Source organism: Pelophylax lessonae (assembly GCF_965119305.1).
Source record: "Pelophylax lessonae genome assembly, chromosome: 3".
Classification (NCBI taxonomy): Eukaryota; Metazoa; Chordata; class Amphibia; order Anura; family Ranidae; genus Pelophylax; species Pelophylax lessonae.
In genome coordinates this window covers 108241298-108313386 of record NC_138770.1, presented here as the reverse complement: position 1 = coordinate 108313386, position 72089 = coordinate 108241298, and positions in this window count along the sequence as shown.

Here is a 72089-nt window from a genome sequence, read left to right as displayed (position 1 = left end):
AGTATGAAGTATGGAATTATGGATTATGGAAGTATGGGAGTATGATAGTATGAAGTGTGGGAGTATGGAGTATGGGAGTATGAAGTATGGGAGTATTAGGTATGGGAATATGGAGTATGGAAGTATGGAGTATGAAGTATGGGAGTATGAAGTGTGGAGTATGAAGTATAGGAGTATGAATTATGGGAGTATGAAGTATGGAAATATGGAGTATGAAGTATGAGAGTATGGGAGTATGGGAGTATGAAGCATGGGAGTATGAAGTATGGGAGTATGAAGTTTGGAGTATGAGAGTATGAAGTATGGGAGTATGAAGTATGGAGTATGGGAGTATGAAGTATGGGAGTATGAGAGTATAGGAGTATGGGAGTATGAAGTATGGGAGTAGGGAGTATGAAGTATGGAGTATGAAGCATGGGATTATGGAGTATGGAGTATGGGAGTATGAAGTATGGGAGTATGGAGTATGGGAGTATAAATGATGAGAGTATGGGGTATAGGAGTATGACGTATGGGAGTATGAAGTATGAGAGTATGGGGATATGAAGTATAGAGTATGGGAGTATGAAGTATGGGAGTATGAAGTATGGAGTATAGAGTATGAAGTATGGAGTATAACCTAATTATTTGAGTCTTTGAGACAACAGCCAGTCGTGGATGAGGGTGGGTTGGGGGAGGTTGGGCTGTCTCCCTCTCACCTGTTCCCCCATCCACCCATTAGCTGCCATGTGCCTCCAGTGTGAGGACACTAAATTAAGAGTATAGGACTGCAGATATAACAGGGTGCCGTGAAGTGGCTCTGCAGCTTTCACATGCGTTTGCAAATGTGTGTCAACTAAACCCCTGTTCTTTGTACCAAGAGACAGGTTTATTTGGTTGGTGACAGACTGGAGGGTGAGTACATCAGACTGGGGGCTGGCTGACTTTCATGCACCTCTTACAATCCTTCAACCTCATTTTGTTTCTTGTTATAGGGATGGAGACGCCGGGCAACACCAGCTTGGGTCTCACTTAAAGTCCCACCTAGTCCAATATGTTTAAGCAACCAGGGATGGAGACGCCTTGCTTACAGCTTGGTGCCTCATATAAAGTCCCACTGTGCGATTTTCGTGCATTTTTGGTGGATGCAGTTTTGATTTGACCTTAGTGTTTTCCGTATACAGGGATGGAGACCAATAGCATGACCTGCTTGTCTCACATAAAGTCCCAAATAGGAAATTAGGGATTTCAAAGGCAGTGTGCTTTACAGGCCATGCCCTATACATAAAATCCCTTCCTATCTATATACTGCATCCACCAAGGGGATGGAGGTGTAATGCTTTTCAGCTGGTCTCTTCCAGTTTGCACCATGGTTATAACATAATTATTTGAGTCTTTGAGACAACAGCCAGTCGTGGATGAGGGTGGGTTGGAGGAGGTTGGGCTGTCTCCCTCTCACCTGTTCCCCCATCCATCCATTAGCGGCCATGTGCCTCCAGTGTGAGGACACTAAATTAAGAGTGTTAGGACTGCAAATTTAACAGGGTGCCATGAAGTGGCTCTGCAGCTTTCACATGCGTTTGCAAATGTGTGTCAACTAAACCCCTGTTCTTTGTACCAAGAGACAGGTTTATTTGGTTGGTGACAGACTGGAGGGTGAGTACATCAGACTGGGGGCTGGCTGACTTTCATGCACCTCTTACAAACCTTCAACCTCATTTTGTTTCTTGTTATAGGGATGGGGACGCCGGGCAACACCAGCTTGGGTCTCACTTAATGTCCCACCTAGTCCAATATGTTGAAGTATGGAGTATGGGAGTATGAAGTATGGGAGTATGGAGTATGGAGTATGAAGTATGGGAGTATGGAGTATAGAAGTATGGGAGTATGAAGTATGGGAGTATGGGAGTATGGAGTATGGAGTATGGGAGTATGAGAGTATGAAGTATGGAGTATGGGAGTATGAAGTATGGAGTATGGGAGTACGAAGTATGAAGTATGGAATTATGAAGTATGAGAGTATGGGAGTATGAAGTATGGAAGTATGGAGTATGAAGTATGGAGTATGGGAGTATGAAGTATTGGAGTATGAAGTGTGGATTACGGGAGTATGATGTATGGGAGTATGGAGTATGGAAGTATGATATTATGGGAGTATGGAGTATGGGAGTATAAAGTATGAGAGTATGGAGTATGGGAGTATGATGTATGGGAGTATGAAGTATGAGAGTATGGGAGTATGAAGTATGGGAGTATGGAGAATGACGTATGGGAGTATGAAGTATGAGAGTATGGAGTATGGGAGTATGAAGTATGAAGTATGGGAGTAAGAAGTATGGGAGTATGAAGTATGGAGTATGAAGTATGAGAGTATGGGAGTATGGAGTATGGGAGTATGATGTATGAGAGTATGGAGTATGACGTATGGGAGTATGAAGTATGAGAGTATGGAGTATGGGAGTATGAAGTATGGAGTATGGAGTTTGGGAGTATGAAGTATGGAGTATGGGAGTATGAAGTATGGGAGTATGAAGTATGGAGTATGGGAGTATGAAGTATGGGATTATGGAAGTATGGGAGTATGATAGTATGAAGTATGGGAGTATGGAGTATGGGAGTATGAAGTATGGGAGTATTAGGTATGGGAATATGGAGTATAGGAGTATGAAGTATAGGAGTATGAAGTATAGGAGTATGAATTATGGGAGTATGAAGTATGGAAATATGGAGTATGGGAGTAGGGATTATGGGAGTATGAAGGATGGAGTATGGAGTATGAAGCATGGGAGCATGGAGTATGAAGTATGGAGTATGAAGTTTGGGAGTGTGAAGTATGGGAGTGTGAAGTATGGGAGTGTGAAGTATGGGAGTATGGGAGTATGGAGTATGGGAGTATGGAGTATGGGAGTATGAAGTATGGGAGTATGGAGTATGGAGTATGGAGTATGGGAGTATGAAGTATGGGAGTATGGAGTATGGAGTATGGGAGTATGGAGTATGAAGTATGGGAGTATGGAAGGGTTGTAACACTTGTCAATTTTCCATTGTGTCTGTGGCCTATTGATAGATTTCCCTTCAATTCCGGCCCCAGCGGCATATTAGGAGCACAATCAAGATTTCCCTTCTATTCCTGTTTTAGGAAACAATGGATTTCCAGTCTCTTTATGATCCCTGTGTTAATGGTGACCGGGACAAATAGAGAGGGTTACTCCTCCCAGCGGAAACACAGACAGCAATAAAAACACTAACACAAAACTAAGGTGTAGATCCACCTTAAAATAGTATTCCCTCAAAATGTTTAGCTTAATACATTGAGAATAATAAAATAATAATTTACTTTTTAAAATTCCGACCCCAAAAATTTCAGTTTACAGCTGTCAGTGCTGCTGGCTTTTGCTTTCTCAGTGTTGTTTCCCTGAATGCCTGGCTTTTCATAGGGATGAGTTAACAGTGGATGGTACAGTCTACAGCCAGTCTGTAAGCTTGGAGAAGAGACGAGGGAGAAGAAGGGAGAAATAGGGAGAAGCAGGGGAGTGCCTTGCCATCCTAGGCTATAGGGCTGTGTGTTTCTATTGATACATAGAGAGTAGGGAAACACAACTCTAGTCACTGCTTGCAAGGGTGGCTCCAAAGGATGCCGCAAGAGAAAGAAGCCATCCTGAAACAGGAAACTTGGGCAAATGATCATGCCGCCAGCTAAAAATGGAACATAAGTAAGGGTCAAAAGATAAAGAAGTTCATAGTTTCCAACATTTCAATTTTTTTCCAGGGACACTTTGCAGCACAGCTATCAATTACCTACCACACCCACTTCCCTGAAGCCCCGCCCACTCCACATAATAATTCTCTGCCTACTTATCATCAGATTATAGGGTCTACTCAACAAAGAGTGAATTATAGGAAGTTGAAAAGGGAATTTCAAACTTAATGCCAATGTAGCAGAGTTGGGATAAGACTCCCTTCACACCAGCGCGACTTGCAAGGCGACTTGTCAGCCTGACAAGTCGCGCTCCCTCGCGGTCCATTGACTGCTACAAGACCCGTTCTAATAGGAGCGACACAAGTCGCTCCGACTTAGAAAAAGGGTCCTGTACTACTTCGGGGCGACCTCGGAGCGACTTGCATAGACTTCCATTATGTGAAGTCCATGCAAGTTGCTCTGAAGTCGTGGTGCATGGGAATGCACAAGTCGCCCCCAAAGTAGTACAGAGTCATGCCGCCCCAGTGTGAACCAAGCCTTATTCTCCCATTCAGCTGCACTACTTCTGCCTAAAGTTTAACATTTTCATCACAATTCCCTGCAATTCTAAAGTGTGAAATGTGCTCAGGTGTGACCATAAAAAAATGTAATATGGAAATATAAATAAAGTACAAGGTGTAAATAAGTACTTTATACTATCTGGTATAATTAGGCTTTATCGTACTCTCTTATTTACACCTTGCACTTTATTTATATTCACATATTACATTTTTTGTATGGTCACACCTGAGCACATTTGACACTTTATTCACATGTCATGTTACCAGATATTTTTGTACATAAGATTGTCGCTTTCATCCTACCTACCTTCATTTCTGTGATTGTATCTTCACTCTCCAGGGGTCCTTCTCTGCTCTGCTGTGGCGGCCGAGAACGAGTGCCTTTGATTTAAAAATGGCGCCAGGCGGCCGCATAACGTAACTGGGCATGCGCCCGCCGGTCCAAGCTTGTACAAGCCTTCTTGAGCCCGGCAGGTGTAGGAACGGTGCATGTGCAGTTACAATGTCGGCCTGCAACGATTGTTTTTTACGGGCACTGGCTACCCGTAATGGCATTTACAGGCAGCCAAGACAATGTAAATTACCAGGGACAGCTCCTGATTGCCGGGACTGTCCCGGCAAAAACGGGACAGTTGGCAAGTATGGAAGTTGCATACTCAGTAAGAAATTAAATCAGCTGCTGAAAGTACCTAAAAACTGAGGGTTTAATATCACCTTCAAGTTGAACTAAACCCTCACATTAAAACACACATGCCAGTGTATCCAATAATAGTAATGCTTACCACATGGATATTTTTGCTTGATGTACCCCAGGAACTTTTATTTACCAGTTATTGTTGTGTGCCCCCTCAAAATGTCAGGTCTCAGGTTTGAGCAGTGTATGTATAATCATAGTCACATTCACTGACAGCCTCTAATACCATACACATGCTCACTTTCAGTGGGTGTGCCGATTGTGCCTGGGCACACCCTATTTGGGGCAGCTCCAGAGGGGGTGCTTGGGTTGACCTCCATCTCTGTGACCATTTCTGTCACTGGGTCAGAGAGGACTGCCTTTGACTTTCTTCCCCAGCTGCAGTGTTTCTCTATTCCCCCCACACAGTGTGCTGGGGCTTGCAGCCAATGAGGACTCTCAGCTTTGAAGTATCTCCCCGGGCTGAGGAGGTGGTGGGCGAGTTGGGGGCATAGCCCGAATCTCCCTCCTACACACTCACAGGTGGCTGCTCTGCCTGATCCAGTAGCTGAAACTGGGAAGGAGGCGGCACAGAAATGATGGCAGCCAGGAGTCCTCTACTTACAGCCATGTGGTAAGTGGCTGAAGGGTAGAGGTCAGTGCAGGAGTTTCCGCCATGCTCCTTCTGCGCTTGACCCTTACACTGCACACCAAGGACTGGACAACTGCTCCCAACCCTCCCATTACATATTGCCCACCGACTGTCCTCACCGCACAGTGCCCACCGACTGTCCTCACCGCACACTGCCCACCGACTGTCCCCACTGCACACTGCCCACCGACTGTCCTCACCGCACACTGCCCACCGACTGTCCTCACCACACACTGCCCACCGAGTGTCCTCACCGCACACTGCCCACCGACTGTCCTCACCGCACACTGCCCACCGACTGTCCTCACCACACACTGCCCACCGAGTGTCCTCACCGCACACTGCCCACCGACTGTCCTCACCGCACACTGCCCACCGACTGTCCTCACCACACACTGCCCACCGACTGTCCTCACCGCACACTGCCCACGACTGTCTTTACTGCCCACTGACTGTCCTCACCGAACACTGCCCACTGACTGTCCTCACCGAACACTGCCCACTGACTGTTCTCACCGCACATTGCCCACTGACTGTTCTCACCGCACACTGAACACCGACTGTCCTCCCTGCACACTGCCCAGCGACTGTTCTCATTGCTCACTGCCCACTGACTGTTCTCACCGCACACTTTCCACCGACTGTTCTCACTGCACACTGACCACCGACTGTCCTCACCACACACTGCTCACTGACTGACTGTCCTCACCACACACTGCTCACTGACTGTCCTCACTGCACACTGCTCACTGACTGGCTGTCCTCACTGCACACTGCTCACTGACTGGCTGTCCTCACCGCACACTGCTCACTGACTGTCCTCACCGCACACTGATCACTGACTGTCCTCATTGCACACTGTTCACTGACTGACTTGCCTCACTGCACACTGCTCACTGACTGGCTGTCCTCGCCGCACACTGCTCACCAACTGTCCTCACCACACACTGCTCACTGACTGTCCTCACCACACACTGCTCACTGACTGTCCTCACCACACACTGTTCACTGACTGTCCTAACTGCACACTGCTCACTGACTGTCCGCACTGCACACTGCTCACTGACTGTCCTCACTGCACACTGCTCACTAACTGGCTGTCCTCACCGCAGACTGCTCACCGACTATTCTCACTGCACACTGCTCCCTGATGGGCTGTCCTCACTGCGCACTGCTCACTGACTGGCTGTCCTCACAGCACACTGCTCTCTGACTGTCCTTACCGCACACTGCTCACTGACTGTCCTCACCGCACACTGCTTACTGACTGTCCTCACCGCACACTGCTCACTGACTGTCCTTACCGCACACTGCTCACCGACTGTCCTCACCAAACACTGCTTACTGACTGTTCTAACCGCACACTGCTCACTGACTGTCCTCACTGCAATCTGCTCACTGACTGTCCTCACCGCACACTGCACAATGCTCACTGACTGGCTGTCCTCACCACACACTGCTCACTGACTGGCTGTCCTCACAGCACACAGCTCACTGACTGTCCTTACCACACACTGCTCACTGACTGTCCTCACTGCACACTGCTCACGGACTGTCCTCACCGCATACTGCTCACTGACTGTCCTCACCGCACACTGCTCACTGACTGACTGTCCTCACCACACACTGCTCACTGACTGACTGTCCTTACCACACACTGCTCACTGACTGTCCTCACTGCACACTGCTCACGGACTGTCCTCACCGCATACTGCTCACTGACTGTCCTCACCGCACACTGCTCACTGACTGTCCTCACAGCACACTGCTTACTGACTGACCTCACCGCACACTGCTCAGTGACTGCCCTTACCGCACAGTGCTTACGGACTGTCCTCACCGCACACTGCTCACTGAATGTCCTCACTGCACACTGCACACTGCCCGTCCTCACCACACACTGCTCACTGACTGTCCTCACCACACACTGCTCACTGACTGACTGTCCTCACCACACACTGCTCACTGACTGACTGTCCTCACCACACACTGCTCACTGACTGACTGTCCTCACTGCACACTGCACACTGCCCATCCTCACCACACACTGCTCACTGACTGTCCTCACCACACACTGCTCACTGACTGACTGGCCTCACCACACACTGCTCACTGACTGACTGTCCTCACCACACACTGCTCACTAACTAGCTGTCCTCACTGCACACTGCCCACCGTCTTTCCTCACCGCACACTGCTCACTGACTGGCCGTCCTGACCGCACACTTCTCACCGACTGTCCTCACCGCACACTGCTCACTGGACTATCCTCACTGCTCACTGTACTGCCCTTGCCGCACACTGCTTACCGACTGTCCTCACTGCACACTGCTCACTGGACTGTCCTCACCGCACACTGCTCACCGACTATCTTTACTGCACGCTGCTTACTGACTGACTGTCCTCACCGCACACTGCTCACTAACTGGCTGTCCTCACCGCACACTGTTCACTGACTGGCTGTCCTCACCGCACACTGCTCACCAACTGTCCTCACCGCACACTGCTCACTGATTGTCCTCACTGCACACTGCTCACTGACTGTCCTCACTGCACACTGCTCACTGGACTGTCCTCACTGCACACTGCTCAATGGACTGTCCTCACCGCACACTGCTCATCGACTGTTCTCACTGCACACTGCTTACTGGACTGTCCTCCCCGCACACTGCTCAATGGACTGTCCTCACCGCACACTGCTCAATGGACTGTCCTCACCGCACACTGCTCACCGACTATCCTCACTTCACTATGCTCACTGTACTGCCCTCACCGCACACTGCTCACCAACTGTCCTCACTGCACACTGCTTACTGGACTGTCATCACCACACAGTGCTCACCGACTATCCTCCCAGCACACTGCTCACTGACTATCTTTACTGCACGCTGCTTACTTACTGACTGACTGTCCTCACCGCACACTGTTCACTGACTGGCTGTCCTCACCGCACACTGCTCACCAACTGTCCTCACCGCACACTGCTCACCAACTGTCCTCACCGCACACTGCTCACCAACTGTCCTCACCGCACACTGCTCACTGGACTGTCCTCACCGCACACTGCTCACTGCTCACTGGACTGTCCTCACCGCACACTGCTCACTGAACTGTCCCCACCGCACACTGCTCACTGGACTGTCCCCACTGCACACTGCTCACTGACCCTCACCACACACTGCTCACTGACTTTCCTCACCACACACTGCCCACTGACTGTCTTCACCACACACTGCTCATTGACCCTCACTGCACACTGCTCACCGACTGTCCTCACTGCACACTACTCACCGACTGTCCTCCCCGCACACTGACTGTCCTCACCACACACTGCTCACTGACTGTCCTCACTGCACACTGCTCACCGACTGTCTTCACTGCACACTGCTCACCGACTGTCCTCACCGCACACTGCTCACCGACTGTCCTCACCACACACTGCTCACCGACTGTCCTCACCACACACTGCTCACTGACTTTCCTCACCACACACTGCCCACCGACTGTCTTCACCACACACTGCTCATTGACCCTCACTGCACACTGCTCACCGACTGTCCTCACTGCACACTACTCACCGACTGTCCTCCCCGCACACTGACTGTCCTCACCACACACTGCTCACTGACTGTCCTCACTGCACACTGCTCACCGACTGTCTTCACTGCACACTGCTCACCGACTGTCCTCACCGCAAACTGCTCAACGACTGTCCTCACTGCACACTGCTCACCGACTGTCCTCACCGCAAACTGCTCACTGACTGTCCTCACCACCCACTGCTCACTGACTGTCCTCACCGCACACTGCTCACTGACTATCTTTACCACAAGCTGCTTACTGACTGGCTGTCCTCACCGCAAGCTGCTTACTGACTAAATGTCCTCAGCGCACACTGCTCACTGAATGACTGTCCTCACCGCACACTGCTCACTAACTGGCTGTCCTTACTGCACACTGCTCACTGACTGGCTGTCCTGACCACACACTGCTCACTGACTGACTGTCCTCACCGCACACTGCTCACAGACTGGCTGTACTGACCGCACACTGCTCACTGACTGGCTGTCCTCACTGCACACTGCTCACTGACTGACTGTCCTCACCGCACACTGCTCGCTGACTGGCTGTCCTCACTGCACACTGCTCACTGACAGACTGTCCTCATTGCACACTGCTCACTGACCCTCACCACACACTGCTCACTGACTTTCCTCACCACACACTGCCCACTGACTGTCTTCACCACACACTGCTCATTGACCCTCACTGCACACTGCTCACCGACTGTCCTCACTGCACACTACTCACCGACTGTCCTCCCCGCACACTGACTGTCCTCACCACACACTGCTCACTGACTGTCCTCACTGCACACTGCTCACCGACTGTCTTCACTGCACACTGCTCACCGACTGTCCTCACCGCACACTGCTCACCGACTGTCCTCACCACACACTGCTCACCGACTGTCCTCACCACACACTGCTCACTGACTTTCCTCACCACACACTGCCCACCGACTGTCTTCACCACACACTGCTCATTGACCCTCACTGCACACTGCTCACCGACTGTCCTCACTGCACACTACTCACCGACTGTCCTCCCCGCACACTGACTGTCCTCACCACACACTGCTCACTGACTGTCCTCACTGCACACTGCTCACCGACTGTCCTCACTGCACACTGCTCACCGACTGTCTTCACTGCACACTGCTCACCGACTGTCCTCACCGCAAACTGCTCACCGACTGTCCTCACCACCCACTGCTCACTGACTGTCCTCACCGCACACTGCTCACTGACTATCTTTACCACAAGCTGCTTACTGACTGGCTGTCCTCACCGCAAGCTGCTTACTGACTAAATGTCCTCAGCGCACACTGCTCACTGAATGACTGTCCTCACCGCACACTGCTCACTAACTGGCTGTCCTTACTGCACACTGCTCACTGACTGGCTGTCCTGACCACACACTGCTCACTGACTGACTGTCCTCACCGCACACTGCTCACAGACTGGCTGTACTGACCGCACACTGCTCACTGACTGGCTGTCCTCACTGCACACTGCTCACTGACTGACTGTCCTCACCGCACACTGCTCGCTGACTGGCTGTCCTCACTGCACACTGCTCACTGACTGTCTTCACTGCACACTGCTCACCGACTGTCCTCACCGCACACTGCTCACCGACTGTCCTCACCACACACTGCTCACCGACTGTCCTCACCACACACTGCTCACTGACTTTCCTCACCACACACTGCCCACCGACTGTCTTCACCACACACTGCTCATTGACCCTCACTGCACACTGCTCACCGACTGTCCTCACTGCACACTACTCACCGACTGTCCTCCCCGCACACTGACTGTCCTCACCACACACTGCTCACTGACTGTCCTCACTGCACACTGCTCACCGACTGTCCTCACTGCACACTGCTCACCGACTGTCTTCACTGCACACTGCTCACCGACTGTCCTCACCGCAAACTGCTCACCGACTGTCCTCACCACCCACTGCTCACTGACTGTCCTCACCGCACACTGCTCACTGACTATCTTTACCACAAGCTGCTTACTGACTGGCTGTCCTCACCGCAAGCTGCTTACTGACTAAATGTCCTCAGCGCACACTGCTCACTGAATGACTGTCCTCACCGCACACTGCTCACTAACTGGCTGTCCTTACTGCACACTGCTCACTGACTGGCTGTCCTGACCACACACTGCTCACTGACTGACTGTCCTCACCGCACACTGCTCACAGACTGGCTGTACTGACCACACACTGCTCACTGACTGGCTGTCCTCACTGCACACTGCTCACTGACTGACTGTCCTCACCGCACACTGCTCGCTGACTGGCTGTCCTCACTGCACACTGCTCACTGACTGACTGTCCTCACCGCACACTGCTCACTGACCTACTGTCCTCACTGCATTTTTGATAAGTTATAAAAATGAAAGTGTTTGTTTATATTGATAAGTGTCTTTTTATTAAAACATATTTTTTTTATACATTTTAAAATGTTTGTTTACATAGATTTATGAAAGTGGGTGTGTGTATGTATATTTAGGGTTAAATAGCTTAATTTGTAACCCCTTCAGGGAGTAAAAAGCCTCATCTCTCATGGAGGTTAGCTGTTTACCCCAACTATCTCAATCCATTTTATGTGCACTCCTTTCGCCGGTACTTCTCAGCACCAATCTATTCACCCAATGAAACACATAAGAACAGATTGGTTTAGTTGCAGACTCATTACACAAGACATTTTGAATCATGTCAGACTGTGATAATACGTGTTTTAACACAGCAGTGTGCAATGCACCACATCCACCATCTTGCTCTGGTGGCGCTTAATAAACCTCACACACCCTTGCATTTTCCACAGGTTGTATTAACCCACTATTACCTGCACACTTTAAGTATTAGCAGATTGTATTAGCACCTTCCCATTAAAGGGTGCAGTTCCACCCTGCCCCACCACAGTGATATCGCAGTTGTCCAGGGCAACCTCGGGCTTCAATATATGGAGTTCCCTGTAGATTTGTGGAGACAGCTGTGCTGTCTTACCATCAGTTGCTGTGGGAAATAGCCCATCTTTAACCACAGCTTTTGCTTTGCCAGAACTTTGCCAGAACAAAGATTTTCCCAACAGCAACAAACGTTTCATGACCATTGACATTTACAGAATTTTTAGCTCTTGCAGGTTGTCCTAGCCCACTATCAACATTATAATGGCAGACATAAGATACATCACTATTCCCCTCTTGAGAAGCACACACAGGTACAGGCTTGACTTTAACCCCTGCCTCCCCACTGTACAGGGTACTCCACAGGGAAAAAACTCTCTCAAGAGCACATTCAGTGGCCCCAATAACATCATCATTTTCACTCTCATAACTGGTCCTTCTTGACATGACATTACCCACCGCAGTAGTAGGGGTCACCGTCCTTTTTTGAGTACAACATCTCACGAGCCAGTCCTCTGCTGCACTTTTACTTGTCAACTCCTCCTGGTGGCCATGGGATGTAATTGCAGCAGGCATTTCCAACTGTTTAGCACCCTCCTGCAGACATAACATGAAACTCCTCCTTGTTGCCAGGGGTGACCGCAAATCTGGGCCTGCAGACAAAGACTTTTTCTTAGCAATATTATCTCCAGCCATATTCAATACTACAGGACAAGAAAAAATGCCGTGCCCTTGTTATCCACATTCAAGGCATGGTACTGGGTGATTTTTTTCCAGGTAACTTTCCTCCTGGTAATTTAGCAATCTTTCTTCCATCGCCATGGGAGAGCGCATTCTCCCAACAGAGCTTTGCTGGCTCTCTCTTCAATACACTATATCAGCCCATCCTGAAGCCACTTGTCACCCTTGGCAGGCATGGCACGCAGAAAGCCTGACTGGCCTCTTCTGTGTTGCTACGAGCAACCATTCTCCGCGCTGGCCTCTCTCCTGGCACATATCACAGGCTTCCCTTTCTCTGGACTGGACCCTGTCTCAAGTTTTGATATATTCACATTTTTCACAACAGCTACTGGTTTAACTGCAGCAGCCTTGTCAGGGGCAGCAACACCTCCCTCCCAGGTATGGGCATCCAACAGCTCTCTCCTTGCACTGAGGGTTGGCTTGCTTTCCTCTTTAGCCTGGCAATTTTTGGGGGTTAATTAATTTAGTGTAGAGCCTAGCAGTGGGGTGAGTCCATGCCAGTTGTGCCATTGGCCCACTTTTATTAAAGAAAAAGAAAAACAAGTCCAGTAACAGAACAGTTGCCCACGCAGGGGTTTCAGCTTTCCACAGCAACAACGTAAATGAAAAATACTGAGCCACCTGGTTCTCTTTAGCAGCACTGCTGCTCAGGCTTTATGCTTTGGCCCTCTTGGCCATATAACAGGGTTCCTGTACAAACACTGTACCCCAGTTAGCATTCTTTTCCAGCTTCCTTGCTGCTCAAGCCCATAGGTTCGGGCCCTCTATCTGCTCTGTCAGACTATACCATGCAGACATGCACGCTTCTCCCTTGCACACAAGGACTCCTCGGGAGGGTAGAGCCCATAACCCTGGTCCTGACTCTTGGGCAACTTCATATAACAGCCCATGGTTTTGGAATAACATGCCCTACAAGCTCAAAACAGAATAAATTAAAACTTCAGCCAGAAATATTTGGAAGAATTGATCTGTATTGTATACTTACATCGGTCTATCTTGGTCCAATACACAGTAGGTATGCAAATCTGATACCTGAACGGCTGCTGGGGAAGCTGACAACCACTATTGTAATTGGCCTGACTGGACAAGATGAAAGGGTGAGGCAGTGGCATCACCATGTCCACCTCGTCCAACCAGAGAAGGCCGTATACTTGCATTGAAAAAAACAAAAGCGTCTGTGTATGGCGGCAGTGCCGAGCAAGCGCCCCCTTGTTTGCATAAGGGAAGGCAGTCAGCAAAGGACCCAGAAGATTGTGGCTATCACTAGAATAGCACTAACTACTACAATGATTGTCTCTTTCCCCATAAGCCACTCAGATATGAGATATCCAAGCTGGACCAAAGAAACTATTCAATCTGATGTGAAAGTACAATGTATATGTAAAGCGCTGCGTAAATTGACAGCGCTATATAAGTACTTGAAATAAAATAATAATAAAATAAATAAATACAGATCACTCCTAGAGTTCAACTTTAAAGTTTTTGGCTAGAGTGGGAATTAGTTACCATCTTTGTTAGGTACTTAATAATGTCTGTTACCTCCATTGGGAATATTTTCCCTCACTTTTCATCTCTGTGCCCCCCATACAAGCAATGGGGGGTGTGGGTGTCATTGGGATAGAAAAACACAAACAGCAATGAAAATAGGGTCAGAAGGTCTAATTATTCCTTACTCTACTATAAATATGTTTTCATTTTTAGCTTGTGTCCCCATTTGAGAAGGGAATCTTTCAATAAGAGCACAGACCGCAACAAAAATCTAACAAAGGCTCTAACCCTTCCCTGATCTATCTAAAATAAGATAAAATGTTTGCACTGGAATTTGGCCCTAACTTCACAACATAGACAAGCTTTTATACTGATGTTTAAACCTTTAGGGTCCTTTCACTCAGACAGTCCTATCAGATCTGCCTGTCAGGCAGATCTGAATGGAAGTTTGACGTTAGTCTATGCATAGCTCCCAACTGTCCCTGATTTTGAGGGACTGTCCCTTCTTTCCTCTGAATGTGTCCCTCATTTTGGTCTGATCTATATAGTTGTATATAAAATTCGCCACTTATCAAAAAGTGTTTTACAGTGCTACCTTTCCAAATTCCAAAATCCAATACAAAGGAAAAGGAGTGGTAAAAAAACACTTTTGAGTTTAACCAATAATTTTTTTGTTCAATTCTCTTTTAACAACTTAAGCCCCGGAGGATTTGGCTGCTAAAAGACCAGGCCCTATTTTGCGATTCGGCACTGCGTAACTTTAATGGACAACTGCGCGGTTGTGCAACGCTGTACCCAAATGAAATTCACTTCCTTTTTTTTCCCCACAAACAGAGCTTTCTTTTGGTGGTATTTGGTGGTATTTGATCACCTGTGCAATTTTTACTTTTTGCGCTATAAACACAAAAAGAGAGTCAATTTTGAAAAAATAACAATATTTTTCACATTTTTTATATGAAATTCCCCCCCCCCCCAAAAAAAAATGTAAAAATCAAAATTTTTTAACATTTTAGGCCAATTCGTTTTCTGCTACATATGTTTGGTAAAAAAAATTGCAATAAACGTATTTTGATTGGTTTGCGCAAAAGTTATTGCGTTTACTAACTAAGGGAAAGATTTCTGTAATTTTTATTGTTTTTTTTTTAACGAGTAATGGCGGTGATCTGCGATTTTTTTTGCGGGACTGCGACATTGCAGCGGACAGATCGGACCCTTGACTGACATTTGTGACACTTTTGGGGGTAATCAGTGCTATACATATGCACTGTTACTGTAAAAATGACACTGGCAGGGAAGGGGTTAACTTTATTGGTGATGCAGGGGTTAAGTGTGTCCCTAGGAGGCGTGCTTATAACTGTAAAGGGGTGTGGCTAGTGATGTAACCACAGAGACATACGATCCTACATAGCAGGATTATATGATCTCTGCAGTTAGATCAGGGAGAATGACAGGCGGCTTTGTTTACATTAGCCGCCTGCCTTTCTACCTCTGCACCGGGAGATCGCGAGTGGCGGTCACACACGCGGACATGTCAGGGAACGAGCGGGGGCGGGAGCGCACCTCCGGCGGCACGCGCTCGCCCCCTAGAGGCTCTCAAGCGAGTCACGTAGTACTACGTCACTTTGCCTGTACGGGGCTGACTGCCGCAGTAAATAGTCGGCAAGTGGTTAAGGGGATCATGGCTGGGGGTGTGTCCTATGCCTACATACTTTTGCTAATAGGTCTCAGCAATTTGGGAGGTTTGGTTTATGAGCTGCTGGATATAAAGAGGCACACATGTGAAAAGGTTTCTGCCCTTTTCTGTTTTTACCTAAACATGATGGATCGGAGGTAAAGGGATGTAAACAGATGCACGTTGGTTTACATCCATGTGACCATAAACCTAACATGGGTCTGGGTTAAGGCTAGAAGAAAAAAGGAAAACACTGAAAAAAAGTGACATCCATTCCGGTCTACTCTAATTCAGTGGGGAATGTGTTCATGGATCCCCTGCTGACCTGAATGGACATCTGTCATGTGAAAAGGCCCTTGCTGTATTACATATTGTGTCCCCCCTTATTTATTCCAAGGTATTCTTCCAGTTTCTCTATAAGTGAGTGTAATGGCATCATGGAAACTACAGTGTCACTATGGAGCTAGTGTCCAACTAAGAGAACAGATGATTTCTGGCCAGGTAAAGGTTACTTATATGCTTAGAATGTATTTAGGCTTAAACTGTAAGATCGCAATGTTCTCCTTTATAAGGCCAGCTCTTGGTGACCTGAGAAGGGTCTGTACGAGGCTGGCGACTTGTAACAGCATAGTTCCTCTGGAGTCTGGGGGCTATGAACCAACACTACTATACTGAATCATAACGTGACTCTGGAGATTTCACATAGCTGTGGTTTGTCAGGTGTTCCGTCAGAAGAATGTATGCACAAAACATACGGAACTGAATCTAAAACCGCCGTACCCAAGTGAGCATTTAGCCACTACTTGTCTTTCTAAATGGAGTGAAATCAGCCTGTCTTGTGTTCCAGAAATAGCCCTGGTTAGAACCTTGCCACATGGCACACAGACTCACTAGAATCTCCTCTTTCTTACATATCTCGTAGATCAGGCAAGCTCAGCTCATAGAGCGGATGCTGGGACAGCTTTGCAGGCAAAGGAAATGACATACAATGCTACTTGGAGTGTAAGTTCAGGTTAAATAAAAACTCAGCATGTATCAGTATTTTCCATATTCTCTCCTTCAACACTTTCTAAAACCACTTCATTAAAAGATTGTTTTTTCTTTCTCTTTTTCTATCTAGTTCTCCATGGCTCATACTGCCTCTGGCTTGGTAGAGTGTGTCTCAAGCCAAAACTGAGTTTTTATTTATGTTTGTGTCCTTATTAGGGAAATTACTCTCTTTTATTTGTCTTGCTGACGAGTGATGAGCTATGGTTTATATGGACACATGACCATATTTGGCCAATAATGTCACCAGCATCCCCATCCTTGTAATACACGCAGCCATGGTGCGGTGAGTTTCCTATTGATAGCTGGTTGGGCCAGCAGCCTTCCATCATGTGACAGCTTCCCAGAAGTTTGTCCCAAACCTTAGCTTCATCACTACTGGTGACTCAGATGACCACCCGAACCGTTGCCAATTTGGCCCTTTGTTCTGCAGGAGCTGAATATCATACTGTATATAGAAGCATTTTTCCTACTGCTTTTACTATATGTATAACAGCTTCCCGCTGTCACTGTTTCCTAAAGAACCCACGGGTGCTTGCACCTACCACATCCCTAGGATCCACTGTTGTCACCGGTCATGTCCACCACTTACGTAAAGGTGCAAGGATAGCAGTGACATCAACAACAACTTTGGGGGAGTGAATGAACCATAACACCGGATGGTACAGTGTATCAGGTGGGGTGATGGGAGTCACAGAGATTCCAGTTATATGTCTGCAGTTGTATGTTTGCTTTCAGCTGTTATAATTGAGAGGGTTCTTGTCCCTCTTTGCTGTTTTTGCTAATGGTACTGTCAATAATGCTTTTTCCAGGCTGTGGTTGCGATTGCTTTATTTGCCAATTGATTACACTTTTATTTTGCAAATGGGGCATTTCAATGGGTTTTAATTTACCTTTTTTTGTTGTGGCAGGCACATTTGATTTGAATGCTTGGTATGGATACTTGACCATTCTTTTTTGCTTCGAGTGCCAGGGAGACAGAGATCAGACCAGAGGGCAGACAGTTTGGCTTTTTGTGGAGGGATGTTTGGGTAAGAGGGATAGGAGGTCCCAGCATGTTATAATTTAGGGTCTTTCTGGGGGCTACCAGCCTGGATATACCCCTACATGTTTTCCTCATACATGCAGAAGGTAATGATCTCATCCAGCATGAATCGATCAGGGACATTAAATTAGATTTTTTATGGTTGTGATAATTTTTTTAAGACCATCATCATGACCAGGGCCACTTGGTGGCTGGCTCACTGCTGATATGTACAAGCTCAACAAGAACCAGAATAGTAAATTAGGAAGCAGCAACGTTTTTGTGCAGAACAGTGGTCTGGCGGTGCAACATCTGGAGCTGGAAGAGGAGAAGCAGCAGTACATAAAGGGCCGTACACACTTATCCTCCGATTTTTCTCTGTCTTCTTAGCATTCATTACCGTTTTTAGTTGACAGTGCATAAATGTTCACAAAATTTCTCGTCCGATTTTTCTTTTTTTTTGGCACATTTGTTCCTAGACTTCCGGGTTGTCAGCAACTTCAGATCATGCGCGGTCTTTCGTATCCAATTTTTCATGGATGTACTGCATACACATTAATAGAAAATCAGTCGTCTGGGGATGGACAAAAAAATTTTGGTGTTTGTCCCTCCGTTTTTTTTCGTTGAAAATGTCGGCCTCGGCTGCTGAAAGTTGTGTACACACTAGGCGAAAATCTGACGATTTTACCTCGGATGGGAATTTTCGGCAGATTTTCTACTAGTGTGTACCCCACTTAAGAAGGGATAGAATTCATTAGAATGCCATGAGCACAGATACAGGTATGTGGCTCCTAAAGTGATGCTAAAGGCTTCAATGTGAAAAAACAAACAAATGTGTTATACTCACCTCAAAGACAAGGAAGACTCACTGCTCCAGGTGAATCAAGAAGCCTGATGATGTACAGGTGCACGCCTCGCCTCGCGTCAGCAGACAATCAATATAGATGAATGGCTTCACTCCAGGTATCATCAAAATTCTGGTTTATTAACCGAACATCCCAATGTGGCAAACAACAGGATGTTCGGTTAATAAACCAGAATATTGATCATACATGGAGTGCAGCCATTTCTTCTATATTGATGTTACACTCACCTACTCTGTGCAAGGGTTTTACACAGCGCAGCCCCAATCTCCCTGTTCCTGGGTCCCCCCGCCAGTGATCCTCCCCCCAATCAGGCTGCTTGTTATGGGGGCACTCATGCGGGCTTGCTCCTGAGCCCTGCTTTGTAATAGGGCTTGGCCCTGCCCCTGCTCCCAATGGGCCTTCAACAATTTTAGGACAGTGTTTCTCAACCTTTTTGCCTTGGAGGAACCCTTGGCAAAATATTTGTTATTTTGGGGAACTCCTGAAAAAAATGTTCAGATCCACAGCTTACATAACATTAAATCTGATCAGCGAGCTGCAGATATAATAACAATTAACAAACAAATGTAGGGAAGCTGTTTTTGTACCATTCCTTTTCCCCTTGATCCACGCTAGCACCTTTCTCATCCATCCCAGGTAATATAACATATAAAAGCCTGGGACAGACAAAAGAGGAGGACCTGTGAGGAACAGTTTACAACATGCTGCCCTGGGCACTGTGGTATCCTCTGAGGTGGGGGGGCACCACAAGGAGAATTTGTGTTTAGGGGGGGGGGGGGGTTGTGTTTAGAAGCGGAATTTTGGGGGCAGCAGGGAGTAGGAATTGTTCTAGGATGGTAAATTTGGGAAGGTGTGCTAGTAGTGGTGATATGGGGGGATTTGTGTTGGGAAGGGAGATGAGGGGAGAGGATTTGTGATAGGAGGGGGGATTTGGGGGTTTGTGCTATAAAAGTAATATGGTAGAGGGGAATATTTTATTTTTGGGGGGGGGGGGGAATTGTGCTAGTAGAGATGATTGAGGGGTATTTGTTGGATTTGTGCCAGGATGGGAGTTTGGAGTGGGGGGAGAGGATTAGTGCCTGGAGGAGAAATATGGGGGGTAGAGGATTTGTGCTAGGAGGGAGGAACTTTCTTTTTTGGGGGGGAGGGATTTTTGCTGACACATAATGCTCATACATCTTGGGGGGGGGGCGCAATTTGGCCTGACCTTGTCCCAGCTGTATGCTCCCCCTCTCTGCAGTCTGCCTCACTGCTGCCAAACACTGGATGTCACGGCTTGCCATGTGCTCCCTCTCTCTGCTCAACCCCCAGTCTGTATTGACTGGTGCCTTACACACATAGTGCTCTGACTCTCTGCCCCCCTCTGCACCCCCCCACCACTCTGCATCCCACCGCTACCCCAACCAATCAAGGGATCGCACCTCGTGATCCAGCCATGGGCTTGTGCTCTGTGCTTATGCCTACAGTCTTGCAATCAGCGCTGTCATGGAAAGTAACACCTCCCCCTTTGGCTCTCGCTCTGTGCAGCACTCTCAGCTCCTCCCTCTGAGTTCACAGCAGTCAGAACTACAGAGGAGGCATGTGGTATATGCGTGCTCACAGTACTGATTGTCAGCATGCATGCATTGAAAACACTACTGAAAACTTTAATTTGTGGTATACATCCATCACAATGTTAATTTACAAAAACCCTGGTTGAGAAACACTGCATTAGACCTGTAAGACCAATTATATTGATTATTCTGCATTTATTATGTATAATGTGTTTTTGTAACTATGTTGAATTTATTATTTATAGTGGCTGGTATGGCCATCCAACTCCAAAAGAAAAAGGTCATTGTATGGTGTCAAAATGGTTGTTCAGTAAATTATTAAAGCCTAAGTGTATGCAATTATTTAGTCATGTATGTTCTGTGAAATGCCATGCCCATGTGCTCTTTACCTAAAAGCTAATAATAAATTAATTAAAGTGGCCACCCATTTTTTTTTTATAAATCAGGGAGTTTATAGATCCATTCCGATAATACTCTAAAATGTACATCTAGACTGCAGACACTAATGGAGCAATTGATAGACACAAACGGCGACTGACAGATTGCCTGACAGGTTCCTCATGACACCCATTGTATGAAAAGCCAAGCATAGGCAAACCCTTTCCAAACAGATACTAATTCCGATAACGAACGAGACTTCTCCATGCTAACTAGTTACGTGACCCCTGGCGGCGGCAGTGGCGTAGAGTGGGTTGTCAGCACCCGGGGGAAGGCAAGTAATTTGCGCCCCCTAACCCGCGGGATTTTAGCACCCGAGTCTCTTCCACTACATTAGTTAAAGAAACCCTTACCCCCTAAGCACATGTATTGTTTGTTATGAAAATACTGATGTAATTAAAGTAAAATGCATCTAAATACAAGTTTGAATGACCAGCGTGCCCCCATTCAATGCAGAGTGACCAGCGTGCCCCCTTTCAATGCAGAGAGACCAGCGTGCCCCCTTTCAATGCAGAATGACCAGCGTGCCCCCTTCAATGCAGAGAGACCAGCATGCCCCCTTTCAATGCAGAGAGACCAGCGTGCCCCCTTTCAATGCAGAGAGACCAGCGTGCCCCCTTTCAATGCAGAATGACCAGCGTGCCCCCTTCAATGCAGAGAGACCAGCATGCCCCCTTTCAATGCAGAGAGACCAGCGTGCCCCCTTTCAATGCAGAGAGACCAGCAGCCCCCTTTCAATGCAGAATGACCAGTGTGCCCCCTTGCAATGCAGAATGACCAGCGTGCCCCCCCTTCAATGCAGAGAGACCACCGTGCCCCCTTTCAATGCAGAATGACCAGCGTGCCCCCTTCAATGCAGAGAGACCAGCATGCCCCCTTTCAATGCAGAGAGACCAGCGTGCCCCCTTTCAATGCAGAGAGACCAGCAGCCCCCTTTCAATGCAGAATGACCAGTGTGCCCCCTTGCAATGCAGAATGACCAGCGTGCCCCCCCTTCAATGCAGAGAGACCACCGTGCCCCCTTTCAATGCAGAATGACCAGCATGCCCGCTTTCAATGCAGAGAGACCAGTGTGCCCCCTTTCAATGCAGAGAGACCAGCGTGCCCCCTTTCAATGCAGAATGACCAGCGTGCCCCCTTTCAATGCAGACAGACTTACCTGCAGCGGCGGCTTCTCCTCAGTCCCCCGGCTTCTCCTCAGTCCCCCGGCGTCTCCTCGAGTCCTCCCGCCTCCTCCTCGGCCAATGGCATGCGTTCGCCTTTCGGCCAATCAGGAAGCGGGTCTCGGACCTACTTCCTGATTGGCTAGGAGGAGGATCCGTGTGACAATAGCGAATTTTCATTCGCTATTGTCACACAATGGGTGGGCTCGGGCGCACTGGTCTGCACCCCGGGTCCACCCTTTTTTGAAGCCTGTTAGAGCCTCTGGCTCTAATCAGGTGATTAAAAAAAAAAAACCCACTTTGTGACAGCGCCAGGCTGCTGACTCACTCGCTGCTAAACTGACTGAGCAGTGAGGAGAGGCAGCATAGGCGGGGCTTGGCTTGCAACGCCACCCCACCCCACACCAATGGACAGGTGAGGCAGAGTCCAGCCCCGCCCTGACTTGACCTGACCCGCCATTTTCAGTCATAGGGCGGCCGCGCTGGACATCTCCCAGCCTAAAGATGGAGGCAGCCGCAGACAGTGTGTGAACTGTGTATGTCAGAGTCAGACAGACAGAGTGACACTGTGGATGCGCCCCCCCAGATGTTGCGCCCGGTGCGGCCTGCCCCCCCTGCACCCCCCACGCTACGCCACTGGGCGGCGGAGACCATCGCTGGTCATTTTTCAGCCCTGCTCCGGGCTCAGTCTGTTTGTCGGACTTCTTCGGACGGCACTGTGGAGTTTTGCTAGTCCTTAGATATGCCTGACTCTGGACTGGGCTTGGTGAAGCTCCTTTATATTATTTGATTTTGCCCTGTGCTTTAGTTTAATTTTTTCTCATTGCTCTATAGTGGTGTGTGTGCAGCAGTCGTATGACGTATGTGTGTTTTTATATGACTAGGTAGTCTATTATTGTTGGTAAGGTGGAAGGTTTTTTACTGTTTTTTCAATTAATCACCATTTATTCTTTGATGGTTTAATAAATATTTGGTTTTTATTTAAGAACTGTGCTGGGTTTCTTTTTTGGAAAATTAGCTGCTCTTATTGACCCCGGTTACTGAAATCATTATGGTGCTTTGGGGCAATTTTTCTCGTTTCTATTTTCCATAATTTTTTGTATGCTCATTGTTGCCATATGAGTACCACTCATTTACAAATGGGGTATCCCCATGAGTGAGAGGGTCCTTTTTTCCTCCCATTTTTTTTTTATTGTATTTAGGGGGAAATCCTTTCAGCTTTGAGTGTGCTTTCCATTTTTTGTTGTTTTTGCCCTTCAGGACACCCATTGTGTGAAAAGCCAAGCATAGGCAAACCCTTTCCAAACAGATACTACAAAAAGTGGGTGGGGTATAAATAAATGACGGGTGGGGCTTACTCTATTTGTGGGTGTGGCTTACCAGTCAGCACATGGCTTACTAACTATAGAAATACAGCTTTATAGGAAGGGTTAAAGGCAAGTCACATTAGAAATGATATCATATAATGTGAGCAGATGTTTTATTAGACTACAAAATATAATATGAATGTGGTATTCCTATTGCTCCTTTCCAGTTCCCACACAAGATTTTTCCCTTGTGTCATTTTGTTAAATTTCAGCTCCGATCAATCAGACAAGCTCATTTTTTTTGCTTCCAATGCTGTCAGTATTGTTAATTCTGTTTTATACCCATTTCTAAAACAAACTTCCAAGTAATTTGTGGCTCCATGGCTCCACGCTTCTGCGGTAAATGCAGAGGAGAACATTATAGGCTTTGGCTGCCGGTTGCACTTCTCGCTTAAGAATTTACAGCAAGCAATCAACTTTTTAAGCTTTGCAAATATTTGCAAATGTTGCAAATTTAGAAGTGCTTTTATGAGCAACAGAAGTCTAATATTTGACTATTTTATACATACCTGCCAAAAAGGGCACAGCATCAAATGTTTCTTGTCACTGGCTATGTGCTGAGAATAAGGACAATGGCCTCGTACCCTAGAACCTCAATTTACCATAGTCCACAGCTCTATAAACTGTGAAAGAGGAACAATTAGTAAATGCTAACAGAAAACTATGCTGGTCTTGTTAGAATGGATAATTCAAAAATAATAAGACTGAATTAATTACCTTTCCTGGAGAAAATACTGTATTCCTTTCAATGCTGGCCACACATCTAAAAGGTTTAGGCACATGGCTATGTCATCTATGATGAAGAGGAGAATCTCCTTCAACACAGATCACATGATAGAATTCCTAAACTTTGGGTCATGAGGTTTGGGTCTAGAGAGAAACCAGAAATGCATTGCGGGAGATTTATTAAAACCGATGCATACAGAACCTGGTGCAGTTAGGCATAGTAACCAATCACCTTCTACGTTTTGTTGTCAAAGGGATTGTAAAGGCAGAAGTTTTTGTTTTTTTATCTTAATGCATTAAGATAAATAAACCTTCTGTATGCAGCAGCCCCCCTAATAATTACCTAAGCCCTATCTATATCCAGCGATGTTGCAGGAGTGTCTCAGCTGCCCAGGACTTCCCTCCTCATTGGCTAAGAAAGCAACGTGACACGATTGGCTCCCGCTATTGTCAATCAAAGTCAGTCAGCCAGCCAATCAGGAGAGAGAGGGAGAGGGTCCCCGGCCCCATGTCTGAATGGACACAGGGAGCTGTGACTCAGCTCAGGTGCCCCCACAGCAAGCTGCTTGCTGTTGGGGCATGTAACAGGAGGGAGGGGCCAGGAGCACAGAAAGGGACCCAAGAAGAGGAGGAACCAGGCCACTTCTTGCAAAACCAACTGCACAGAGCAAGTAAGTATAACATGTTTAGTACAAAAAAAAAAAAATGAGACTTTACAATCACTACCTCCCACCCGGGCCATAGTACATATACGACCGGGCGGGAGTCTCGTTCTTCTGAATGGACGTTCCGGAACGTCCTTCAGAAGGAGAGAGATTGCGCCGCCGATCTCGATGTGCCTGTGTCCCTCGGACACAGAGCAACATCATTCGGCAGGAGGGCCCTGTGATTGGCCCTCTTGATCACATGACGGCTGTGTCCAATCACAGCCGTCATGTAATGTAAATAGAGCCGTTGTAACGGCTTCGATCTCTTCTCCTCCTGACAGATCTTCTGGGAAACTGACAACAGAGCCCCCTGCCTATGTAAACAAAGCAGGCGGCTCTCCTGTCAGACAGGCACAGTTAGATTGTATACATAAAAGAAAAGAAAAGGAGGTGCAAACAACACCTAGTGCATTACCCGTGGTCACTGTTTAAAATGTTTAATAAAATGCCAAATGCATACTCACAGACATGAAGAAATAAAATCGTGTTACAAATTCCCGTCACACATGTGTCACACAAGTGTCACCAATTGCAATTTTACTATCACAAAAAGTCACCAATTTTTTATATATACACAGAGATATATATTGTTCACCTTTTACTAGGTTGTTATTAGAAATGGTTCACAATATGGTATTATAGATGATTTTAAGGTCCACCTTTTATCTATTTATTTTTTTATTGGTAAATAAGGTTTACCTTTATATATGGATAAAATTGATTGGTGTAGACAATATATATAATACCCTCAGCACACCATGAACACCACCACTGATCACCAGCGCCCATTTTTTCACTAATTTAACACATGTACTGGAACATGTCCTTGAAGATAAGACAGCTAACGCGTTTCGGGAGTCAAGCTCCCTTCCTCAGAGCTGGTCATAACAGTAGCAGATCAGAATATATATAGTAGCTTCATATTCCTCCACCATATGTGGCACTGATAGGCGGCACTGATGGGCATGGATAGGCGGCAATGATAGGCGGCACTGATTGGCACGGATAGGCAGCACTGATGGGCATTGATGAGCACTGATAGGTGGCACTGATGGGGACTTATAGGCGGCACTGATGGGCACTGATAGGCTGCACTGATGGGCACTGGTGGGCGGCACTGATAGATGGCAATGATGGGCAGCACTGATGAGGAGGGTACTAATAAGCTCCCTGAGCACTGATTGGCATCCCTGGTGGCATTGGTGGGCATCCCTGGTGGCCATGGGTGGGCAATCCCTGGTGGCTCTAGTGGCATCCCTCAATGCTCTGATTACCAGCACAGACCCCCCCGTCAGGAGAGCTGCCGATTGGCTCTCCTCTACTCATGCCTGTCAGGCGTGAACTGAGGAAAGCTAATCAACGGCACTTCCTATTTACTATGTGATTGGATACAGCTGGTCACATGGTAAAGAGCCTACGTCATAGGGTGTGCCACCGTCATGCGGTGTGCCAGAGTGACACACCTTGCACCACCGATTGCCGCTTTGCACGCCCCCCAGGGGTGCGCAGAGCGGTCTACCCTGCTGGATGTCATATGACACCCAGTCAGGATAGAGCAACCACTTTGCGGCCGTCATTTTGCTATATGACGGATGGGAAGTGGTTAAGGGGATAAAACCTTCTGGAGCTGGAGTGGTTAAATCCTTAGAGACCTTTAGAGAGGATCTTTTCAAATAAATGCTGGGATTGTGCCTAATACTGAGAAATGAGTGTTATTGAAAGCTTGCACGACAAAGTACTGTATATATAATTAGCTAATTAAAGGTATTATAAATCTGCCTTTTTCAACCAGGGTGTCCATGCACCCTGGGGTGCCTTCAGATTTCTTCAGGGGTGCCTTAGCAAAATGTCTACAAATTGCCCAAAAATTGTATACAAGCCAGCTGGTGGATCAAGCCTTCCTTTTAGTTACACAAAGCCACATGTTTTCACCATGCATCATTACAACCTTCTAGCTGCCGGCATCCTAAAAACCAATGACATCACTGGGTGATTAGGAGAACATCAGGCACATTCGCAGCATCCTTTTTGCCCCTCCCCATCACCACTGGGGTTACATTAGCGGAGTAAGGGAGATAAACTGAGGGAAAAGAGAAACACAGGAATACTAGTCAGTACCAGTGTACAACAGTGTAATTGCTTTGGAAGAATAAATCACCTCTATCTTTGGCTGTTCTACATAAGTTATTTGTTTCGTTTTTTTTATATTTTATAATGGGATACTTCGAGAGAGCCTGCATCATTTTAAAGGGCTCCTTGACTGAAAAAAAGGTTGGGAAACACTGTTATAAACAGAGAATTATTGAACTGGTAATGAAAAACAAAGAATGCTCAGTTCAGGACCTCGGACAGCAAATCATGGCTTTCTCATCTCAGTAATGACTTGGCCAAATGTAAAAACATCCCACCATGATACAATTATGGATAAAAAAAAAAAACGAATACAACACATATTAAAAACAAAACTTTTCATATGGCTGATACTACGGAGGCAGTCACTTTACTCTGGATGCTTAACATTTTATTTTTTATTTTTAAGTAATCTTTATTTTCAAAAGCAATTTTCAAACAGAAATTAAAAGAAAACCCGTATAAAGCGACTGTCACAGTGCACATAAACATGAATGTTACAGCAAATAACAAAAGAATTGAGCCAAACAATATGCAGCATGAATCAAAATGCTAGCCTGCTCTTAAGAATATGCATGGAAGTCATAATATCCAGTATTATAACACTTAACACATAACAGCAACAAGCTACCTGGGTTTGCACTTAGAGTTTTAGAGCAGTCGTTTAAAATTTGTTTTAATAACCGTTTTTATTCATAACCTAAAATGTGTGCCTCTGGGCAAGGTTTTCAGTGGTGTATTTTTAGTGAGCACATACTCCAAGTTATTTTTGCAATGTTTACTTTTTTTTACAGCTTTCTCCTTTTTACAAGCTTGCTCTTCTATATTTGTGTTATCATATTAAATATAGAAATTTGTAGCTCATCCAATAGTAGAAGCTTCATATTTGAAGTTTTTTGAGCTTCTAACTCCTAACTGACTTACCTTCATAACAGTTAAAGTACAAACCCAATTCCAAAAAAGTTGGGACACTGTACAAATTGTGAATAAAAACAGAATGCAATGATGTGGAAGTTTTAAATTTCAATATTTTATTCAGAATACAACATAGATGACATTTCAATTGTTTAATTGAGAAAATGTATCATTTTAAGGGCAAAATAAGTTGATTTTAAATTTCATGACATCAACACATCTCAAAAAAGTTGGGACAAGGCCATGTTTACCACTGTGTGGCCTCCCCTCTTCTTTTTATAACTGTCTGCAAACGTCTGGGGACTGAGGAGACAAGTTGCTGAAGTTTAGGAATAGGAATGTTGTCCCATTCTTGTCTAATACAGGCTTCTAGTTGCTCAACTGTCTTAGGTCTTCTTTGTCGCATCTTCCTCTTTATGATGCACCAAATATTTTCTATGGGTGAAAGATCTGGACTGCAGGCTGGCCATTTCAGTACCTGGATCCTTCCTCTACGCAGCCATGGTGTTGTAATTGATGCAGTATGTGGTCTGGCATTGTCATGTTGGAAAATGCAAGGTCTTCCCTGAAAGAGACGACGTCTGGGTGGGAGCATATGTTGTTCTAAAACTTGGATATACCTTTCAGCTTCGATTGAGCCTTTCCAGATGTGTAAGCTGTCCATGCCACACGCACTCATGCAACCCCATACCATCAGAGATGCAGGCACCTGAACTGAGCGCTGATAAAAACTTGGGTTGTCCTTGTCCTCTTTAGTCCGGATGACATGGCGTCTTAGTTTTCCAAAAAGAACATAACATTTTGATTCATCTCACCACAGAACAGTTTTCCACCTTGCCACAGTCCATTTTAAATGAGCCTTGGCCCAGAAAAAACACCTGCGCTTCTGGATCATGTTTAGATATGGCTTCTTTTTTGGCCTATAGCGTTTTAGCCGGCAACGGCGAATGGCACGGTGGATTGTGTTCACCGACAATGTTTTCTAGAAGTATTCCTGAGCCCATGTTGTGATTTACATTACAGTATCATTCTTGTATGTGATGCAGTGCCGTCTCAGAGCCGAAGATCACGGGCATCCAGTATGGTTTTCCGGCCTTGACCCTTACGCACAGAGATTGTTCCAGATTCTCTGAATCTTTGGATGTAATTATGTACTGTAGATGATGATAACTTCAAACTCTTTGCAATTTTTCTCTGAGAAACCCCTTTCTGATATTGCTCCACTATTTTTCACCATAGCATTGGGTGATCCTCTGCCCATCTTGACTTTGGAGAGACACTGCCACTCTGAGAGGCTCTTTTTATACCCAATAATGTGGCCAATTGATTTAATAAGTTGCAAATTGGTCCTCCAGCTCTTCCATATATTTACATTTAACTTTTACGGCCTCTTATTGCTACCTGTCCCAATTTTTGTGGAATCTGTAGCTCTCATGAAATCCAAAATGTGCCAATATTTGGCATGACATTTCAAAATGTCTCACTTTCAACATTTGATATGTTATCTATATTATATTGTGAATAAAATATAAATTTATGAGATTTGTAAATTAGTCCATTCCTTTTTTTACACACAATTTGTACAGTGTCCCAACTTTTTTGGAATTGGGTTTGTATATGTAAACCCGATCATTGACCTCTTATATAAGATTTAACATGGTAATGTAGGTAAAAATGGAGTTTCAACATTTTTAAATATGATGCTTTAACCTAAAGAATACTTTGTTATCCTGTCTTGAAGGTCTCCCAGTTATGTTCTTATGTTGTATATCTATCCCACAACTTTGTTATAAAGGCTGTAAGTGGCCATTTCAACACACATTATGCTGTCAGGGAATGCCTGAACGATTGATTTAGTCAGCTCAACTGATCAAATCACAGTGCCACTAATACAAGAATAATTTAATAAAAAATTATTTAACCGACCTAATTATTTATTTTGAGTTATTTTGCCAACAGAAATCTTGAAATAACATGACAAGATCGGTGTGAGTATGGACTGCAGATCATCAAAAATAAATTAAAATTTATTTACTCTAAGTACTTAGAAACACCACTAACAGTTTGATTAATTTGTGGACACAAACACTACAATTTGCAATGGATTGATAAAACCTTGGTGCACCTGTTGGATTAAACGAAATGTTTAATTTCCCCAATTGTAGATATCCTAACTTGTTTTTTTTAAATTTAGCAGATAAAAATCCATGTTTGACTAACTTGACCTCTGAAACTGCTAAAGTCGGATTCCCAGATGAAGTCTGTCTAATTTACCAATACGGCCAATTAAAGTGACCAAAATTTTGGGTGTTAGGATATCTGATGGGGTAGCAAATCAACTAGGATAAAATAATTGCTCACAGAAAATCAAAAATCTGTATGAAACTATAATTACCCTTTAAAATGGCTAATTGGCCAGACTCTCCTAAAATTTCTGCCGACTAATGGGTGGAGGTGGTCTTACCCCAAATGGCGTCTAACTAAGCTGGAGCTGTGTGCCCTGATTTTAGTGAGGTGAGTGTTCTGATGAGGCAGTCTGATCTTGATGGTGAATGATGATGTGTGCTCATCAGGTGATGTGACGGTGCAATCCCTTTCTGTCACCGGATTTGCTTTTTTATTGAGTTTTAGACAATACATTTATAAAACTTTTATAAACCTGGCCCAGAAGGTTTAATCTTCTCACTGGTTGGTGGGGCAGTCTAATTATGAACCTTGTGTTTAACTGGCCATCAGATGTTCCCTATCATCAGTAATGTCTATTTAACCAGTTTTGGACCAGCCACTGCCTTTTTACTGCAGCAGGGTGGCACGGACAGGCAAAGCGACGTAGGTGTACGTCGCTCTCCTGAAGGCTGCTAGGGGGCGCGCGCCCCCCCGATCATCAGCAGGGTAGTTAATGCGGGTGTCAGGTGGCTCCGATTGCCGCCTGACACTCCTGATCTCTCCCCGCTGAGAGAGAAGGACGGTCGGCTGTTGTAAACACAGCCGACCGTCCTTCTCCCTGCAATGATCATAGAGCTTATGTGATCCTGCTATATAGGATCACATGTCTCTATGGTCATTTCACAAGTCCAACCCCCATACAGTTAGAATCACTCCTCTAGGGTCACATTTAACCCCTTGATCACCTATACTGTTAACCCCTTCCCTGCCAGTGTCATTATTATAGTAACAGTGCATATTTTTAGCACTGATTACTGTAGTAATGTCATTGGTACCCCCAAAAGTGTCAAAATGTCAGTAAATGGTCCGATCTGTCTGCCACAATGTCGCAGTCCCACAAAAAAATCGCAGATCGCCGCCACTACAAGTAAAAAAAAAAACAATAAAAATGACATAAATCTTTCCCGTAGTTAGTAGACGCAATAACTTTTGTGCAAACCAATCAAAATACTCTTTTTGCGATTTTTTTTTTTTTTTTACTAAAAATATGTAGCAGAAAACAAATTGGCCTAAAATGTTAAAAAATTTTGATTTTTACATTTTTTTTTTTTTGAGAATGTCTTATAGCAGAATGAGAAAAACTGTTTTTTTTTTTTTTTTTTTTTCAAAATTGTCGCTGTTTTTTTGTTTATAGCACAAAAAATAAAAATTACACAGATGATCAATTACCACTAAAAGAAAGCTCTATTTGTGGGAAAAAAAGGACGTAAATTTTGTTTGGGTACAACTTCGCACAACCGCGCAATTTTCTGTTAAAATAACGCAGTGCCGAATCGCAAAAGAGTATGAGAAAGAGTATGGCACAACTGCAAACCTACCAAGACATGGCCGTCCACCAAAACTGACAGGCTGGGCAAGGAGAGTATTATTCAGAGAAGCAGCCAAGAGGCCCGTGGTAACTCTGGAGGAGCTGCAGAGATCCACAGCTCAGGTTGGAAAATCTGTTTACAGGACAACTATTAGTCGAGCACCCCACAAATCTGGCCTTTATGGAAGAGTGGCAAGAATAAAGCCATTGACGAAAGACAGCCATTAGAAGTCCTGTTTGCAGTTTGTGAGAAGCCATGTGGGGAACACAGCAAACATGTGGAAGAAGGTGCTTGGGTCAGATGAGACCAAAATTGAACTTTTTGGCCTAAAAGCCAAACACTATGTGTGGCGGAAAACAAACACTGCACATCACTCTGAACACCCTACTGCCACAAGAAACATGGTGGTGACAGCATCATGTTGTGGGGATACTTTTCTTCAACAAGGACAGGGAAGCTGATCAGAGTTGATGGGAAGATGGATAGAGCCAAATACAGGGCAATCTTAGAAGAAAACCTGTTAGAGTTTCCAAAAGAGTTTAAACTGGGGCGGAGGTTCACCTTTCAGCAGGACAACAACCCTAAACATAAAGCCAGAACTACAAATGGAATGGTTTAGATCAAAGCATATTAATGTATTAGAATGGCCCAGTCAAAGTCCAGACCTAAATCCAATTGAGAATATGTGGCAAGACTTGAAAATTGCTGTTCACAGATGCTCTCCATCCAATCTGACAGAACTTGAGCTCTTTTGCAAAGAAGAATGGGCAAAAATGGTAGAAACATACCCAAAAAGACTTGCAACTTTAATTGCAATGAAAGGTGGTTCTACAAAGTATTGACTCGGGGGGCTGAATACAAATTCACACCACACTTTTCACACATTTATTTGTTTAAAAATATTAAAAAACATTTATCATTTTCCTTACACATCACAATTATGTGCCCCTGTGGGTTGGTCTATCACATAAAATCCCAATAAAATACATTTACGTTTTTGGTTGTAACATGCCAAAATGTGGAAAATTTCAGGAGGTATGAACACTTTTCCAAGATACTGTATATTAAAAGAGTGATGTTTACTTTTTGGACCTTTTTACCCAAAAATAAATGGGTCTCAACAGTGTCAACAGATCCATCTTATCAGATTATGAACTGCAAATCTTCCTAACTGTAGAGCTTGCAATCATATATAAACTCAATAATATTCATGATTTTGACTGTATCCCCATATACCATATTTTGTGATGGTTTTTAATCATTTCATTAGTAAAATGTTTATATATTTTAACTACTTCAGTGCCTTCAAAGTCCTTGCCTGACCTATCCATTTTTTCCTGTTTATTTGGGATGTGGCACCCAATTACCTTTTCCTTTTGATGCTCAAAATACTGCTATCTGACTGTGTAATTTAGCTTCAATATATAAAAAAGTGTCTACATTTTTCAAAGTTAACATTTGTACTACCTTCCTCAATGTTTTGAGTTTTCATATTAACTTTTGGTTAAAGTTCTATAGAAACCTTTCGGCCTTAGGAGCAATAACCAGCTGTGTACGCAAGGTTTGTTTGCTCTGCTAGCTTGTATAATAGAAAGAAAAATAGTTTATATATTTCCCCATAGGATGTTGGCCTGTGTTTGCTAGGTCCAAGGCTTATCAAACAGATATCACTTTAATGGTGATAAAAAGATTTTCTCTCAGGATTCAAGTGTGTGGATAACAGAAACCCCATTGTCCAGAGAATTTGTTCTGTAAGCAAGCTTGTTTGCAGAAAAAATTGATTCAGTTGGGAAAAACAGAATCCTGAGGGCGCTGAGACCTATAAATTACCCTGTATCTTGGGGCTTATTTGGTTTTTAAAACTTCCATGGTTCAAACTAGAGAAATCATGAAAATCAATATTTTTTTGTCATAAAAATTCGAGCACTGTGTCCCTGCAAGTAGGATTCACCATCCCTTTTGTCTTGGTGAATGTGATAACCAAGACCAAAAGTAATGGGAATGTAAAGATGTTACTGGAACAGGAGGGGGTGGAAAATCTTCCAATGGGGACATCTGTCTAAGAGGAGATTTCCTTTCCAACAGGACATGTAGTGCAGGAAAATCTCTCCAATGAGGCACAGAGGGCAAAAAAAAACCTGATAGATGGGTTTTACCCTTTCTTATCCTATCCAAAGTTTATAAAACTGTTTGGGCTTTGAAAGTACATTAACAAACTGCCTAGAACTGTACTATTTTCCTTAGTACTCAACTTTAAAGCTACATCTTAATCCACTTATGCTTCGTTTCCACTGAGTGGTACGGTACGGTTCGGTACGGTATGCAATTTTTGCTATTTCCATTGCCAAAAGTTGTGAATGGTACCCTAATTCCAAACCGTACCACTTTTTTGGGACCCTTTTATTGGGGTACCAAGCACATTAGTACTGTACCAACAGGGTGGAGCTACACCCTGCAGAATTTCGATTGGTTGACAGAGAATCGCCACTTCCGTGGGTGACATTAATAATGTTTACGAAAGCAACCCATATGTCTGTGCGCAGGGAAACTTGGTCAACACGGGAGGTGCAGATCTTCCTGGGTATCATCAGTAAGGAAAGGGTGCAAAGGGAACTCGATAGAATGGGGAGAAACAAAAGTGTCCCAGCATGTTTCTAAGAGGATGGCTGAAGAGGGGTTCCGGAGGACGCCTGAGCAGTGCCGCATTAAATGCAAGAAGCTACGGAATGAATACCGTAAGGTGAAAGACCACAACAGCCGGAGTGGTGTAAACAGAAAGACCTGGATATGGTTCGATATGTTGGACGCTATCTATGGACACAGACCTGTGAATATGGGAAGAGGAGGCTGCATGGATATGGCCACCTCTGTGCTGGAGTCAATGATGGAGTCTGCCGGTAAGTTCATAGTTGTATGTATAGTATGGTATGTCTTGAACCTATTGTTACAGTGTACTTACGTGACTTGTAACTTTTCAGTTGAGGATCCTATCAGTCAGGATGAAACCACAGATGGACTGTTTACCTTTGAGGAACTCGCCTGCAACTTCGAGTTCAACTGCAACTTCGAGTACACCTACACCAACACCACCAGAATCGGCGCCATCATCTGCGAGAGCACCCCTGTGTACACCCATCAGAAGGACATGAAAACCAGAGTAAAAAGTCACACACTAAACTGTACAATTTTTTTTTTATTCTGGATTAATAGTAATACACTAATCAGGATATTGCATTGTACTACTAATGTCTCCCCCCCCCCCCCCTACATACAGTATATCTGCATAAGTTTAATTTGTTTGGCTCAAATCACAAGGACAAAAATGCTTCCAACATTGCTGTCTGTTTTGCATTCTAGGCAGGAGAAAAAGGGGGCAGCAGGATGTTGTTGCAGATGCAGAGATGCAGACAGCTGATGAGAGGCAGCAGGACTGGTGAGAGAAGATGGAGGCCCGTTGTGACCGATGCTTTGAGATGATGTTGGAGGATGCCCATGAGGCAAGGCAGCAAGAGCCTGAAATCACTCTTCAACACATTGAGCAGACTGCAAGCTTCAATCAGGCCTTCCTTGGCACACTCATTCAGCTGGTGCAGGTGTTGAGCAGCTGTCGTGATCCTGTGCCTCCATCCAGCCACTAGTGCTTTGCACCCAACACAGGACTTTACTCTTGTTGGACACTCAACACTATTTGTTTGCACAACTTTTTTCCTGTTGTTACACAACTCGTTGTATTAAAGCACTTGTTTGACTTTTTTCAAATGAAATGAAATCATTTTTTCCATTACCATGCGTCATGTGTTCTATGGCTGTCTCACATGCTTGTTTACGTACCCATTCTACAAATTGATGTCATTCTGTTAATGTTACTGACATCAGGTGTTAAAGGATTAGTCCACTTTTAAATAAAATTTTCTGGATAAATTTAATCCCATGTCATCCAGAATTTTCATTTCTTTCTTTCTTTAAAAAGAAATTGATGTTTTTCACTGAAGCATTCCTGGATTGTTCTCCATGTGGTAGACTTCACTGGTCTCCAAATTGTTAAAGGTCAAAAGTACAGTTTCAGTGCAGCTTCAGGGGGCTTTGAACGATCCCAGACGAGGAATAAGGGTCTTGTCTAGTGAAATTTTTTTCAAAAATGTTATATTCTTTGTATAAACAAATGTTTGCCTTTGTAAGTGCTTCCGCAAAAAAACGCATTTCCGTATTCTTTAAAAAGTTTACGCTGTATGTCCTGTGCCTTTCCTATTCTACTTAAGAAATGAATGCAGTGACAGTTCCAAATTTGTTCGTAGGTAGAATAGTGAAGCCGTAGGCTGATCGTTTCGCTACATGAGACCCTCATCTGGTTTCGTTTGAAGCCCTTTAAGGCTACACTATTACCCTCAGCCATTTGGGGCCAGTTGAAGTCCACCGTGTGGAGATCGATCCTGGAATGTTTTTGTCAAAAACCTTCATTTCTTTTTGCATGAAGAAAGACAGACATGAACATTTTTGATGACACGGAGTTGAGTAAATTGTCAGGAAAATTTGATTTGAAAATGAATTAATCCTTTAACGATGCCAGAGAGTATGGACCTTTGTTTGCTCTCTTGATATAAAAATAATCCTTTTGGGAGATTATGCTTTACCTTACATATACAATATTTACAATATCAAAACATAAGCTAGCATTTACACTGTGCCCTTGGTACAACTGCAGACAAAATAGAAATTAATTGTTCAAATAACGCATCAGACCCTCTCGTACATCTTTGCCCTCCTCTTCTGCATCCTGTGCCAGTGCCACCACAGGCTCTGCTGCTACAGGTGTATTCCATTCATGTTGGTGATCCTCTCCATGACTTTCACAAAGATTGTCCAAGTCAACACCATGGATTTCACCAGTTCAATGTTGCTGTCATTCCTCTTCATAAGGCACCGCCACCTGCCCTTAAGTCTCCCAAAAGCATTTTCTACCACCACCTGAACCCTGCACACTTTCTTGTTGTAGGTCAGTTGTTCTTCTGTCAGTCGGCCATTTTCAGGAAATTGTTTTAGGATCCAATTCTGCAAAGGATAGGCAGAGTCTCCCAGCACATAATAGCCAGCATTCACGCCACCGATGTTCCTGGTGCAAGCTGGGTAAAGGCATCCTCGCTCCACTAACTCCCACAATGTGGACAGTCTCAGGACAGGAGCATCATGCAAACTCCCAGCCATTCCTGCATATACACTCCAAAACAATCCTTTCCCATCTACAACTCCTTCCAGGATGATGGAATGCCAGCCTTTTCTATTGAAGTAATCACAGTTTTACTCCTTTGGGGCAATAATGGGTATGGACACCCATCAATGGCACCAAAATACAGAGGAAGTCCCCATCGATTCTCAAAGTAGGCTGCCATTTATTTAAGCTTCTGCTGATCAGGGAAACAAATCTGCTTTGGAACTAACAAAGAGCAGAAGGCCTCACAGAATTCCTGCACAGCGACACACTGTTGTTTTGCTGACACCAAAAAGATGGCCAATACTTCTGTAGTCGCTGTTGGTTGCCAGCTTCCATAGTGCAATCGCAACTCTTTTCTTCAGGGGAACACACACTCTGAAGTTTGTATCATGTTTTTCCACTGCTGGATACAGCTTGCTACAAAGGAACAGAAATGTTTCTTCAGACATCCCGAAGTTGTGCACCCACTGTGTGTGTGTGTGAATCCTGGAACGATCACATCCCACCATTCATCTAATCGGTTGAATGTCCAAATGGCTGGTCTGTGGCACTGATTTTGCAACAGATTGATTATCTGAAAAAAAAAAAAAACACATAGCAAACATGTCATACACACTGTAGTAGTGAATGAGGGTGTGTTCAGGTCCTTTAACCTCTTTACCCCCGCTCACATTGCTGCTACTGCAGCAATGTGGCTCGTTATCGTCCAGCGACGTAGACCTACGTCGCTGGACTCCGCCCCTTGTGGGAGGCTCGCTCCCACTGTTTTCAGTCACAGCGGGAGTCGGGCCAGGGGAGGAGCGGCGGTGATCGCCGCCGCTCTTCCCCGATCGTCGGGGAATCTAGTTTGGAGATCCGCCCGCCTGTGACAGGGAGTGACAGATCGCAGTGTTCAGCATAGCTGAACATCCTATCTGTCCTTATGTCACTCAGTCACCTCCCCCCCCCACACGTTAGTAAGCACCAGGCATACATTAACCCCTCCCTCTCCAATAAAATTAACCCCTTCCCTGCCAGTGTCATTTTTACAGTTACAGTGCATATATATATATATAGCACTGATTACTGCAGTAAAGTCACTGGTACCCCCAAAAGTGTAAAAAATGTCAGTCAAGGGTCCGATCTGTCCGCCGCAATGTCGCAGAACCGCAAAAAAAATCGTAGATTGCCGCCATTACGCGTTAAAAAAAAAATGACAGAAATCTTTCCCTTAGTTAGTAAACGCAATAACTTTTGCGCAAACTAATCAAAATACGCTTATTGTGATTTTTTTTTACCAAACATAGGTAGCAGAAAACAAATTGGCCAAAAATGTAAAACAATTTTGATTTTTATATTTTTTTTGGTGGGAATTTCATATAAAAAATGTGAAAAATATTGTCATTTTTTCAAAATAAACGCTTTTTTTTTTATTATAGCGCAAAAAGTAAACATCGCACCGGTGATCAAATACCACCAAAAGAAAGCTCTGTTTGTGGGAAAAAAAGGACATAAATTTCGTTTGAGTACGGCGTTGCACGACCGTGAAATTGTCAGTTAAAGTCGCACAGCGCCGAATCGCAAAAAGTGGCCTGGACGTAAGACAGCAAAATCCTCCGGTGGTAAAGTGGTTAAATAAATGCAACTACCAGGTACAGGAAATGTTAGCAATTACAGGCAGTAATTCATGTGCATACAGCAAATACAGGCAGACTTCATGTGAGGGATTTATGATGTCACGACTGTAGGGTTGCTTAACAGAACACAACAGCTTACCCTCCTGTGCCGTCCTTTTTGTCTTTCTTTTCTTTCTTGGTTGTCCGTCTCGTCCCAGCTCATTAACATTTTCCTGTATATTTTGGCTGTGTTTTTCCTTGCACCCTGCAGCCTTTGCTCAAATGAACACTGTCTCCTTCTTGTGACAAACAGCCACATGCCAAGAAGCAGGAACAAAATCTGCATTACTTCCTCCATTGTTGTTCGCTGTGCTTCGCGCGTTCTCTACTCTCTTTCCGGCATACACCATGCCTATCAAGTGACGTCGACCACTGCTTTCCGGCTACACCATGCCTATCATGAAAGGGTACTATTGGTGGTGAAAATGCAAGCCTGTTCAAGGTGTACCATTCCGAACCGTACCGAACTGTACCATACCGCTCAGTGGAAACGAGGCATTATATTGTGCCTTCTCTGGTTCTTCTTCATTGACATGCTAGAGAACTTTTTAAATACAGCCTTTATGTTTTTTAATTTTGTAGACCCATTGACCTCATTACTGGGTCTCTAACTTCTTAAAACAAAGTGATGCTTTCGTCATCATGTTTACCTTGTTCTGAGCGATCCCAACAGCATTGAGAACCCAGCTCTAGAACCTACTGAGCAAAACTTATAATAATAAGATATTGGCAAAGCCACTTTTTGCATCAAAGTTATCAGGTAAATATTTTTGGTGCTTTAGTGAGAATATTGTTTCATAAAAACATTGACAACATTGGATATATTAAAGCTATATTAAAGCTTTTTTTTTTAATTTTGACGTTGTTTTTGGCACAAAAAAATTACACCGTATTCACTTCTGTATTGATTTCCAGCTCCAGCTTTTTCATTAATTCTTGTCAACCATATATATTTGCACTGGCATTTATTTACATTTCTTGCAGGATACATTTTGGTATATATTTATTTCCAAAAAATGTAATTTATCACAGCCAAAAAGTAATATAATGCAAGATTTTACTTTTGCTTTTACTGACCATGCTAGTGGCTTTGTTGTCACGTTGACCCTCTTTTTCAATACTTTAAGTCATTGATCAGGAAGAAGTATTAAAACAGAAGTATGGCTGAAGCTTTTTGGCCATATTTTTCATCTGGGTCACAGGAATACATTTACTTTTGCTCCCCTTTAAACCAGAATCAGCCAAAAGCAGGCTATTATCCGCTATCTGCTGCCGTGGTGGAGCTGCTCCAGGCTCCTAACAATATTGTCGAGATCCACCCAGCTGCTTGATTCACAGGCTTTGCCTCTCAGCCTGCTGAGTGATCAGCAGTCATGTGATCACTCAGTTCTTAGTCTTTGAGCCGACATGGGACAGCTGGAGCATCACACCAATGTTGCAGCATTGAGGTGACAGTGGATGTTGACGTTTTAAAAAAACCTCAAACCTCTCTTTTAAAGACTTCAGGCTTTCCACTGACCTTCCTTGTCTGCAAACTTTTTCAGCTCATTGAGTATTTAAAAACAGGTCGGACAGTTAGCTAGGAATTCCAAAAAAGAGGGTAACATTGGCAGCCCCTGTATTTCTCTAATCATAAGTCTGTGGCAGCCCTTAAACGAATCCTTAACGTAACCATTAACCAAGCCCAACTCCTCAAATTAACCCCAGACAACCAAGCTCTTAACCCAAACCCTCAACTTAAGCTCAACCTCTCAAAATGAACCCATATACCTCAACCTCTCCTCCAACTCCTCCTTAGTCTGAGCCACTAAGCAAAATAATCAATGTAAATCCAATTCCTCAAGTACACTCCCTAATCTCAACCAAGACCTTATCCCAAACCCTCAACCTGAGTACAATCTCCCAAATTAACCATTAACCCTCAACCTGTGCCAGCTCCTCATATTAACCCCTAACCCTCAAGCAAGTCCATAACTCCATTTCTTAGCTTAAACCCAACCCTTCAAAGTGATCTTCAAGGGAGCCTCTGAGAAAGCTGGACTATTCGACTAAATCAGCCAGGCTGATCCTGTTCTCCCTTCCCTAACTGCTTGAGTTTATGGTGTTGCCTCTACTCAGATTATCCTTTGATGCCCCGGGACTTAACCATTACTGAACTATGATGATGGATGTTCCATTTTGTTTGCTCTAATGAATGCAGTGATTACAGTTTGCTTTGTTTTATCCTAAATAATGATTCTTTTCTGGGAAGCTCAATGCAAGTCATGGGCACTTTATCTTTGGATGCCTCATTGGGCCCAGTATACTATTAATACATGAATCTTGTATTATTATACCCGATTCCAGGATAAATACTAGGAATCGACCGATTATCGTCACCGCCGATATATCGGAATCGGCCCCTGAGGTTACTGATATTGCCCATATTTTGGGAAAGTGCTGTACCGGAGTGATGCCTGCAGCTAGAGGCATCACCCCGGTACCGGTGTCCATAGCCGATGGTTGGCTATCTTGTAAAGACAACCGATGCGGCTGAGAAGCCGCTCAGCTGTCATTACAGGAGCAGGAGGGGACGTCCCCCCTCCCACCGCCTTCCGCAGCTTGCCCAGGTCTCCAGTCCCATGGGGAGACCCAGGCATCCTACCTGAATGGCCGCCCCACAGAAGATCTGAACAAAGTTGCATTCGGCTCTGATCGGGTCTCCATGTAAAAAACCCAGAAGTGATGTCATGACATCACTTCCAGGTACTTGGCACCACATTCAAAAAACTGACAGCATTCAAAACAGCCAAACTTCGCGTTTTGAATACTTTTCAGTGCCGAGGAGGGGTTTGGGGTCTTTAAGACCCCCAGATCCCTCCACAAGGAGTATCTGAAAAAAAAAAAAAATATATATCTTTTTTTTTGCATGTCTAAAAATATTGGCCGATATCGGCCGATATCGGCATCCAATGACCAACATATCGGCATTGACCTTGATTGGAAGGATTCCGGTCTCAGACATTTAGTGCATCTATATGGAATTCATGGAATTTCCTCTATGATTCACCATCAGGTTAAGGTTCGAACTATAAGAAAAACCTTTTTTCTTAATTTTAGATAGAGTAAGGGAGGGTTATAACCCCTGTAGGATTTATTTTTGCTCACTTTGTCCCATTGAAGAGATTTACCTTCACTTCCTGTCCATAGCTAAAACAAGAAGTGAGAAGAAATCCCTGCAAATTAAAGGAATCTCTTGCGGACCCCCAAGTCACCAGAATTGGAAGATTTCCCCTCTATTACTTTCTGGGGGACAACCAAAAATTGGGGATTTTCTTTTACTTTCACTTTCAATTATAATGTTAAACAGAACAAATCGAGAGGGTAAATCTCACTAAGTGGGACACGCAGCAGTAAAAACTGAAAGGTGTTCTGATCCCTCTCTACTCTATCTAAAACAAAAAAAAGTTTAGCCTTAAGGTACACTTTAACTAATCTTTGACACATACCAGCGTATCTGTCACATTATGAATCTATGATGTAGAAGCTAGTGCCCTTTGAAATTAAATGTATTAATCTGGATGAATGCCGTTCATGGGATAAATGAACCAGTCTTGTTGTGACACACTCATGATGATAGGATAGCATCTTTCTGAATTCTTCAATTAAGCTTCTGGAAAACAGTCATTAGAGGCCAGCTCAATGATCTTCAGAACCTGTGTGGGTTCTGGATTCCTTATCTAAGCACTGAGTGGCAATGTTTTTTTCCTAAGGATTTTCCTTTAAGTGCCCTCCCTCTTGCCTCTGAGATGGGCGGATTAGGATTAACATTCGGCGCATTCCGACAATTACGTGCACCTGGTCCTCATTGGCCTGTTTTCCTACCGATGCTTTTGAATGGCCTTCCACCCGACCTGCTGCTGGTCTCATATCTGGCAAAGCACATGAACCAATTTCCCTGATGCATGCACATGTCTTGATGCCTCCTTTGATTGTCAACTGACCTGATCCAGGCTTTGAGGTAAATATCTTATATACCACTTTTCTAAATGAACATATTGCATGATATGTAAAATCTATGTCATTAGTGTCGTCATCATGTTGTATACATATTTATGCTTTTTATTTCTAGTGTCCTGTCTCCTGAAGAAGCAGAAGACTGCGAAACATGTCAAGAGTTTGATAGTCTACACCTTCATACCTCTCTGGAGGTTATCCCCAGGTAGAAGTGACACCAATGTTTGGGGTGTAGTGACCGCCTAGAGGGACATATGTGTATTTTGGATGTCTATTTGACTTTTTACATTGTAAACACGGTACCAATAAAATCCTGCTATTTATTCCACCCCTCCAATTGTGCTTTTCCGTGATATTTAGAATGTGGGTACCTGTATTCTAGAATTAAATAAAAACTTCTGAGCAGTCACTTTAAAATATACAGTATCTCACAAAAGTGAGTACACCCCTCACATTTTTGTAAATATTTTATTATATCTTTTCATGTGACAACACTGAAGAAATTACACTTTGCTACAATGTAAAGTAGTGAGTGTACAGCTTGTATAACAGTGTAAATTTGCTGTCCCCTCAAAATAACTCAACACACTTGAGCCATTCATGTCTAAACCGCTGGCAACAAAAGTGAGTACACCCCTAAGTAAAATTTCCAAATTGGGCCCAAAGTGTCAATATTTTGTGTGCTCACCATTATTTTCCAGCACTGCCTTAACCCTCTTGGGCATGGAGTTCCCCAGAGCTTCACAGGTTGCCACTGGAGTCCTCTTCCACTCCTCCATGACGACATCATGGAGCTGGTGGATGTTATAGACCTTGCGCTCCTCCACCTTCTGTTTGAGGATGCCCCACAGATGCTCAATAGAGTTTAGGTCTGGAGACATGCTTGGCCAGTCCATCACCTTTATCCTCAGCTTCTTTAGCAAGGCAGTGGTCATCTTGGAGGTGTGTATGGGGTCGTTATGTTGGAATACTGCCCTGCGACCCAGTCTCCGAAGGGAAGGGGGATCATGCTCTGCTTCAGTATGTCACAGTACATGTTGGCATTCATGGTTCCCTCAATGAACTGTAGCTCCCCAGTATCAGCAGCACCCATGAAGCCACAGACCATGACACTCCCACCACCATGCTTGACTGTAGACAGGACAAACTTGTCTTTGTATTCCTCACATGGTTGCCGCCACACACGATTGACACCATCTGAACCAAATAAGTTTATCTTGTTCTCATCAGACCACAGGACATGGCTCCAGTAACCCATGTCCTTAGTCTGCTTGTCTTCAGCAAACTGTTTGCGGGCTTTCTTGGGCATCATCTTTAGTAGAGGCTTCCTTCTGTGATGACAGCCATGCAGACCAATTTGATGCAGTGTGCGGCAAATGGTCTGAGCACTGACAGGCTGACCCCCTCACCCCTTCAACCTCTGCAGAAAAGCTGGCAGCAATCATACGTCTATTTCCCAAAGACAATCTCTGGATATGACGCTGAGCATGTGCACTTAACTTCTTTGGTCCACAGTGGTGAGGCCTGAGTGGAACCTGTCTTGTTAAACCGTGGTATGGTCTTTGCCACCATGCTGCAGCTCAGTTTCAGGGTCTTGGCAATCTTCCTATAGCCTAGGCCATCTTTATGTAGAGCAAAAATTATTTTTTTCAGATCCTCAGAGAGTTCTTCGCCATGAGGTGCCATGTTGAACTTCCAATGAAGAGTATGAGAGAGTGAGAGCGATAACACCAAATGTAACACACCTGCTCCCCAGTCACACCTGAGACCTTGTAACACTAACCAATCACATGACACCGGGGAGGGAAAATGGGCCCAATTTGGACATTTTCACTTAGGGGTGTACTCACTTTTGTTGCCAGCCGTTTAGACATTAATGACTGTGTGTGGAGTTATTTTGAGGGGATAGCAAATTTACACTGTTATACAAGCTGTACACTCACTACTTTACATTGTAGGAAAATTTAATTTCTTCAGTGTTGTCACATGAAAAGTTATAATAACATATTTACAAAAATGTGAGGGGTCTACTCACTTTTGTGAGATACTGTATTTCATAAGTATGGCAGTATACTGTAATTATAACAAGGCATCACATTTTTAGAGCTATTTAGAGGCTTTGTAAAAACCGCAATTCTGTAGGAAAAGGGTACAGTAATTGACATTGAAGCTGAAAGGGACCCTTTCCTTACCAATGAAAGGGAAACAATAACAGATTAGTTTAACCCCCTCCCCTGCCAAATCCCCCCACGCTCAGCAGTTCATACTCATCTTTCCTGCACTCTACTGCTGCTTTGTTCAGCAGCTGGGAGCATGGAATGAAGGCCCCATGTAAGCTACAAACCAAACTTGTTAGAGCTTACACACGTTTGTGTTTCCTCTTTGGTAGAATTGACAAATCTGTGGCCTTTCATGCCATCCAGTGGAAGCCAGGGGGTTTTTACAGATATTTTCTATACAGTACAAATGGAAACTTACAACAGTACACCCACCCCTCCACCACCAACACTACACCAAAAATGTGGTTTTCTTTAAGCACCTTTTATTTGATTTATACATTTTAAATAAAAAAATAGATTGCAAGAAGAAAGCACTCTTTGTAATTTGTACTTTCCAATTCCCTTTTTATTCCACCAATGGGAGCATACTTGTAACACAGAGGATTGACACACATGAGCCAGGCACACAGGTGCGAGCTGTGGAACAGAGAAATGCCAAGGCGGAGGAAGTACAGATCTTGGATGTGAGTTGGACAGAACAAGACTGACTGGCTGAAATATCAGTAACCACATTAGCAGCAAGCCCACTGGGAGAACTGTACACTCAAAGTATTATAGGATTGTATTAACATACTTGGTCAACACCGGCTGCTAATTTGAAGATTGAGAGACAGAAAAAGTAAAATGCACTGCTATGCTATCCAATGTACATTTTTACCACCAATGTTTTACATTTGCTTCCTGATAAATACTCTGTTGACATTACATCTCATCATTTATAATAATATTAGTAACTGGCCTGTGGACAAGGACATCATTGGTGAATGACCCACTAATCAGCACTGTGTTAGGTCTATCATCTGGGCTGTGGGGTAGACCGGCAGTTCAGGAAACTTTAATAGCTAGCTCTCAATTTTACCAATTTGATGATGATGGCAATGTGTGACTTGGCTTGTACGACACGGCAAACTCTAAAAGTGAGAAAAGCAAGAGTTGGGAGATATACATTTCTTGTAACTGAAGGACTGTCCAGATGTCGCTGTCCATCAGGAAAGGTATGTTGAAACCTACATCGTGAATTGGACTGTATAGCTTTTTCTGATTTCTGTTGGCATTCGTCTTGTAATCCATGTCGCCTTCGAGCAGTTGAGTTCTTGGCAGCTAACCCAGGCCTGGCAATTGCAGCTCTCTTGTTTTTGCCAGAAGTAAGAAGAGCTCCATTCTGTTGCAGCTGTGGCACGTTTGGAAGTTTGGAACTGAAGCAACAGAACAGGGGGGAAAAAAGACTTTAAATCTGTTCCACTCTCTACTGTAAATTACAACCCTGCTTTTTTAATTTCCTTTTTCAGCACAATGTTATTCATTCACATCCAAAGTAAATACAGGTCTCGGAGACTGAACAACTTGGGAGAACAGACTGTCCTCTTTGCACAGTCTTCACCTGTCAGAGCCGTGATTAAACACATATATCCTGATGGTGAGTATGAAAGATATGGTGGCCTTCACGATGTGTCAAGGAAAGCTGGGCAAGGATACATTCAGTTTTGATAGATAATGGAAAGTACAGAGTTCAGATGGGAACAAGGGTGACTCTCTCATTTAATTTTGCATATAGACTTCAAGCTATTTTAATTCATGGGTTTATTTCATGGTTCATGACTGGTAATACTCACTGTGCCAGTTTACATTTACTTAGAGTCAGTGTTGGATTGGCCACTGGAATCTACCAGACTATGGTTGATAGGATATTGATCTCTCTGAATATGGATTTTTATGCAGAAGTTAATCATTTACATGTATTTGCAATTCTTTGTGGAACTACTAAGGTTGAGAACTACTTTAAAGCTTAGGATTTTTTGTAACAGTATGAAGTTAGGAAATGGCTTGCATAAGAAAGAGGAAGTGTCTTCATGCCCTAGCCAACCACAGATCTACAGACAGACTTGTATAATGTCTTTAGTAAGCAATATTGTTTAACAAATATAAAGGAAAACTCTCACGCTAATAAGTACACCACAGTGAGAAAAAAAATGTACTCCAATAAATGGTGCTCAAATATTATAAACACACATATACAGTGCTGCGGACCCCCCCCTTTGACAAAGTCGGATGTGATGAAACACGTGTCAGGGCGCGGCTACACGCATACCGAAAGATAGGGATCAGGTGAGCGGAGGTACTTTCCGAAGGTCCATTGCGCCATCGTGGAGGTGGTAAGGACTGAAGGAATACCTCAAACCCTCTAGATAACTATATGTGCTAATATTGTTTTATCCCATGTGAGTGCAATTATATTGGGCTTGATTTTAATTAATAAAAGGTTAAACTGTATTGCACTAGTGGACTCTTTTTCTCCTTACATATACATCTGAGAGAGGAAGAGGTGACACCCAGGAGAAGTCTGAGGAGGTTTCCTTGATTTTGATACATTGATTTATTATGCGCATTGGGCCCTAACCATGAAGATGGTGGGCATTAGTATGGGGTGAGTTGCCTAGCTGAAGGGTGTGGATTCACAACGGTGCTGGATTTTGCGGTGACCCATTACTCAGCATGGGACTCTAACACCAAAGATCACTTAATTCCCTGATTACACTGTGGACTTTTTTGGCACTAATTAATTGATTTATTGCAGTGTATGTTTTTGGACTTTTGTTCAGTATGAGAAAATGAGAGCGATAACACCAAATTTAACACACCTGCTCCCCATTCACACCTGAGACCTTGTAACACTAACAAGTCACATGACACCGGGGAGGGAAGATGGCTAATTGGGCCCAATTTGGACATTGTCATTTAGGGATGTTCTCACTTTTGTTGCCAGCGGTTTAGACATTAATGGCTGAGTGTTGAGTTATTTTGAGGGGACAGCAAACTTACACTGTTATGCAAGCTGTACACTCACTACTTTACATTGTAGCATATTGTCATTTCTTCAGTGTGGTCACATGAAAAAATATAATAAAATATTTACAAAAATGTGAGGGGTGTACTCACTTTTGTGAGATACTGTATATGTTTAAATGGTGGCAAACCAAAGGAGGGTAAAACAGCTTATGTTCTAAATGAACCTCATGAACCCTCACAGATAGAGTGAGGGAGGAAGAAAAAAAGGAGACAAGCCAAATGAAGACATGCTGGTAAGCATGTCATCAAAGCATGTAACACTAGAAATATGAAAGATTGTAAAGGGGAATTACATTAGCCAGTGACTATACTGCACTGGAGTGCATGGTTTACAGGTGGATAGACATTAATCTAACATGTGACTGAATCCTCCCTATATATACTGTATATATAAGTATACTCACAAGGGTATGTAGTAATGTGTGGAGAACCAGGAGTACAAAAAGGCCTGAGTGCACCTCGTCTCCAAATGCAGAAAACAGTGCAGATCCAGGATAGCGGAACCGCATACTTTCCTGTATCCATTGCAGGTGGACAGCCGTCCACAACTTGGACTTTACTAGCAATCCCCTGGTCCGGTGGCATCCACGCAGCGGCATCAGACGTCACCAAGCTGCCGATACGCAGGTAAGGCCGCGTCATCATCTGGTGACAGGGAACGAGGCACGCATGTGCGAACAGGCAAGGCCGGCTAGCAGTACAAGCCCAACAGCCCAAAGGCAGGCCCAAGGCATGAAAAGCACGCAAAGGGCCTTTGCGTGTCGGGGAAAACCCGTGATAGGTTGCGGCGGAATCCAGTGGCCACAAAAGAAAACGCAAAGAGGCACGTAAATTAAAGGCATAAATGGCATAACGTGACTTGCAGTGACTCAAGAGGCCATATGTAATGGTAACTCTCAAAGATCTTTTTCAAAGTCTCAAGAGGTAAAACCCTGGAGGAAGAGTTTGAAATTAACCACTTTACCACTGGAGGATTTTGCTGTCTTACGTCCAGGCCACTTTTTACGATTCGGCACTGTGCAAATTAAACTGACAATTGCACGGTCATGCAACGCCGTACCCAAACGAAATTTACGTCCTTTTTTCTCACAAACAGAGCTTTCTTTTGGTGGTATTTGATCACCTGTGCGATTTTGATTTTTTGCGATATTAATAAAAAAATGCGACAATTTTGAAAAAATAACAATATTTTTCTACTTTGACAGTTAAAAAAAATCCAATATATTCAATTTTTGTCATATATTTAGGCCAAAATGTATTTAGCTACATGTCATTGACAAAAAAATTCTCAATGAGCGTATTTTAACCGATTTAAGACCGGAAGATTTTACCCATTCCTGACCAGGCTATATTTTGCGATTCGGCACTGCATTATTTTAACGGACAATTGCGCCGTTGTGCAACGCTGTACCCAAATTAAATTTATGTCCTTTTTTTCCCCACAAATAGAGCTTTCTTTTGGTGGTATTTGATCACCGGTGCGATTTTTACTTTTTGCGCTATAAACAAAAAAAGAGCGTCAATTTTGAAAAAATAATATTTTTCACATTTTTTTTTTATATGAAATTCTCCAAAAAAAATGTAAAAATCCAAATTTTTTAACATTTTAGGCCAATTTGTTTTCTTCTACATATTTTTGGTAAAAAAAAAATTGCAATAAGCGTATTTTGATTGGTTTGCGCAAAAGTTATCGTAGCTACCAACTATGGGAAATTTATGTCATTTTTATTGTTTTTTTTTTAACTAATAATGGCGGCGATCTGGCGGCGATCTGCGATTTTCTTTTGCAGGACTGCGGCATTGCGGCGGACAGATCGGACCCTTGACTGACATTTTTGACACTTTTGGGGGTACCAGTGACATTACTACAGTAATCAGTGCTATAAATATGCACTGTTACTGTAAAAATGACACTAGCAGGGAAGGGGTTAACTTTTATTGGTGATCAAGGGGTTAATGTATGCCTGGCGCTTACTGATGTGTGTGGGGGGGAGGGGACTAAGTGACACAGGCACAGATTGCAGGTTCAGCTATGCTTAAACCTGCAATCTGACCCTGCCTGTCACTTAGGAGCTCCACACTCGATCCCCGACGATCGGGGAAGAGCGGTGGTGATCACTGCCGCTCCTCCCCTGGCCCAAGTCCCGCTGTGACTGAAAACATCGGGAGCGAGCCTCCGGCGGCGTGCGTGCGCCGCCCACAAGGAGAGGAGTCCAGCGGCGTAGGTCTACGTCGCTGGACAATATCGAGCCACTTTGCCGCAGTACAGTCAACGTGACCAGTCGGCAAGTGGTTAAAGGCCTCATTGAGGCCTGGGAGCCTAGTGGCATTGAGGTCTGAAATCCACAGTAGCTCACGCTGGAGAAGAGACTTATTATAGTCTCCACCTTGAGAGCTAGGGTGGATCCGATCCAACACTAGAAAAGACACTGAGAGAAACTGTCAGACAAAAAAAGAAGAACTACATTTCAGTCTGACAAGACTAGCAGAGATGAGAGCAGAAGAAGAAAGGAGAGCAATGCACACGGACACAGCTGATTCCCTCCATGCTGATGTCTGCTCCACAAGGTTCATTCCCATATATTGTTAAGGGTAATGATATTGTATTAAAACCAATGGACAGTCAAGAGGTAAATTACATTTTAAAAATAGCCCTGATCCGCGCCATAACCCATCAGCTGCCATTAGTACAGAATTAAATTATTGTCTTTTTGAATACAATTGGGGATTCCCTTGCCCAGTGTGAAGAATACGTTGAGATATTAGAAGCCCTCAAATTAGCCACATTTGTGAGTGTACCCATGCTAGTACACCCATGACCCCAGGATTGGTCAGTATTTCCATAGATGATTGCATGTTAAGACATATGGAGTGTTTCCTTCTTTGGCTGAGGATGCCAGAAGCTGTTCTCTAGGAACTTTTGGAATTGAAAGCCCCTGTGGAATTCCCTGTCTGTCAAGGATGATTTAGAGGAAGTACAGTGGCACACATGGGGATACAGGACATATTTGTAGAGCAGGTGCAGCAATTAATAAAAAAACGCAGTAATGTTTACACTATTTTGTACTATTATTTTGAAACCTAAGGTTGGAATACCCCATAAAAAATATTATTGCTTGCAGAGTTAGAAGTTTAGAAAACATTTTTTATAGAGAAAGAGGAAGTATTGTTGTAGTTTTGTGCAAACCACAAAAGCTAGAGTCTGTAATGGAGTGACGGTTTTGCTAGCAGAGCTGATGATTTTAAAACAGGTTTGTATATATATATATATATATATATATATATATATATATATATATATACAGTCAGATCCATAAATATTGGGACATTGACACAATTTTAGTATTTTTGGCTCTATACAACACCACAATGGATCTGAAATGAAACAAACAAGATGTGCTTTAACTGCAGACTTTCAGCTTTAATTTGAGGGTATTTACATCCAAATCAGGCGAACGGTGTAGGAATTACAACAGTTTGTATATGTGCCTCCCACTTTTTAAGGGACCAAAAGTAATGGGACAGATTAACAATCATAAATCAAAGCCAGGATGAGCTACCAACCCAGTGCCATAATCCAAACTATATATAGAAAAAAGGGGAAATGTTTGTTGGAACCCAACTACACATTACAAGGAACTGGACTTTCAAAGGCACATCATAAGACAGACTTGATACACATAATTGTTAAAAGAAAAACTTTTTATTAAACAAATTCTAAAATTACAGAGTGGGGGATAGAAAGCCTCCACACTCGATGATAAAGTTCATCACATGGGGGCGTGGCTAGCGATCGGCATGTAAGCAGCGCGGTCTCGGAGCTCCGGCGGCACCTGGTGATCCTTCAGTGATCCTGGCACTAATCCTTTCGATCAACCCCTCAATTTTCGCTGACACACCTATCCTGGCACCTCCGGAGCCGGCCACCATGGTCAAAATCGGCCCCCAGGGCACCAAGGCAGGTGCGGCCTTCCGAAACAGCCCGGGCCGCGAGGCCTCCCAAGATGGCGCCGGACCCTCTTCACAGCCGCAGCGTCCGCCCAAGGAGAAGTCGGGCCGGGCCGGACAGCCTCCTTCACGGATCCCTGCTTCCTCGGGTAAGCCTGATGGTGTGCCCCAGAAGGCCCGACCCCCGACCACTATTCGGGACCATTTCGCTGATTCCCCCATGCTGTCTAAGGGACCCCCAGCTCTATCCCCGGGGCTGCAGGAGGGCTCAGATCCCTGGGCGGCAGATGGGACATGGGATGCGGGGGACTCCCAAGCAGGGGGGGCTCCGGAGGGGGCTACTGAGGCGGGAGATTCAGCTTCTGGGAGCCTCACGTTACAGCACATCATGGAGGCTATTCACACTTGCCAATCCACTCTGACCACTCAAATTGAGACTGTCCGGCTGGACCTATCTATAGTTAAACATGAAGTGCAGAAGATTCGCACTCGGATCGCTGCTGCTGAACAGCGTATCAGTGATGTTGAGGACACAGTTAACCCCTTGCAGGCAGAGGTCCGCACACAACGGCAGGATCTACAGGTCCATTCTGATAAACTTGGGGACTTGGAGGACAGGATGCGCAGAAATAATCTCCGCTTTGTTGGCTTTCCTGAGAAATCTGAGGGGAGACATGCTGAGGATTTTCTGGAGACCTGGATTAAGGATACTGTAGGTGTGGAACATCTCTCCCCCCTGTTTGCCATTGAACGAGCACACCGGGTTCCTATGCGCCCTCTCCCTCCTGGGGCCCCTCCAAGATCTTTACTGGCAAAATTCCTTCATTTTCGGGACAAGGAAAATATCCTGCGAGCTGCACGCGATCTTCCTGACCTTCAATACAATGGAGTTAAAATCTCTATCTATCCTGACTACTCTGCTGCTACACAGAAGTTACGCATGGCCTTCAATGCGGTCAAACGCAGGCTTCGGGAGGGGCAGTTTGGCTACAGCATGCTTTACCCAGCTAAATTGAGGGTGATCCATGAGGGAAAGGCTCACTTCTTCCTTTCCCCGCAGGATGCATCGGCCTGGCTTGATGGTTTGGGAAGACGGGGCTGAACATGCTTTGATTATTGCAGCTGTTGTTTGCCGGGGGTCTGGGCCTACCTGGGCCCCCTCCATACTGAGGCTCGGACTCTGTTGCTGATATCCCCTGTCTGGGGGTGCTGTTATCCTGATGGCTGGACGACTCCATACTGGACCGGACGGTCTCCCTCATGTGTTCTCTGAGGAGGTTTTCATCCCCTGAACTTGCACCTCTATACTCTGAGGCGGTGCCGCCACCTCCGCAGCTTTTTGTCTTTTTCCCTTTTTTTTGGGGGGGGGAAATTTTTCTTTTTTTCTCCCCCCCCCCATTTTCCATTTTTCATTTTTCTTGTTTTTATTTTTATTTTTTCTGGTGTGTTCCTGCTCCTTTAGGGACACTGAACTACAGACATTCTGGCATAGTTATGCCTTCTGGGGTTGTTAGTGTTTCTGGGCTAAAGCTCTCTGCCCGTTTTTATGACAGGGAGCCGGGTGGGGGGTGGGGGGGTGGGTTCATGGGGTTGTGGATTTCAGTTTTCTGTTTTATTTTTACTCCGTATGCTTTTTCTCTCAGCAGTGGTGGTCGGCTCTCTATTAGGTGGTATTTCAGCGGAGGTGTGGTCCGGACGGGCCCCCCGGGGGCTTTCCCTGCCCGTGCGCCCGCTAGGTACTGGTATGTATGTTTTTTCAGGTGGGGGCGGGGCGCTCTCGGAGGGGGTTCTCCTCTGGGTGGGCCGCGTTTCTTCATGCTACTTTCTGTTAATAAATGTCTTTGAGGCTTTTGACATGGAATGTGCGGGGTATGAACTCCAAGATTAAGAGGTCTCTAGTGTTTGATCATTTCAAGCGCTCTAAGGCGGACATCCTCCTTTTGCAGGAGACGCACTTAATGGACCCCAAAACAAGGGCGTTAAAGCGACCACGTGTGGCTCACGCATTCCATGCTACTTACTCCACCTATTCAAGGGGGGTCTCGATCTTGATCTCCAGGGCGTGCCCGGTGCGGGTGCTGGAGGTGAAGACCGACCGGGATGGGTGTTATGTTATAGTGGTATTGAATTTTATGGAACGTTTATTTACAATAGTTAACTTATACCTCCCTCCGCCAGTGGAGGTTGGACGTCTTGATTACTGTATGCGGACGGTCCTCTCCATGGCTCAGGGGTCTTTAATTATAGGAGGGGATTTTAATGCAGTTTTGGATCCTCAAATGGATCGTCTCCACGGCTCGGGGCGACAGTCGCTGGCATTAGCTGACTGGGCTGCGGCGTACGGTCTCACCGAGACGTGGAGATGGAAATATCCGCAGAGAAGGGAATACTCCTGTTATTCCAGCTCTTATGGTACCTTCTCTAGATTGGATATGTGGTTTGTCTCCTCGGAGGTGCTTCCACTGGTCTCCGACGTGGCGTACCTCCCGAGGGCAATCTCAGACCATTCACCCCTGGCGATGACGCTGACGGTGGCCAGGCGTCCGGCTGGATCGGTGTGGCGTATGAGCCCTTACTGGCTCGCGGAACCGATGGTGTCGGCTGAATGTGCTACTGCCATGACTCATTTCTGGGCGGAGAATGCGGAAGGGGTGCAGGACCTCACCTGTTGGGACGCCTCTAAGGCTGTCCTGCGCGGGGCATACATGCAGGGGGTTTCTAAGTTCAAAAAGGCAGTGGCAGCGGAAATCGAGGAATTGGCAGATGCTCTGAGTGCCTCCGAACGGGTTTACACTTTGGATCCCACCCCTGAGAATAATAGAACGTGGAAAGCGGCGCAGCGGGCTTACGAGCTGGCCTTGGTGCAGAGGACCCAGAAGCGTCTCCTGTACCAGTCCCAACGTATTTTTGGGACCGGGGACAGGAGCGGTCGTTTGCTGGCCTTTTTGGCTAGCCCTGTTCCGGAACCGGTTGCTATCCCTGTTATTTTGGATCATGCGGGGCACTCTCTCTCGGCTACGGAGGACATACTTGGCGCCTTCCACAAATTTTATTCGGACCTGTACACCTCTCGGGCCCATTATACCCCCCCAGAGCTTTATGCTTACGTGGACTCTATTCCTTTCCGCACACTTAGTGTTGAGCAGAGAGCTAGTATGGAGGCCCCTCTGTCGCTGGAGGAGGTGGGGGTAGCCATTAAATCATTCCCAAAACATAAAACTCCGGGCCCTGACGGTTTTCCGGTAGAATGGTATGTACAGCACGGGGAACTGTTGCTGCCGCGACTCCTGGTGCTCTTCAAGTCGATATTTGATGGTGGCTCCCTCCCTCCTTCACTCCAGGAGGCCCTCATAGTCTTGATCCCTAAGCCTAATAAGGACCCGCGATACTGTGACTCTTACAGACCCATATCGCTTATTAATGTAGAGCTTAAAATCCTTACTAAAATTCTCGCATTGCGTCTTAATGAGATAATTGGCTCTATTGTGGGGATAGATCAGACTGGCTTCATTCCGGGGCGCTCGGCTTATGCGAATATTCGTCGGTTGTTCACCAATCTGCGGGTCCCGAACCCCTCCCGTTTACCAAGGGTGGTCCTCTCACTTGATACACAGAAGGCTTTTGACTCTGTGGAGTGGCCGTACCTGTTCTATGTACTTGAGAGATTTGGGTTTGGAAAGAATTTTTTGAATTGGCTTCGGATCCTATATGCTCAACCTCTTGCCCGTATTAGGGTAAATGGGATGGTTTCTGGTCCACTGCAGATACGACGGGGTACGCGGCAGGGTTGCCCTTTATCCCCCTTGCTTTTCGCGCTCGCAATAGAACCTTTGGCTCAGCTGCTGCGAACTTCCCCCGCTGTCCAAGGGATGTCGGTGGGGTCTCTGGAGGAGAGGGTCTCTCTTTATGCCGACGACATGTTGTTGTATTTAACTGATCCACACACATCGCTTATGCCCGTTCTCCGACTTATTCGACATTTCGGTTCTTTTTCTGGTTTTCGGGTTAACTGGACTAAGTCTAGCCTGTTTCCTGTCGATATGGACATCCCGCTCTCGCTGCCGACTGACTGCCCCTTGAAGTTTACGTTCTCATTTAAATATCTAGGTGTTCAAGTTCAGCAACCTATATCCTTGTATTTCCAAAATAATCTTGTTCCCTGCCTAGACCTGTTCGAATCTAGACTGGAGCACTGGAAGCATCTGCCTTTAACTCTGACTGGTAGGGTCAACTTATTTAAAATGGTTATGTTGCCGAAATTTCTGTATCTCCTTGCCAACTCTCCACTGTTTGTGCCGAATAAGTTTTTCAGGGATCTTGATTCTCTTATTTCCGGTTTCCTATGGTACCCGAAGGCGCCTAGGCTTTCTGTTGCCACCTTACAGCAGCCGGTGGCGATGGGGGGCCTTGCCCTTCCAAACTTGCGCTTGTATTACTATGCAGCACAAATGGGACATGTCCACGGTTGGCTCTTCCCTCGGAGGAGCAGTGCGGCTACGGCTGTCGAAGCAGCGGTGGTTTCCTCCTATGAAACGCTTGCTAATCTTATTTACCGGCGCTGCGTTGCGTCCTCCGAGGGTACGGCACTCTTGAAATCCTCTCTACAGATATATGTCAGATGTGAGTCTCTGTTGGCGGCGACTCCGGGCCTCTGTTCCCCGAATCAACCCTTGTGGTGCAATCCTAGTCTGCCTCACTTCGCTGGGTCTCAGGATGCGGCGCGGTGGGCAGAACGGGGCCTGAAGTATGCCCATCAATTGTTTGAGGGGGGGAATTTTAAGACGTTCTCCCAGTTCCGGGCGGACTTTCGGGTGCCCGGCTCTTGGCAATATCGTTATCTCCAGCTGCGACACGCTGCCTTGGCCCAATTTGGGCCGGGCAGTCTCATGCTAGACAATTCTCCTATGGAAAAGGAATTGTTGCGGGATGAGCACACTAAGCTGACTAGCTCCTACTATGGAATCCTTCTTACTAGTGTGCCATCGCGCCTGGAGGCTGTTAGGGCTGGGTGGACGAGAGACATCCCGGATATCTCGGACGATGATTGGGAAGAAGTGCTTGAGGTATATTTTAGGACACCCATCTCAGCCAGGGACCGTCTGATACAGTTACGTATATTTCATAGGACTTATTATACTCCTTATCGGTTGTTTCTGATGAAGCAGAGACCCGCGCCAGACTGTCATAAATGTGGGGGGGACCAGGGAAAATTGCTTCATATGCTGTGGAGTTGTCCGAAAGTTAGACCTTTTTGGTCCCAAGTTACGCACTTTCTCTCGACCTCCTTGGATTTCCCTAATGTCTGCAGCCCTAAGTGGTGCTTACTGGGGATTTTCGGGGAGATTGATCTCGGCACCCATCGGAAACAGCTTCTCCGACTCTTGTTGTTTTATGCCAGGAAAACTGTAGTGATGCAATGGACACAGGTGGACAGGATCCCTCTTGATCTTTGGAAAAATTTAGTCAACCATGTCCTACCCCTGTATAGGCTGACTTATGAGGCCAGGGGCTGCCCAAAAAAGTTCCTGAAAGTATGGGGTCCTTGGGTTGCTTTATCTGACACGTGCAGCTCCACACCGCCCTGAGGGTGAGGGCGGTCCGGGTACGGGGGGGGGGGCTGTTCTGGGCCCACGCTCCGCTGACGAGTAAGGCTGTGACTCTGACCACCACCTGCATTTTTCTGCTGAGTTGTTCCTTTTTCTTTGGGGTTTTTTTTTTTTTTTTTTTGTTTGTTTTGTTTCTGCATATAACGAGCATGTGTTGCATATGTTATACCTAAGGATATCTGCTTTATTCTGACAAATTTGTAAATCTCTGTATCTACGTATCTATGGGATATCCTTTACCTATATTGAACCTTTGTGTTATTTCATTGATGACCGGTACTACTCCATGACTCTCTGTATTTCCAATGTTTTGTAGTATTCTTGTACTGTTCAGGTGATAAATTTAATAAAACACAGTTTAAAAAAAAAAAAAAAAAGTTCATCACATCATAAAATAAAAGCCACACATCATATAAGTACAGCAGTATACAGATGTATACATTTTCCAGAATTGATCTGATTAACAGTCAACAAATACTTGACTTGAGGAATCTGTCTGATTAGGTAGGTATGGATTGTGTTGGGCACATACAGTTAGGTCCATAAATATTGGGACATAAACACAATTCTAATCTTTTTTGGCTCTATATACCACCACAATGGATTTGAAATGAAACTAAATCAGGTGAAAGGTGTAGGAATTACAACAGTTTGTCTATGGGCCTCCCGCTTTTTAAGGGACCAAAAGTAATGGGACAATTGGCTGCTCAGCTGTTCCGTGGCCAGGTGTGTGTAATACCGTCATTATCCCATTTAGAAGGAGCAGATAAAAGGTCCAGAGTTAATTTCAAGTGTGCTAATTGCATTTGTAATCTGTTGCTGTCTCAATATGAGATCCAAAGAGCTGTCACTATCAGTGAAGCAAGCCATCATTAGGCTGAAAAAAACAAAACAAATCCATCAGAGAAATAGCAAAAACATTAGGTATGGCCAAATCAACTGTTTGGAACATCCTTAAAAGATATGGGGCAGTATCAAATCTAAAAATTAATTTTGGGAAATCGGAGGCAATGGGAGTGGGGATCTCCCCGGCCCAAATACAAACCCTGAAAAATAGCTTTAACTTCAAGTGGAACGAAACGGCAGTGAAATACCTGGGAACATACATTCCGGCGAAACTAGTACAGGTGTATGATCTCAACTTCATGCCCATGATAGCAGCAACTAAGAGACTCCTAGAACAATGGCATGGAGGAATGCAGTCATGGTTCGGTAAATGTAATTTGCTGAAGATGATCGTATTACCAAAATTCATATACAGTAATCCCCCGCTACATCGCGGTTCAGTTTTTGCGGTCCCGGTAATTCGCGTTTTTTTTTGTAATGTTATTTTACTATATAAATCATTAAAAATGAAAGATTTTTGTGTTTTTCATAGCTCTTTCTCTGTCTCTAAGTATCTTTTATGTGTTTAAATGAGTTTCTATTGTTTTAAAAGTGTGTTTAAAGACCTTAAAATGCTTCTACACGTACAGTGACAGTAAAAAAATCATGCCTACAATGCATTTTAATAGGGTTTTTCTATTTCGCGGAATTTCACTTTTCGCGGCTGGGTCCGGAACGTAACCCCCGCAATGGAGGGGGGTTTACTGTACCTTTTTCGATCGTTACCAGTGATGATACCCAGCAGATTTTTTAAGGCGATACACTCCTTATTTGTAAAGTATATATGGTCTCATAAAAAACCGCGCATAGCCCAGAGAATATTGACTCTACCTAAAAAAAAGGGAGGCTTAGCAATCCCAGACATGAGAGCATACTATCAGGCTACCCATGTAAGTAGAGTCCTGGATTGGTGGCACCACTCGGACTCTAAATTGTGGGTAGAACTGGAACAGGCCCAAACGGAGGTAAACTTGAAGAGAGCTATATGGTGCTATCAGGATATACCTAAAAAGTTAAAACATCACTTAATAATTGGAAATACATTACGTATCTGTACAAGACCAAATATATACTCTAAACTGACAACGGACAGATCCCCTTTATTCCCAATATTAGGTAACCCTCAGTTTCTACCGAGACTGGATAACAGACAGTTCACAGTATTAAGGGAAAAAGGACAGGAACAGGCTTCATCATTTGTAATACAAAAAAAGTGGCCCTCGGTGACCGGATTGATTGATAGGGACGGACCATTTATTATGCCATTTTGGCAAGCAATTCAACTACATCACTTCTTAGTATCTATACCGAACCCGAAGGATTTCGATCAAAATTTGAGCAAGAATGTGTGAAACCAGGAAATTTACAACGTACCCTATCAATCACTTATGGTCTACTGACGAACCCAGAAAAACAGCCAGAATTACCGTGGGTGAGAAAGTGGGAGATAGACTTGAATTGCGAGCTGTCAAATGACCAGATCCAGAGGATACTGACGTTTGCTTTTGGGCCAGTTAGATGTACCAGAATACAAGAGATGAACTATAAGCTCATAACGAGATGGTACGTCACGCCCAAGAAGCTTCATAACTGGTTCCCGAATGAATCTAATTTATGTTGAAGAATGCGGAAGAGAAGTGGGTACATTATATCATATCTTCTGGAGCTGCCCTAAGATAAAAACATATTGGGCAGGAGTGAAACATATAGTCCAGAAATTCACAGAATATGAAATAGAAGAGAACCCAGGTTTTTTTCTGTTAAACTTATCGGATATATCAGCAAACAAATATGCAAGGTCGATAATTCCCTACCTGATAAACGTGGCAAAAACATGCATTCCAGGATTCTGGAAAAAAGCACAACCACCCTCGGTGTCCGATTGGATACATAGGGTGGAGGATAATAGGAGGCTTGAAGAATTAGTTGCCACGGCACAGAATAGGCAAGAAAAACACAGGAAAATCTGGGAATTATGGAATCAATTCATAAACTCTGAAGAAGGGTAACAATATATGGCAAAATAAAATAAGAGGAAAGTAAAATAGAGAAGGAGAAGTGACCCCCACCATCACTGACCGCAAAAAGCATAGGATAGGAGATGGAGAGGGAGGGAATTTTTTTTTTTTTCGTTGGTTGGATGGGAGGGGAGAGGGAGGGGAAGGGAAGGGGAAAAAAGAAAAAGGGGAATTTAAGGAAACAGCAAGAAGAGAAGAAGAGATAGTATAACATGTATTAAGATGGAAATGTATAAGATATCAGAAATGTTATGTATAACATGATAAATTCCTAAATAAAAAGACAATATTTGAAAAAAAAAAGGAAGAATGCGATCAGCATTGAGAGAGATCAGCAACACCAAAAGACCCAGAAGACCACGGAAAATAACTGTGGTGGATGACCGAAGAATTCTTTCCATGGTGAAGAAAACACTCTTCACAACAGTTGGCCAGATCAAGAACACTCTCCAGGAGGTAGGTGTATGTGTGTCAAAGTCAACAATCAAGAGAAGACTTCACCAGAGTAAATACAGAGGGTTCACCACAAGATGTAAACCATTGGTGAGCCTCAAAAACAGGAAGGCCAGATTAGAGTTTGCCAAACAACATCTAAAAAAGCCTTCACAGTTCTGGAACAACATCCTATAGACAGATGAGACCAAGATCAACTTGTACCAGAGTGATGGGAAGAGAAGAGTGTGGAGAAGGAAAGGGACTGCTCATGATCCAAAGCATACCACCTCATCAGTGAAGCATGTTGGTGGTAGTGTCATGGACATGTATGGCTCTGATCAGGTCCGCCTGAAAAACTGACAGGTAGACCAGATCGGAAAGCCCCTGTGAAAAGGGCCTAAGAGGTAATATAAACAAGTTATATTACAATGGTCGAGCTAACCAGTAATGTGGGTGGTTTAGGTGCACCTGGGAGAATATTTTTAAATGGTCCCCTTCAACCACACCATCTACTTTGTTTTAGCTAATTGAATTCCTTGCTTTTTTTCAGTGCATGGGTGGCGTTCTGATGACCCCCGATGCCTATGCAAGAAATTGTTTGGCAATAGCAACAGCCAAACAAAGGCAAAGTAAACAATGCTAAATAAAGTGGCACACATGTCCTTCTTTTATAAATAGAATTGCGGAATTACAGTCATTAAAGCTGATTTGTAGTACATAAAGTAAAGTTGTATTTACAGATGTCTGATGAATTTATTACCTATAAACATGTAAGATTTGTACTTTTAATCACTTGTAGGTAGGGAAGTAATTGTCATTCTCAGCTTTAAGATAAAAAAAAAAAAAAAAAAAAATCAAATCCTTAAATAAGCCCTGCTGTCAATATTTTTCTTTACCATTTAGAAAAAGGAGAAGATGGGAGCAAGAGAAGGCACCACTGATATCAGCATATCGCCATGCAAACAGTACAAAGTGGACAAAGTTTTACATGTAACCCAAAATAGTGAAAATTGTACCGCTCAAATGCCCCCTAAACCTGTGTCAGTCAGATCGGCATGTGAAGAGACTGGTGCAAGACAGATAGGATCAGGTTTTCAGGATCTAGTACATTTTAACTAAACAGTGACTGTCTGCACACAGACACCAACGCCCTGATGCATAAATATGAATAAGATGGGTAAACTATGGCTTCAGCTCCTGTTCACCTCTAGAGGACTCCTCAGACCCGTTTCGCCCTTTTTGGGGATTAATTGTAGAGGCAAAGTTTTAGACCTGTAGACCAGTAGATTGATCTCCTAGATGGTTGTTGGCCAATTGTGTCTGCCTATATCCTAAAAATGAAACTGTGGTCCAAAGTCATCAAAACAAGCTGGATTAAGTAATACCAGTCACATTTCCATGGGCAGTTTATGGTTTGTGGAAAAACAACACATTTTGACTCAGTCAGCCAAGGGTCCAACTAAAGGGATCACTGGCTAGTGATCTGAAAAGCTTGTCAAACTGTTGCTACTGCATAGGACTTTGCTCAGTTCTACCACTTCTGGACTGTCAGTCTGCCGTAACTGGCTTGTACCAGAAGAGCTTTGTCTACCAGTCCTGCACTACAAGAGACTTTGCTCATACCACTGATTTCTACACTGCTATACAGGAGAAGTCTGTCACCGGCTCCCAGCAAGGGACTTCACCTACTACTCAATTCTGGATCAGGATCTCAAGTTGTGTATAGTTTTGTTCCAGAGTATCCAACTACAAACCCCCTCCCCTATTTAAGGTCCTATGAAAATAAAACTACAAAACAGCACCCTTAGACGGGTCTTTGACTACAGCAAGCCTAAGTGTGTGTGTGCCTGGCTGCAGGACATACCTTGTTGTACCTGGCTGCCAGCAAAGCAGTAAGGACTATCTGTGTAATACTAAAGTGGCTCCTACGGGGGTAGAGCTACATCAGACAGGATCAGATTTTCAGGCTCTAGTACTTTTCAACAAAACAGTGACTGTCTGCACACATGAAATGGGTAAAAGAAGGCTTCAGCTCCTGTTCTCCTCAGACCCGTTTCGCCCTTTTTGAGGCTTAATTGTAGAGGCAAAGTTTTAGACCTGTAGATCAGTAGATTGGTCTCCCTGATGATTGTTGGCCAATTTTGTCTGCTTTTGCCATAAAAATAAAACTGTAGTCCAATGTCGTCAAAACAAGCTGGATCAAGTAATACCAGTATCATTTCTATGAGTAGTTTATGGTTTGTGAAAAAACAACTAATTTTGACTTAACCTCCTGAGATTTTCAAATTATGCATATAAATAACAATTACATACCGTAGAAGACTGGAGCAGACTATGCATTTCTTTGCACTTTGTCTCTGAAATATCAACATATCTTCAAAAAGTGGGGTGTCCCAATTGAAGCGGCATTTGAATGGGTCATCAGTTTCTATCCTCTCTTTGCTTGAACTCTAAGAAACTCACAGTTGAGAATGCCTCTGTTTGCATTATTAGAGCAACAGGACTTAAAGCATAACGAGAGATCAGTGACAGGTAAGCTTGGTCTTTTTCAAGTTTAGGTTTAGTATGGTCACTTTCCTAGATATGGTTGCAGTGGTAAAGTAAAATTAGACTGCCATCACATATCACTTTTAAATTGGAGATTAAATTTATCATGCCAAAGAAAACACCAGCATCCCCTGTGTCGCAGTGTGCATACTTTGTGTCGGTATGTGGACTATTCAAAGTTACCATGCTGTAGAACCAGATGTAAATGTGTAAATCCATACATCCCTTATAGAAATTTATAGATTTACTGATACTTTTTTTTTTAATAGAAGCTTAAATTGTTTTTTTTTTATTCTTTTAAATTTAAGGATTTAAATATTGGATGACCTGAACTCAATAGGGTCAACTCAGGCCAGTTTATTTCTTCCTTCTTTATTTTATACACGGTGATGGCCAGGAAAATGAGCTCTATAGCTAATTTTATGTGAACACCTCCTTAATTTTCAGGGGATCTGTCTCTCCTCTGAGACAAATGTGGTTTCCATCATTCACTATTAAAGTGGAAGTGTTGACATTGAAGAATGTGTCCACCTCCTGTTGGTTTTGTACGTTCTTGTGATTGTAAGTGGTCTTGCTGGCAGTACACACAAACCATGCAGTGGGCTGGTTAGCTGGAGAGCTGGTTGTAAACTACTTTGTTTCAAAACAAAATTAAATTCTGGGTGTAAAGATGCTGTTTCACAGACGTCATAAAAGGAATTGTTTTCCTAATGTACATTGGCCAAGTCTTGGCTCGTAATGAAGCAGCACTGGTCTTGGCACTTTCCCGGTCTGGTAGCCAATTTTTTACGGCTAGGCAATCCATGAAAATGTGCTTAAGGATCTCTCTGAAGGTTTTGTAAAGCTGACCAGAGAAGCATTAAGCTCACTTTCTCAAATTCCTGGCTGTCTTCAGCATTAGCACAAAATTGCTTTTACAGGACTTGGGATTTCCATCGTGAAACTAGAACAAAACAGTATAAAAATATCTGATTTAAATCTCCAAAATATTTAGAAAAAAGGAGACCAGAGCCAGAACTCGATTCCTGGTGTCTCTGGGCTCTCTTCTTAACAGAAGAAACAGACATGCTCTCTATCTTAAACATACATAGTTGGCTCCTTGATGCGTGTAATCACTGTGTGTCTGCAATGTTTTTTGTATACTCTGTGTCTGTATAGGGAAAGCTGTACACTGTGTGTTGAGAAGGCATGAATTGATATTCCAGACCCTTAACCATGATCCCTTCCAACAGGTACAAAACTCTCTGCTCCAGGTTGGCAACAAGCAAAATTGGTACTTTTTATTTTTCCAGAAATTTTTGTAAAAATTGGGTGATTTCTGCAAAATACTTTTTTTTAAGGCGTAATTGGCTTAGCTAGTTACTGAGGCTATGGAGGGTGCATTCAATTAAAAAAATTAAAGCAATGGTACACATATAATTACACCCCCCAAAAATATGACGTTTTAACAAAGAAAAAAAATGTAGAACTAACATTTTTATTTTTACATTTTCCGTTTGAAGCTCAACAAATAAAAATAAGAGTTGACACTCGTTACATTTTTGCAGTGATATTAGTTTAACTACTTGCCGACCGCCCACCGCAGTTGTACGGCGGCAGTCTGGCGCTCCCAGGCAAAGTGCCGTACATGTACGGCGCTAGCCTGGGAGGAGCTAGGGTGCTATCGCGCGCCACCGGAGGCGTGCTCCCGCCCCCGCTCGTCGGCTGGGGAGTCAATGCGTGTGTCACTCGCGATCTCCCTCTGCAGTGAGAGAAGGACAGACACCTGATGTAAACACAGCCGTCTGTCATTCTCACTAAAGTAATCACAGAGGCTATGCGATCCTGCTATGTAGGATCATATGGCTCTGTGATTACATCACAAGCCACGCCCCTCCACAGTTAGAATCACGCCCCTAGGGACACACTTAACCCCTTGAAACATAGAATGTGTCGGCAGATAAGAACCATTTGGCCCATCTAGTCTGCCCAATATATCTGAATCCTATGAATAGTCCCTGGCCCTATCTTATATGAAGGATAGCCTTATGCCTATCCCATGCATGCTTAAACTCCTTCACTGTATTTGCAGCTACCACTTCTGCAGGAAGGTTATTCCATGCATCCACTACTCTCTCAGTAAAGTAATACTTTCTCATATTACTTTTAAACCTTTGCCCCTCTAATTTAAAACTGTGTCCTCTTGTGGTAGTTTATCTTCTTTTAAATATGCTTTCCTCTTTTACCGAGTTGATTCCCTTTATGTATTTAAAAGTTTCTATCATATCCCCTCTGTCTCTTCTTTCTTCCAAGCTATACATGTTAAGGTCCTTTAACCTTTCCTGGTAAGTTTTTTCCTGCAATCCATGTACTAGTTTAGTAGCTCTTCTCTGAACTCTCTCTAGAGTATCTATATCCTTCTGGAGATATGGCCTCCAGTACTGCGCACAATACTCCAAGTGAGGTCTCACCAGTGTTCTGTACAGCAGCATAAGCACTTCTCTCTTTCTATTGCTTATACCTCTCCCTATACATCCAAGCATTCTGCTGGCATTTCGTGCTGCTCTATTACATTGTCTTCCCACCTTTAAGTCTTCTGAAATAATTACTCCTAAATCCCTTTCCTCAGATACTGAGGTCAGAACTGTGTCAAATATTCTATATTCTGCCCTTGGGTTTTTACGCCCCAGGTGCATTATCTTGCACTTATCCACATTAAATTTCAGTTGCCAGAGTTCTGACCATTCTTCTAGTTTTCCTAAATCCTTTTCCATTTGGCGTTTCCCTCCAGGAACATCAACCCTGTTACATATCTTTGTGTCATCAGCAAAAAGACAAACCTTACCATCGAGGCCTTTTGCAATATCACTTATGAAGATATTAAACAAAATTGGTCCCAGTACAGATCCCTGAGGTACCCCACTGGTAACATGACCTTGTTCTGAATGTTCTCCATTGACTACAACCCTCTGTTGTCTGTCACTCAGCCACTGCCTAATCCACTCAACAATATGGGAGTCCATGCTCAATGACGGCAGTTTATTGATAAGTCTTCTATGTGGGACAGTGTCAAAAGCCTTACTAAAATCTAGATATGCAATGTCTACTGCACCTCCACCGTCTATTATTTTAGTCACCCAGTCAAAAAAATCTATAAGATTTGTTTGACATGATCTCCCTGAAGTAAACCCATGTTGTTTTTCATCTTGCAATCCATGGGATTTAAGATGTTCCACAATCCTATCCTTTAATAGGGTTTCCATTAATTTGCCTACTATTGATGTCAGACTCACTGGTCTATAGTTGCTCGATTCCTCCCTACTACCTTTCTTGTGAATGGGCACGACATTTGCCAATTTCCAATCTTCCGGGGCGACTCCTGTTACTAATGATTGGATAAATAAATCTGTTAATGGTTTTTCCAGCTCACCACTAAGCTCTTTTAATAATTTTGGGTGTATCTCATCAGGACCCTGTGACTTATTTGTCTTCACTTTAGACAGCAATCTTAGAATGTCTTCTTCTGTAAAGACACATGCATCAAACGATTCATTAGTCATCCTTTCAAGTGGAGGTCCTTCTCCTTCTTTTTCTTCTGTAAAAACTGAACAGAAGTATTCATTAAGGCAGTCGGCTAGCCCTTTATTCTCTTCTACATACCTCCCGTCCTTTGTTTTTAATTTAGTTATTCCTTGTTTTAATTTCCTTTTTTCATTTATATATCTGAAGAATGTCTTATCCCCCTTTTTCATAGACTGAGCTAGTTTTTCTTCTGCCTGCGCTTTAGAAGTTCTTATAACTTGCTTGGCCTCTTTCTGCCTAACCAGTAAAGTTAACCCCTTCCCTGCCAGTGCCATTTTTACAGTAACAGTGCATATTTATAGCACTGATTACTGTAGTAATGTCACTGGTACTCCCAAAAGTGTCAAAAATGTCAGTCAGGGGTCCAATCTGTCCGCCGCAATGTCGCAGTCCCGCTAAAAAAATTGCAGATCGCCGCTGTTACTAGTTAAAAACAAAAACAATAAAAATGACATAAATCTTTCCCGTAGTTAGTAAACGCAATAACTTTTGCGCAAACTAATCAAAATACGCTTATTGCAATTTTTTTTACCAAAAATATGTAGTAGAAAACAAATTGGCCTAAAATGTTAAAAAATTTTGATTTTTACATTTTTTTTGAGAATTTCATATAAAAAAATGTGAAAAATATTGTTATTTTTTTCAAAACTGTTGCTCTTTTTTTGTTTATATCGCAAAAAATAAAAATTGCACAGGTGATTAAATACCACCAAAAGAAAGCTCTGTTTATGTGGAAAAAAATAACGTCAATGTCGTTTGGGTACGGTGTCGCACGACCGCGCAATTGTCCATTAAAGTCACGCAGTGCCAAATCGCAATATAGGTCCTGGTCTTTGAGCAGCCAAATCCTCCGGGGCTAAAGTGGTTAAGCTCAATGTTGTATTTTTTTTATTTTGGGTGGGGATGGGAAGGATTAGAAGCTTTGAGGCCTTTTTGTTTTGTTTTTTGCTGTCTGTGTTCCCAGTGGGGATATTCATCCCCTCGGCCTGTCCTGGAGACTATTCCCACTTACACTAAAAGTGAGGGAAACTCCATCTTTTTAAGTTGTCCTTGAAATATGGTCAGGTAAGGTTAGACTGTCCTATGAGGGCACTTGCCCCTATGACTTTTGCCTAATAGAGGAATTGTTGTATTCACTTCCTGTTGTGTCTCCAAGAGCCAGAAGGGGCACAAACAGCAAATAATTAAAAAAAAAAAAAAAAATGTTAGGGGACACCTAATCAAGTGACAACTGTCTAAAGGAGGATTTATTCCTCCATTCGGGAGACAATTCCCCCCACTTCCTGCTGTGTTTCCAAAACAGGAAGTAAAGAATAATCTCCCACACCAGAGACTGCATAAAATGTGTTGGGGTATTAACCAATATTTACTTTATTCAAAACTAAAAAAAATAAAATTGTCATTTTGTAAACTTTAATTTAAATATCGAAATGTGAAAATAATACAATGTAGCCCAGGCTGCATAAACAGTGTAGAGTGTTTATACAGATAAGAAGTGCCACATAGAGGAGAAATCTATTATCATTAAGGTGATATCAAACCCTATTTTTTAGCACTTTCAGGCGCTGATTTAACCACTTACTGAGTATGCAGCTTCTTTATCTTGTATTCCTTGTCTATGTTCCAGTTTAAACTGGTGCCATGACTGTTGTTTCAGGTTTGCTGTTTCAGGGTTGCTTCATTCTTTTGCAGCATCCTATGGAGCCATCCTTGCATGCAGAGACTAGAGCTGTGTCTCCCTACTCTGTGTGCATCAATAGAAACCCACAGCCCCACCTAGGATGGCAAGTCACTCCCCTGCTCTGCCCTCCCCCCTCTTCTCTAAGCTAACAGACTGATTGTAGTAGCACTGAGAGGGCAGGAACTAGCAACACTGTAAATTGGAAACTGCAAGTGCTAGATTAGGAATGGTAACAAAATAGTTAGCTGGAAAAAATGTATTTTACTTTCAGGTGTTTTTCACTTGGGAGTTTTTGAGCATTTTTAGAAGTGTTTTAAAAGCCTTTTAGAAGGGTATTACATGCGCTTTTCAGCTTCAGGCGTTTCTGTTTAGCCAGTAGAAAGCACTGATGGAAAGAAGGGGGATTAGATTAGGGTGGAGAGCTGCTATTTGAGCAAAAAATGCTTGTAAAATCCTCATATCGCACAGTTTTAGGCATTCCCAACTATATTAATAAAATGCAAGTGTCTCTGCGTCCAGTTTCCAGTGTCTGTGGGATTACGCTACTGCGCCCCGCCCTACTTAAATCAGTTAGAGCAGGACCTCCCAAACTGTGGGTGGTAACCCACAGTCGCATTTGAGTATATACCTAGCAGTCACTGCTGCCAGCCCATAACAACTGCCTTTACACATAACGGTGATGAATTCTGTCATGAATAATAAAAGCCATTTAAATGTTGTATTCAATGTACTTCATAATGCACATATATATTAAAGACTTTACATTTCATTCTGCACAATATATATATATATATTAGAAAAGAATAAATACAGCATGGCACTTCAGCTCTGCAGTTCTGTGGGTAATTTGCATAAACCACTCCTACCTACCAATCAGACAGTAGAAGTAGAAGCAGATAACGTCTACTATCTGATTGGTAGGTGGGAGTGGTTTATGCAAATTACCCTCAGAACTGTAGATAGTGTGGTCAGAGTCCCCATTTAATAGTGTGGTAAGTGTCCCCTTTTAATAGTGTGGTCAGAGTCCCCCTTTAATAGTGTGGTCAGAGTCCCCCTTTAATAGTGTGGTCAGAGTCCCCTTTAATAGTGTGGTCAGAGTCCCCTTTTAATAGTGTGGTCAAAGTCCACTTTTAATAGTGTGGTCAGAGTCCCCTTTTAATAGTGTGGTCAGAGGTCCCCTTTAATGTGCCCCGATAAGAGCTGTGTTTGTGTTCTCTATCGAACAATATTCCACCATTTCTCACATAAGAATACACTGCACTGTAATCCATCCGTCCCAATAGATGTGCAGATAGCAGAGACTACGCCCCGCCTTACTTCAGTCTGTTAGGGCAGGACTTCCCAAACTTTTTAAAGCCCGTGGTGTGTGAACACACTCAAAAGACTTACACCCGGTGCATAAAAAGTGCACACACGCAAACGTGAAGAACACAAAAACTGCACAGGGTGTGCGAAATGGTCTGGCCTCCGAAGAGGTTGGACCTTCACCTTGATCCCCCGGGGCGCAAGACTCCTGACAGGGACTATGGTACTTCCAATGGTCTGCCCGGCTGAAACCAGGCAAACTCTGTTCTCTAGGGGGACTGCCAAAACAGCCCTCCCCAAGTAATAGGTGGGGCTCCCCCGAAGGGAGACCCCATGAGAGAGGGCGAACTAAGCCAGAAGGCCATATCCACCCCCTCCTAAGATGTTCAAGGCAGGCCCAAAGACCCACACCATACTTGTCGTGCAGGAAGAAAAAAGGTGAAAGTGAAATGATGCACAACAAAGAAAATCACACACAAATAAAAAGGCAGGGAAGTGGGGAAGTGCATAGGTGCCAATGTGAAATACAAAGGCAGGCCTTTCGGCCGGAATAAAAAATTCCTCTGGTCTAAGCCAAAAGGCCTGGCCCAAGAGGCAGGTGCAAAAAAGGTGTGTATGTTGCAGTGACCAAGGTGCCAACAAACTCAAGGGGAGCTGCCCCACACCAGTAAGAATTAAGGCACCCCTGAGCTGCCACCCCAGGGGCACGTACACCATGGGCTTTTTCTCGTCTCAGCCCCCAGCCAGACCCAGTGTAGCCCATCCTACCAGGAGGCATCGGAACTTTAGACAGCTTAGGGAGAGCTTACCTTCAACTGGGGACAAACCTTTTGCAAGGCCAGATTCAACCCAGGAGGAAAAGCTTTCCCACCGCCATCCGCCATTCCTTACCAATCATATCCAGGAGCAGTACTAACCGGTGGAACTACGCCGGCTTTCTCGCTCCCTTCAAACTGATAGGGGCGGATCCCATTCAAATCAGAAGGTGGCGGACCCATCCGGCTTTCTCTGACAGTGCCTACTTCCTAGTCCTCCAGTTTCGCCTGGAGCGCCCTTGTTCATTTCAGCCCCTGCCGATACTAACCATCAAGGTCCATACCAACTGATAAGAACAGATACTACACTTGATCTTAGCCAAAAGGCTGAGGGGACTCTGGCCACACTATTAAAAGGGGACTCTGACCACACTATTAAAAGGGGACTCTGACCACACTATTAAAAGGGGACTCTGACCACACTATTAAAGGAGACTCTGACCACACTATTAAAAGGGGACTCTGACCACACTATTAAAAGGGGACTCTGACCACACTATTAAAGGAGACTCTGACCACACTATTAAAAGGGGACTCTGACCACACTATTAAAGGGGACTCTGACCACACTATTAAAAGGGGACTCTGACCACACTATTAAAGGAGACTCTGACCACACTATTAAAAGGGGACTCTGACCACACTATTAAAGGGGACTCTGACCACACTATTAAAAGGGGACTCTGACCACACTATTAAAGGGGACTCTGACCACACTATTAAAGGGGACTCTTACCATACTATCCTAGTGAAAGCATTCACAGGAGAGGAAATGAGAGAAAACTTCCAACAGCAACACCAGTATTATTTATATATACAGTATATATATATATATATATATATATATATACACACACACACACACTCACCGGCCACTTTATTAGGTACACCTGTTCAATTGCTTGGTAACACAAATTGCAAATTTGCCAATCACAAGGCAGCAACTCAATGTCTTTAGGCATCTAGACTGGGTGAAGACGACTTGCTGAAGTTCAAATTGAGCATCAGAATGGGGGAGAAATGGGATAAGGGTTCCTTTGAACATGGCATGGTTGTTGATGCCAGGCGGGCCGGTCTCAGTACTTCAATAACTGCTGATCTACGGTACTTGGATTTTCATGCACAAACATCTCTAGGGTTTACAGAGAATGGCCTGAAAAAGAGAAAATATCCAGTGAGCGGCAGTTGTGTGGACAAAAATGCTTTGTTGGTGTCAGAGGTCAGAGGAAAATGGGCAGACAGGTTCCTGATGATAGAAAGGCAACAGTAATTCAAATAACCACTCATTGCAAGCAAGGTTTGCAGAATACCATCTCTGAATGCACAACACATCGAACCTTGAAGCAAATGGGTGACAGCAGCTGAAGACAACACCGTGTGCCACTCCTGTCAGCTAAGAACAGGAAACAATTTGCACAGGGTCACCAAATTTGAACAATAGAATATTGGAAAAACGTTGCCTGGTCTAATGAGTCTCGATTTCAGTTGCATTCAGACTGTAGAGTCAGAATTTGGAGAAAACAACATGAAAGCATGGATCCATCCTACCTTGTATCAATGGATCAGGCTTGTGATGGTGGTGTAATGATGTGGGGGATATTTTCTTGGCACACTTTGGGTCCCTTAGTACCAGTTGAGCATTGTTTAAACGCCACGGC